The sequence below is a fragment of the Drosophila rhopaloa genome, unplaced genomic scaffold (genome assembly GCF_018152115.1).
Source record: "Drosophila rhopaloa isolate 14029-0021.01 unplaced genomic scaffold, ASM1815211v1 contig_203, whole genome shotgun sequence".
Classification (NCBI taxonomy): domain Eukaryota; kingdom Metazoa; phylum Arthropoda; class Insecta; order Diptera; family Drosophilidae; genus Drosophila; species Drosophila rhopaloa.
Window position 1 is genome coordinate 3,510,569 of NW_025335088.1, and position 72,089 is coordinate 3,582,657.

The following is a 72,089-nucleotide window of genomic DNA, read 5'->3' on the forward strand; positions in this document are numbered from 1 at the left end:
TTATTGTACGTTGAAACACCGATTGCGCGATTTAAAACTCGAATGGCATTGCGAGAAATTTATACTGCCCCTCGGGGGTTACAAATACCTTAATTAACTATTATTTGGAAGAGCCGTGTCATGGAACTCGTTAGCGATAACGTATTCGGTTTACCAGTCAAACTTTGAGGAGTGGAGTTAAAGCTAATCAGACCATAAGCGCGATGAGATGTAACCCCGCATTTCCTACTCCGGAGCGACAGCTATGTTTACTAACAACGCTATTCAACTTAGTCTCCCAACAACTCCTGGGAGAACGACCACGTCATATCGGTAAGGTCTGTTAACCGACACAACAATTGTAAGAATTGTTGTGCAATAAGTTAAACATATTGTTCTGTAAGGAACAACACAGTCAAAACTGAAAATAATTGGTAGCTCTTTTCTAAAACTAATAGCTTATTTTGTTTAAAACCACTTTGGATTATATATAATAATTGAATATTTATTATAATAATTTATTTAATATGACTATAGGAATTACAATTATTTTTTTGTATTTCTGTATTGAATAGAGCGTGTTCTTTTACAATGGGTCCTTTGGAATACGCTGTGATCTGGAACAAAAAGATAATGTAAGTATTATTAAACTGAATAATACTAATAATAAAAAGATAGGAAGCTTAAATAGTTGCATATTATTTTTTTTCTGACGCAAACTTAATACTTTTACAACCATTTGTTTCGGTAGCAACATCGATAGGTCCAAATATATGTCTTACAGCGCCAGCTGTACTTGGAAATAAGCGTTTAGAAGGATTGCATTAGAATTCCTTATCACCTACCAAATTCAGACCCTTCTGACACATGATTAAAAGGGCGCTTTTAAGCACATTGAAAGAAAATAAATTTTTATTTAATTTTTTTTGTACAATATGTTTTACTTATTAAATCTTATTAATGATACTAAAAATAATGTACCAGAAATAAACACGGCCTCTTTATTTAACATTAATTTCTTATACACGTTCTATTTGCTTCTTGGTTCGATCGAGACGGAGCTTCGCTGCACGCAGGCACCTCTTTCTCTCTCTCTTGAGAGAGAGGGATAGCACCTCTTTTGAAAGAGAGAGCCACTGCTCTAATAGTGTGGCCAGCTTACCTTTAATATGCTTGGCCAGTTGCAATAAGTAGATCAAATCTTAACAAGAAATAAATTATACCCTTGCCGTTATTACAAATCGACTATATTTCGATTTTTATGCATATATTACTAAAAACAATGAAGTTATGTCGATTTGCGCTTCATTACTTCTTTAACCAGCCCTGGTTAAAAAACGATTTTGACCAACTTCTGAGCACGCTGGGTCCCAGGTTGTTAGCTGGAGGTGACTACAATGCGAATTATCGATGGTGGGGCAACTTAAGGGCCATGTTGTCGAGGAAAACGTCTACAACAAGCAATAGCAACTAGCTTTTCCCATCTAACACAAGGCTTACTCCAACGGCTCTGGATTTTTTCATTACAAATGAAGTTCCAATCAACAAACTGTCAATCGAAACAAAATATGAACTGTCCTCTGATCACCTGCAGGTTATTGCAACACTAAGCCACACAGTGCAATATAATCCCGGAAGAAAAACCATACTACCGCCCAGCTCTTCCATCGAAAAATTTAAGGATGCTTTAGACAAAAGCATTAATCTAAATAATATGCAATCAAATAGGAAATTCAGTGTGGTTGTCGACGGTGAAAAATCGTCCAAACGTCCTATCTCCGCAGGCGTACCCCAAGGCAGTGTACTGGGCCCGACTCTTTACTCGCTGTATACTTCAGATATGACTGATTCCTGGGAATGTACAGAAGTTGACGAGGGTAACATGCTCATCGCTACGTATGCCGACGACACTGCAGTAATGGTCAGGAGTACTAGCATAGACATTGCAACAACAGGATTACAACAGTATGTGACGCGATTTGAAAAGTGGACCACTGAATGGAACATAGGCATTAATTGCAGCAAATGTGCTTGTGTCACATTCGCGAAAAGACCTTTGGATTGTTAAGGAATCACTACGCTTGCCAATTCCCTTCGTCGCGAGACTTTTTATAAGTACCTTGGTGTGATCTTGGACAGAGGACTTATCTTTCAGAGGCACACAACAATGCTTTCAAAGGCAGCCAAGATGTCGAGGCTTCTGTCTCCGAGAAATCAGTTCTCACTGTCAAACAAAGTTTGCATTTACAAATCCATCTTGAGCCCAATCTGGAAGTACGCGCTACAAGTCTACGGTATAACAGCTAAATCGAAACTCAACAAAATTCGAGTTGCACAAAGTAAAATCGTTGGATTACTTTGCAATGCCCCTGGTACATGAGAACTAGAGACATCGAAAGAGATCTTTTAATTCCAAACATAGGCGATGTATGTAGGACACACGCGCAAAATTACATCAGAAGACTTGGCTCTCAGCCTAACTCCCTCGCCAGAAGTCTTACTCGTAGACCAACAAATAGAAGACTGAAAAGAGATTCCACCCTCACGATCTACCATCGAGAAATATATAAATATAAATTAATATTATTATTTCCAAACTAAAAAATTATATACTCTTGATCAAGAAATGTGAAATAATGTATATAATGTTATACCTATGAAAGCAATATTACATTTACAACCTGGTCAAGCTGCCACATGGGTTGCAGAAAACTTCTTAAAAACTTGTTTAATAAAAAATATACTTTTAATTAAAAAAAAACTTTGGCGTTTGAGCTAACTGGTTTGTTTTACAATATCATGTACCATCTAAGGAAAGCTATATTCTGCAATCTAAAGTTAAGATGTTTTGCCCATATCGTCCCATAAATTAAATGCTCGTTCCTAAAACAGGTAACATCGTAAAAAATGACTATATGTTTAAAATCAAACAAATACAAAACTATCCAAACATGTTTTAGAAAATTAGTCTGAAAAACACTTATTTTAAAGCTGATTTTTTTCTGTGTACTAATGTAGTGAGGCTTTAAAAACTTACCTTAAGTTATTCATGTAATTTTATGAAAGTTTTATTAGTCATCTCTCTCTTCGATACATTTGCTCTTTAAGACTTGAAATATATAACAACATTTTTACTGATATGATAGTAATCATTGCAGTGTAAGCCCTAATCCCAATGGCAGCACTAGTTTGCATTGCTGCCGGCTGTTCACCTGTATCAATTAAAAAAGTTAAACCAAAAAAACAAAGTCAAAATACCTTAATTTTGATTACTTACCGGTTAATACATGAACCCTAACAGAGGCTGGAATGGCTCCATTTGGAACGCAAGTATAGTTTCCAGAGTCCCGTAATGAAGCTCGCGTTAGCATCAATCGACTAGTGGTTCCTATATCAGTTTTTTCCGTTTCCAAACTTATACCGCCACGGAGTGAATCAAAATCAACTATTGATGAGCCATGATACCTTCCAGGAGTTAATAAAAAATTCGTTAGAAATTTTTTACAACAAGTTAATATCTTACCAAATGACAGATGATGCATGGGTATTCACTGAGCAAGCCAGAGCAATAGTGCTATCACGTTTAACATGGATTTCCATGGATCCAAGTATTTTAGCTCGAGCGGCTTTTTAAGGGGACTATTAATTCTTAATTGAACACTTAAAAATAGCTAGTAAAACTTTACCTTTTGAATCGTAAAACCTCTTTTCCGTTTTTAAATCTCGAAAGTCATTATCAGCTGAAAAATAATAACGAAAAATATGTAATGTCAATTATTTTACCACTTCAAGTTGAGTAAATAAGATAAATAAGTTCATTTATAGAGTAGACCATAACAAAGCACATCAGAAAAAAAATTTTTAAATTCCTTTATTTGTGTTTATATGAAAAACAAATTTTTTTTTCAATAAAAATTTGTTCCAGCTTTTTTTTTAAATAATATTGCTCTATCTGTTTTTTTTTTGCGTTTTTCATTATAGTTTATATAGTGAACATTTCTGTTTGTATATTGTTCAGCAAATCGATTGATAAGCGGGATGTATGGCATGTAGCGTCGTCCTTTTGAAATCATTAATTTTTAACAAAAGGCACGTTAAGTTTACACAACTGAAAACTCATTTTGATTGAGCTGAACGATTTCACTAAGTTCTTTTGGAGAATATTAGTTGATCGGCCGCCTGTCTGTTTGTTTATTTTTGGTTGATATCTTGGGGACATTAAAAGTAAAAAAAATAGTTTCTTTAAACAACTAAAAGTATCTGCCACGAGAAGTCTGACAGAGATCAAAGCAGAATAAAGTCCAGCAGAACACACAAATCTTGGTCATATTTTAAAATCTTAAAGCGCAATTGTAGCTCAAATTTCTAATTGGTTTTAGCTCAGTGTTGGTGGTTACCCCTTCGGCCGAAATTGGCTATCTGGTTTAACTTGCCCGTCATTTGAACCCTCGTCGCTCCTTTTATGCATGTTGATGCCAACAGTTTGGAAGTTTGCATCTTAGAGTTACTTCAAATATAAGCTGACACTTGATCCCAAATAAGATAAGCTTACTATTATACCCTTGCCGAGGGTTTTATAATTTCAGCCAAAAGCTTGCAATGTAGTGAAGGAGACAATTCCGAACCTGTAAAGCAGGGGTGCTCAAAATTAACTTGTGGCAGTGCCCTTACCAACATAAATAAAAGAAAACACACGCACACATGGATTGATGCCGTTTTCATGATGAACACTGAGAGAAGGGAAACACGTTTAATTCTTACAAATATTGTTTTTTCTTCGAAGTTATTTTCAATAAATTAAAGAATTTGTTGTACATCAAAGTCATAAATTGTATCAAAGGTCATTATGATCTGGAATCAATCCTTTTCCCACATAAAATATTTATCCCTAAAATATTTCTTTACCGGCAACAAAACCTTGTTGCAAATAAGTCATTGTTATAAAAGTAACGGGTTTAAAAATCAGAGAAGCCTATCTTACACAACAGAAAAGTAGAGCAAACGTATGCAACCCATCTCCGACCCTTTCATCTATATGTAGGAGATATAGGGTCAGGTTCCTCGGCCATTATAAATCAGGGTTTCTTCCAATACACAGCGCAGCGAGTCGCAATGGTTTTTCTCAACACTCTATACTTTTTGTCTGTTCTCTCGGAAGGGTTAAGTCGAACTACCCCGCTCTCCTTTGCTCATTTTACTCTTCATCATTGCGCCACGCTCAGCAGGGATTTCGCTCTCCTTCCCCACCGCGCTCTCACACTAAATCTCTCTCTTTCTGCAATCTTCTTTGAACTTTATTTATTCTGCATAACTTATACACTGAGAGACTTACAAATAATAATTAAATCTAATATTTCAAATAAAACTCCGACATATATGTATTTGTCGCTGATTCACTTAAACTGTGCTCTTTTTCAGGCTGCTCATCGTCCTGCTCCAAATAGAAATGGAAATTTTTCTGGCATGTGATCTTCACTGTTTGGCATTTCAAATGCGAATGAACTCTGTCACTGCTAGCGTCCCTTTGCTATTGTGTCGTGCACTTCTAATTAATTAATGGGAATTTTTATAAGTTAGAATGCCTTTCAATGCTTTGAGTTTATATCGATCTCCTGGTGTGTGTTGTGTTATAATTTTGTCTGATGTCGCTCCTCATTCTTGATTAGGACATGATCCCAATAGTGATCCTTAAAATAGAGGCTTTATTCTAATCGAATCTTCACTTTTTATATTTGGCATTTTTTCCATCTTATGCTTAGCTATATTTATATATATTATATATATACATATACGGCCAGTGAGAAGATAGATGCGAGATAGGAAAATATAGGTAAAAGTCCGGTGAAAAAAGTAATAGTAAGATCAATTTTATGCCAATGAAGTTAGTATTAATCGTTTTTGGAGCGTCAGAGAGCCAAGATTTGATATTATAGTCAGAACATAATACTCTGAAAGGCTCATGCAAGGCATATTTAGATCTACAATGATTTAAAATTAGGGGAATAAAATTTCTAGATAATCTACTTGGCACAAAAAAGTTTAGCCGAGAGAGAAAGCCTACATGCGCCATTCTATCACCTGGTCTATACTCAATATCGAATTTAAAAAACTGTGTATATGACCACGAGCTTTGAACTTAAGGAGTTAGTTCAGCTTTTGTTTTAGAAGTCTTGAGCGAGTTACCATACGTATACACTGTAAAGTTACAAAGTCACAGTAATGGCGAAAATACTTCATAGAAATATATGTATACTGCAAGCGTTTCCAACTCGCATTTCGGCAGGCGAAATCATTCTGCTAAAATAATCAATCACCCGAGGCTTTTTCTCGATTCTATACAATAACAAGAGAGAACGCTATAGTCGAGTGCCTCGACTATTAGATACCCGTTACTCAGCTAAACAACTTAATATAAGATTAAGTATTAAATAGTATTATGTATATAAAGTCTAAATGTTTGCGCAACACGAGTAACGGTAATAGCGAATAGCTTTCTTTGAAAGGAGTTATTTTTGCCTGGCAATTGCAACTGTGTACAATGTAAATACATACATATATATATGCTTACATACATACACACATACGCCATTGTTTGACTCAGACCTCCAATTTGGCTAACTTGATTTGATTTGCATAGTTCTTGGGATATAGTTCGGTATTGACAAATGAAAACCATCGCAATTTCCTTTAATAGAAATCCTTATCGAGAATTAACGTTGACTTTGTTGAGCACCTTGGCCAGCTGTTCCAAAGTCATCCGGTAGATGGCGCCATGAAAGGCGGAAATGTAGGCGCTAGCCAGGCTTAAGCGTTTTATGGGTTTTTGGGCGTTAGAGTGGGCGTGGCAAACTTTTATTAGGCCAATCGATAGGTATTGACGAAACAAATACATATCAATTAAAAGTTTCATAATAGCATCAAAACTGTGGCCACAGCTTGTGGCTTGTGGGCGTCAGAGGGGGCGTGGCACCATTTTGAAACCAACTTGCGCTGCGTAGGAACTCCTAAAATCTACATGCAAAATGCCAATCTTCTAGCTTTTATAGTTTCCGAGATCTCAGCGTTCATACGGACAGACAGACAGACGGACAGACGGACATGGCTAGATCAAAGACCAATATAAACTCCAAGATGCGTAACGCCATACGATTTTTTTGCACACGAATTTTTTGTGCTGGCTTTTCAACTGGCTTTTCGCTCTCTGCCCAAAAGCCAGCGAGAGAGCGCTCTAAAGCCAGCCGCTCTTTGAACGCATACTGCGACAGCCGACGAATGTATGTGTGCACATGTATTCACAAGCGAATAAATTCGCTGCAGCGCGCTGTCGAAATATACTCTTTATTTTAAAATTATAACATTATTAAAAATACTTATTTTGTATTGCCTTTATATTTACTTTATTTACTAATTATTCGAATGTATAATATTTTTTAGTAATGACCAAATATGTCTAAGTATAAAAAAATAACATAATTTATTTCATACATGACTTCACATTGGAATAATTGTCATTAGGGTATTCAGCATCCGACGTGTGAACGATTTTTAGGAGCCTCAGAAATTTTGCGATTGAACAGGATGAATATTTTTATATTTGTTGTATTTTAAATATATGGATTAAAAAATATGTGTTATTTTTATATTATACGTATTATATTAGCATTATATAAAATTATTATCATAATATAAATTAAATTTATATAAATATTTGTAAATTAACTATTTTAATTATTTAGAAAAAAGAGAAACCCAAAGGCGAAACAAAAAAGGTTTAAATAATTTAAGTAGTCTATATATTGAATATACTATTTAATAATTAAAATAGTTAATATATTAATTATACTACCTAATTAAAATAGTTAATAAACAAATACATACTTAAATATTATTTATACATTTTATAAAAATTACCCATTTTTAGTATTTCTTATGAATATTAAATTTGGTTAAATGATTTTGCGCCTTTTAATTTGATTTGTAAAACGCTCGCTTTTGTTATATATTGTTATTATTTTATTTTATTATAAATAGTTTAACTTTTTATAAAATAATAATATTAGCTTTAAATATTTATTAGATATACAAAAAAAACGATGGATAAATAAAAATGAATATCTGCATATCAAATTAAATGTTTCGTTTTATTTATTTAAATTAATTATAAAAACATACCTTTTAACACAAAACAAATAAAACTGCTTGACTAAATAAGAATAAATTTAAATGCAGGTTGATAATATTAGATATGATGTTATTCGTATTAACTTTAAATTTTTTAAGTCATTAGATCAAAGTTTAATATATTTGAATAAAAATTAAATTAAATATTTCCATTTTAAAGTTAATATAAACAGCCATGGATAAAAAAAGCGAAATATATTTAATTAAATATCCTTTAAATATATTCCATTTAAATAAACTTCGCTTTGTTTTTGTTTAACAATCATAGTATATTCAAATATATTAAACTTTATTGAAATATTTTTAAATTTAATCAAGCAGTTTTATATGTTTTGTATTAAAAGTTTTGTTTTTAGCTTTAATTTAAATATGTAAACCGAAACTATGAATTAAATACGCAGATATTCATTTTTAAGTTATATAAAAAAGTTTTACATCAAGCTTCATTGCCATATATACATAAATGCAATTTAAATAATTATCCTGTTCAATCATAGAAGTTCTTTTGACACACAATTAGTTTCTTGGTCCAGAAATGATTTCTGGACGAAAATCGTCTTCTCTAACAAATACGCACACATACGCACTTCCTTATTCGTGCAATTCTATTTTTAGATTTTTACGCTCTCAACTTTGTGCGAGCGGAGAGAGCCGAATTTTCGTCGCCACCAAAAAACGAGCTGCATATTGCAAAACCAATGTATGGGCGTTACGCATCTTAGTGATTATATTGGTCTTTGGCTAGATCGACTCGGCTAGTGATCCTGAACAAGAATATATATACTTTATAGGCTCGGAAACGCTTCCTTCTACCTATTACATACTTTTGCACGAATACAATATACCCTTTTACTCTACGAGTAACGGGTATAAAAATACCCCATAACCGTCAGCACTTGCGCCAGTGTGAAGCTCAATCGGAAAAAGTGGGTTGAATATAGTGAGTACGGGTTCATTGGTCATTCATTGATGAAATTAGTTTTTGTCGTATTTGCTCGTGCTCCGAGTTCCACTCAAACGATAATTTGTTGTAACTTTATGCATACCGAGGTTTTAACAACTGTGAGAACTGAGGAAAAAATGAACGAAAATAAGAAACATGACCAATAAACTGTCTGTTTGACCTAGCAGATCAGTCAACGCTTTTATTTTCCTTGAATTGGATTCATCTTATAAAAAATTCCAACTTCCTAACTTCAAAAACCCGAACGTTATGGCATTTAAAACTGAGGGACTAGTTTGCGTAGAAACGGACAGACGGACAGACGGACATGGCTAGATCGACTCTCCTGGTGATGCTGATCAAGAATATATATACTTTATAGGGTCGGAAATGTCTCCTTCACTGCGTTGCAAACTTTTGACTGAAATTATAATACCCTCTGCAAGGGTATAAAAATCTCTCGGGTATTATCAGAAGGAGGACAAACGAAAAAAAAAAAAGAGAGAACGCTATAGTCAAGTGCCTCGACTATTAGATACCCGTTACTCAGCTAAAAAAGTTCAAATTATCAATATGAATTCGGCGATCTCTTAGAGCTGGCAGCTTTACAGCACGAGCATCAGCACCAGCGCTGCTTTAGCGCAGTCAGCTTTTGTCCTGCACCAGCAGCTGTGTTTATGTTTATGTTGTTGAGTACACGAGTAACGGTCATAGCGAATAGCTTTCTTTGAAAGGAGTTATCTTTGCCGGGCAAGTGCAACTGTGTACAATGTAAATACATACATATGTATGTATGTGTTTACATACATACACACATACGCCATTGTTTGACTCAGACCTCCAATTTGGCTAACTTGATTTAATTTGCATAGTTCTTGGGATATAGTTCGGTATTGACAAATGAAAACCATCGCAATTTCCTTTAATAGAAATCCTTATCGAGAATTAACGTTGACTCTGTTGAGCACCTTGGCCAGCTGTTCCAAAGTCATCCGTTAGATGGCACTATTGTATGTAGAAATGTAGGCGCTAGCCAGGCTTCAGCCTTTAATGGGTTTTTGGGCGTAAGAGTGGGCGTGGCAAACTTTTATTAGGGCAATCGATAGGTATTGACGAAACAAATACATATCAATTAAAATTTTCATAATACCATCAAAACTGTGGCCACAGATTGTGGCTTGTGGGCGTCAGAGGGGGCGTGGCACCATTTTGAAACAAACTTGCGCTGCGTAGGAACTCCTAAAATCTACATGCAAAATGCCAATCTTCTAGCTTTTATAGTTTCCGAGATCTCAGCGTTCATACGGACGGACAGACAGACAGACGGGCAGACGGACATGGCTAGATCGACTCGGCTAGTGATCCTGAACAAGAATATATATACTTTATAGGGTCGGAAACGCTTCCTTCTACCTGTTACACACTTTTGCACGAATACAATATACCCTCTTACTCTACGAGTAACGGGTATAAATAGCTCACTGACAGATTAACCCCCGTCTGCTCTATATCCTTTTAGACATTTTTTCGAAAGAAAGAAATTCTAGGACACGGCTTTCTTTTTATTTATTTAAAAAAATTATGGAAAGAGTTTTATATTTAACAAAAACGATTAGTATTTTAATTATTATGCCACCTATTTCAAGAAAAAGTTAACCGGTTATTAAATGACTGTCTACATGTACAGTTAATTTACAGTTGGAATAAAAAAATACTAGCACCACTTACGTATTCTGTAAAAACCTTAAAATTTAAAATGGGTAAAAGCGAACTAACGAGTTTGGTATTCAAACAACGCGATGCAAAACATTACATCAATATGTTGTTAGCACAACGGATTTAGGGCAAAAAGTGAACTTAAGCAGGTGCCTAATATAAAATTGACAATGTTAATATTTTTTAAAGAAAAAATCCATGGCTTAAATGCGACACAAGCACATTAGGCTCGAGAAAGGCAAATCAATAAGGGAAAAAGTACCGACTAACGTCTAGGTAAAGTAAAAATTATATTTATGAACATTAAGATAAGTACCTGTTATTTCCAAAACAATTGCTAAATTTATTTTTGGCTCGGTATTCACTTGGCACTCATAGACTCCGCTATCACGTGGTTGAGCGTAATCGATCTTTAAATCCCAATCTTCACTGCTAGGTGGATGTATAACAGAAAACCGTTGATCGCCAGTATACGTATAAATATTCGTTGTAAGAATGTGAAGGTCTCGCTTACGCATCCATGATACCTACAAAGTTCAAATAAATTAAAATAGATTATTTACATTAATAAAATTTTAAGAACCAGAGTGAGGTACATGTGTTTTACGGCTATAAGTACCTAATTAAAGTAAAAGGTACACGCCTATATGTTTATGTAAGGTTATGTGAGCTTTCCTCAAAATTACAGTTGAATTATGTTATTTTTATTCGCACCGGTAATTATGTGTGATTGCAAAAAAACATAACTGAAATGTCGCAGTGGAGTCTCGTTTTTTACACGCTTATACATAAAGTGACGAACTTAATTATGGGCAAAGCACGCATGTTGAACAAAAGGCTATTTTTATACCCTTGCAGAGGGTATTATAATTTTGGTCAAAAGTGTGCAACGCAGTGAAGGAGACATCTCCGACCCCATAAAGTATATATATTCTTGATCAGGATCACCTCCTGAGTTGATATAGCCATGTCCGTCTGTCCGTCTGTCCGTCTGTCCGTCTGTCCGTCTGTCTGTCCGTCTGTCCGTCTGTCTGTTTCTACGCAAACTAGTCTCTCAGTTTTAAAGCTATCGGATTGAAACTTTGCACACACCCTTCTTTCCTTTGCACGCAGTATATAAGTCGGAACGGCCGGGATCGGCCGACTATATCCTATAGCTGCCATATAACTGATTGATCGGAAATGCCATAACTTTCGTGTTTGTAAAGTTAGGAAGTTCGGATTTTCTATGGGTTTTATATTTAGCCAATCAATCCGACCTACCAAATTTCATAAGGATCGGCCGACTATATCCTATAGCTGCCATATAACTGATTGATCGGAAATGCCATAACTTTGGTGTTTGTAAAGTTAGAAAGTTGGGATTTTCTATGGGTTTTATATATGGCCAATCAATCCGACCTACCAAATTTCATAAGGATCGGCCGACTATATCCTATAGCTGCCATATAACTGAACGATTGGAAATGCCATAACTTTGTTGTTGTTAAAGTTAGGAAGTTCGGATTTTTTATGAGTATTAAGAATGCATCATATGAATAATTTTGGAGAATATAATTTATAGAGTATTCTGCAAGGGTATATCAACTTCGGCTCCGCCCGAAGTTAGCTTTCCTTTCTTGTTTTTATCTGATTTTTGAATGAAGAAAAATATTTTAAAATATAATCATTAATTTACTGTTAAATACAAGTGACTTCATTAATTAATCTTTTATAAATAATTTATTAAAAATAAAAAAATGGACCAAATTTCCCTTAACTAAATTATTGGTACACTTGGGTTTAACTAACTATTTTGTTAAAACTTTTTCGATTTGGCCACTTTTTTATTTATCCCATTTGCCTCAATATGGTATTATTATAGCTTAAATTATTTTAGTGCCTTAAAATAAAAGAAGTTTTTTGACTTACAAGGTAAAAATTTAATCAACCGCATGTGTCCAAAAATTAAAATCTAATTAGCAGGATCAAGGCAAATCGAATGTCAAGATAGGGGAAAGGATGCCCAGAAGTCATTTTTACCATTCGGATCGCTTAGCAGCATTTTAAAGAACCCACGCCATTGCAAAATGCAAGGCACACTGGCCGAATCATGGCTTTGAGAGGCCAGGAATGAGTAAGGATCAAATGAAACGATAATGTCAACCCCCAGAACTCCTCAACATCGATCATAGTTAAGGTTAAGAAGGACTTCGGTAAGGATATTTAATATATTTATTTATTAAAGAAAGCAAGAAAATTCCTAGATGAAGCAAGTTTTGTGTTTGATATGGTTATGTTCTGTCTACAGAGCTTGAAGTTGCTGGTATTGTAGTATGCATATACCGTTGTAGCGAGTATGCTCTGTACCAATGTCAACGTTGTGTTACAGTTAACTTACGTAAGCACAAAGTCTCGGCCGTTAAACCCAAGCGGCCGACAGAAATACGATCACCCGAAATGCCCATTCTGCCGTCTTCCCATAGAGATCCATCCACCATCCGATAAACGGATGATCCATAAGGTTTTGCCGTTCCGAAAATTTGGGAACTGATCCAAATTTGAAGGACTTTTTATGCGACAGTTTTTTCGGTGCAACTCTGAGTTCTTTTTCTTGACAGTGAAAATTGAAACATTCACTATAAAAACGTAAACAATAATGATGGGAAACTTTTAAAAATGGAAGACGCCAAATCAATAAATGCTGTTTATACTTGTAATAATTAATTAATTACTGCTCCATTCGTGTGGTAGCATTAAGAGTTGCTCGACTCATTCCTAGGCGCATACCGACCTTGGAGAACGAGAGTATGTCCCCAGACTTATATTTGTGGTTTACAATTAATTAATAAAATATATTAATTGCGGGTACTTGGAATACTTTGTGAAGGTCTTAGATGTGGACCCCGCTAATCTGGAAGCCTCTGCAACGGAAGTCAACGCTCAGGCAGCTCTGCGACCCCTGCAAAGCGCGCAAAGGTGGACCACAAAGCCGAGCTTGTGGAGTGAAAGACTGGAGGAGCAGCGAGCGCAAACCGAGATCATGTCATTGAACTGAGCTTGGCTGTCTGCCATCCTTGACATTAATAATAAAATGAAATATGAAATTATAATAAAACCAATAACAAACATATTTATATTTAATGAACTTGATTTGTTACGATTTAGACAATATTGAGCAATAGCTTTTCTTATTTTTTCTGCAGGCTGGCAAAGATCTGCAGACATGTTAGTCCAATTTGGTTGTTCGCGTAAGTCACTTGCAGTCTGCTACCAAGTATGTTGTAAAATGTTGTGCAAAAAGCAACAGACTAAAATGATTAGCCACAGCTGTTCAGATCAGCTGTTGGTGGTGGTGGATGTGCTCTGTGGGAATCGGAGTTTCAGATTGGTCAAATGCATGTACAACTTCTCTCGCGCTCTCTCTGTTACCAGCTATATGTATGAGCATAGATAATCCTAAGTACATGGCGGCGGCCAAGCCGCTCCCTGACCGCTGTCGGCGTCGGCGGGTAGCGCAGCCGCGAGCCACTAGCTTTTAATGCACTCTCAATTATAAATTCAAACAATAAAGAACAAAATCTGTCCTGTTGGTCAACTACGAATATACTTGAATTATTTCTGGACCTCCACTGAAAAAGCCATCGAAGGCCGTCGATAGGCTATCTCAACATGGCGACCGTGACAGATAGACTCAAATCTGCAACATAAAGAAGATAAGGAAGCAACGGCTACAAAATCAACTGGAAAAACAAAAAAAGTCTTGAGTGAGTAAAATGTATGTAATGGGTAGATGAGTTGTCAAACAGAAGACAAAGAAAAGAGTAGCGTACCTAAATAAACCACCTCTAGCGTGGGCAAGGGTGGGGCCCAAAAATTACAAATTTAATAATCCCTGCTGGATCAGAAGTCGTTAGACAAATTTAAAAGAAGTACTCATAATATATAGCCGATGGTATAATTGTAGCAAGCACTAAAGCCAATTCTAATACACTTTTGTCCGCATTTTAAACAAAACCGATACCAATAAAATTATAAACGTTAACAAAATCGATTATGAACCATTAGATAAATATCTCTTGAGGAATTAGGCAACCTGCTCTGTTGAGGAATCAGGCAACATTCGTATTGTTATTTACTATTTTGTAGTCCAGCTGTCCAGTATATCGATAATCAGCTGTGCATTACGAAAAGCTTCGAAGAGCCACCGTCAGACTGCACGTACGCCACCGCCGATGCCATGAGGGCACGACTGCAACAAGCACTCAAGACTTTTGAGGAACTTTCTGACGAAATCTACAGGTATGAGGATCCCGCCGACGATTTTCAAGTGTGCGAGGGGAAGTACCTGCACGCCCTTATGTTATTTGCCTCGCTGAGGAGTAGACTTCAACCAAACATAAAGCCTTGTACGGACGCAAACATGAGCATGCTGCTGCAGCAGCAAAACTACTTTTTTCAACGATTATCCGACAAACAATCATTCAGCTCCGCCTGCTCATCTGCCGGAAAACCCATTGCCGAAAATCTACACCTTTGGTGAAGACTACAAAGAGTGACTTGCTTTTAAGGATCTGTACGAGAGCACCGTCCACCACAAGAGTCACCTCGGAAGGATTCAAAAGTTTCACTACGTCAATCGGCCGTCGTGGACGTAAATTCCGCATGGGCACGCATCAATGAACGCTATGACCGCCCAAGGCATATCGTGAACTCTTTTTTGGACAAGCTGACCGATGGAGCCAACGAAATCATCCGTGGGTTGGCTGCCATTGAAGAATCCAATCGAGATTGTTGGGGTATTTATCTTGTATTGGCAAAAATCGACCCCGAAACGAGGAGAAAGTGAATCGAGGACAGCAGAGACATAGCATCACCAACCGTTCAGGATTTGTTCAAGTTCCTGGTTGCTCTTTGCGAGGACTAAGAGTTGAGCCTAGCCGCAGCATCACTGTGTCTCAAGCAGGGCAGTTCTTTGGACAAAGCTACCAAAATGAGGCACACACTCGTAGAAAAAAACCGTGCCAATTGTAAAATATGTGGCGCAGTTCCACACCCTGAACGTGGAACAGAGACGCGCCTTTTCCAAGACCAAGGCGCTCTCCTTCAATTGCCTGCGAGCTGGACATCGATCTACACAAAGTCAGTCAAAACATTTGTTCAAACACTGCAAGGGTCGACATCACACTTTTGTACCTCCTGAAAACACAGATGTCATTCCCACTGGCCCTGCCAACATCGCCCAGGCAAACTTCCAAACTGTGAAAGCACCTCAAGCTACATCGCCCAGACTACAGACCCAGGACTTAAAAGAAGCACACTACCCACAGCATTGGTATATGTACAAAACACCAGAGTGACATATCTGTTGTGTGTTACTGGATAGCGGTTCTGAGTTATCCTACGTATCAGAACGTTGCGTCAACGCACTTGGGCTCGCACGTTCACCCTCAAGAATCCTGGTTTTCGGAATCTCTTCTATCAAGGCGGAAACTATACGGGGATTTATACGCTGCCCATCAAATCAATGGTGTCGCCGCACACTTTTGTTGTCGCAGCTCTTGTGCTGGGCAAGACAACGTCATCCCTCCGACGGGATTACATAGAAGCAGATGTACTGAAGATCTACGATGGACTTTAATTAATCTGGTTTATTCTTACATCATTGCAATTTTCTCGATTTTTGGATGGATTATCACAGCGATTGCAATGCCGTACTCACAAACCGCCACTACGTTTATGAGTACTGTCGACATAAACGCTTCGCTTCAGCGCTTCTGGGAGATTGATGACATCACTCAGCATAGCCAAAAGGATCCATCGCACGAAAAGGTGGAGCACCATATCATGACCACACATTCAAGAGATCCAGACGGAAGGTACATTGTGGATTTGCCTTTTAAACACATACGACGCTCACGCTTTCAAGCTATAGAGCGAAATCCGGAACTTTTAGTACAGTATGGAAGATTCATGAACGATTATTCGAGCCTGGGTCATATGCGCAAACTACGGCCAGAGGAATGTAATCAGTCATACAAATATCTACATACCTCACCACCCAGTGCTAGGAAAGAAGCTGCGCGTGGTGTATATGATGGACGTTGAGGCACTTCAAGCAGTACAAACAAGTGGCCCAAGCACGTGCTTGTTACGCGCGGGGCCCTATTATCAATTTGTGCAAAAAATGCGTGTTCGCCAGGAAGATACATAAAACAAATAGAGACAGGACACAAATGAAAATACAAGTTTTTAATACCGGGATAGAAGTTGAAATGCAAATTAAATGATCAAGGTTGTTATAGTTATTACATAGAACGCGAAAGGGCTAGTGCAGACAAAAATTGTATGTACATCGTGGCAAATTTGGATGATAATAATTTCGTGTTAGTCTAACGGGAACATTGAAAGTTAGGCGGGTTACAAGTTCTGCAGAATCAATATTACCTCTTATAAGATTTTGCATAAAAATAGTACCAAGCATTGTTCTACGATTTACAAGTGTAGGTAAATTAAGCAACAGTAATCTACACTGCTAGGAAGGTAGTCTTACGTTTTGATTTTTACCGACTCAATACAGTCAATGTGCACTTGATATTGTGGTTTCCAAACCGACGAACAATATTCCAAAATGGGACGGACAAGGGAGGTAAATAATAATTTGGTCGTATAAGGGTCATCAAATTCTTTTGTCCAACGCTTTATAAACCCAAGAACACTCATGGCTTTGTTAACAGTGGACATTATGTGGCAGTCAAATTTATGTTTAGGGTCCAGAAGAACACCTAAATCGTTAACTGAATATATACGGTCGAGTGGCGTATTTTTAAGAAAGTAACTGATAAACGTAGTGTACCCATAAAAAAGGTCATAACGTTGCATTTAAGGCAGTTCAAATTTAAAAGGTTGTACTCACACCATCCATGAAAACAATCAATATCTGACTGTAAGTTAAATCCCGACGCTGTATCATTATATGATAAACAAAGCTTAACATCATCATGATAGAGGGAAGATCGTTAATAAACAAAGTAAACAGCAAAGGGCCCAAATGACTACCCTGAGGCACTTCAGATGTCACGTATATCAATTTTGAAACAGCATTCTTGAATATAAGGCTCTGAGTCCTACCATTCAAGTAACTTGAAATCCAAGTTAATAGATGATTACCAGGAAAGACAAGCTGATCTAATTTGAATAAAAAAGAGAGTGGTTGACGGAGTTAAGGGCCTTACTAAAATCTGTATATATAACGTCAGTCTGCATTTTTTTGTAAAATCCATTTATTACAATAGATGACAATTCAAGAAGGTTGGTGGTGGTCGCTTCGCTTAGCAAAACCATGCTGACACGGTGATATAAGCGAGGAACATAAATGTTGCAAATGAGAAGTGATAGGAAGGAATTGCCGACAACTTGGAAATGCCTCTATAATTCTTGGCATTAGCCTTCGCCCCCTTTTTATGAAGTGGAATAATAAAAGAGTCCTTCCAGATAGTAGAAAAAAATTGATGATGAAATATACAAATCAAAAAGCTTAAGAATCGGTTTACAAATGGTTGACGCACAAAACTTGAGCACACAACCAGGAAGTCCATCTGGACCGGGAGAATAAGTCGGCGTTGTTGTTGCTAAATCTATTAAGAGAGAATTTGCAGTAATTAAAGGGTTAAAAATACAATTTGCCCTATTTAAGGGATTAGGGTAGTTAGAATTTGACCAAGCTGTCGAACTATAAGTAGTTTGGAAAAACTCAGCCAATAAATCAGCAATTCCAGAATCCGCCGATGTCTCCGTACCGATGAAGGCAATGCCGATGACTTACGCTTGGCATTAACAAAGTTGTAAAACTGTTTCGGATCATTTGAAAATTAAAATTTACATCGTATTAGATACTTAGAATAGCAATGGCTGTTGAGAACATTAAAATCCAATCGAGCCACCTCATATTTCGAAAAATCTGATGGCTTACCCGACTTTTTATACTTTTTATAAGTATTTGATTTAAGGTTTTTAAGTCTTTGAAGCCCATTGGTAAACCAAGTAGGGCTGTTAAGGTTTGAAGGAAACCTATCAGGAACGCATTCATTAAAAAAAAGTATTTAACACTATATAGAATGTCTGTACAATTGTACAAGTCTGTTCAATTATAATGAGGAATCATATCGTTAAGTTTATAATAGTCACATTTACGAAAAGATCTAATTTTAGTTGGAGAAACTAAAGGAGAGGGGGTATCAGAGCAGGGGAGGCAAATTGTCAATTCCATTGTTGGATGATATCGGTCTTCAGGTACAACAAGAGCGTCAATTCTACATATCGTGACCTCAGACGGGTCCCAAACAAACAAAAGATCTAATTGTCTATTTAAGGAATTTCGTATAAAGCTTACTTGCTGTAACGATAAATATAAAAAGCTTACCAACAAAATCATGGGTGGATAAAGGTATAGCAACAAGTGAGTCAGTAGGGGGAGACCAAGAAATATCAGGTAGATTAAAGTATTTGACGTTTCCTTTGAGGATGCCAAAGGCCAATCCCTAAATGACACCTTACACATCGGACTCAGCATTCAACGTAATCTATTCCATGTTTGCCAGCGGTTTCGGATGGAAAAGCTAGTGTTTTCGGCAGACATAGTTAAAATGGGTGGCCTGGAACTCTGCGGGGCCCTCCTGCTCACTCGTCTTCTCCGAATAGTGAAGAAAGGACTACAACAGGCTGGCTACACCAAACCGATCTGTACGATCAACTCCATTCTGGACTTGCCCCTAACGGACGGGCTAAAATCGAAATCTCTATCCAGTCGCATCGAATCTGAAGTTCAGTCATCCTTCATCGAGTCCCTATAACTTCGAGTCTCTTCCTCGATAAAGCTGATTCGCGGTGCTGCCTATGTATTTCATTTTATCTGTCGATGCAGGAACAGGACACGTTCCTACGTATGAGGAAATCACCAATATATTGTGTCTTAAGCATGCGCAAAGCAGTTTCGCATCCGACCTACATCTGTTGGGAAACAAGAAACCTGTGTCATTTTCTTTATAGCTTCGAACGCTTTCACCCATAGTTTGCGAAAACCGCTTACTTCGTGTTGGTGGGCGCTTATCCAACTCGTTACTTTCAGTAGATGTCAAGCATCCAATCATTTTGCCGAAAAATCATCGTATTTCCCATCTTATCTTGGAGCTCGAGCACAGAATCTATCCCCATCCTGGTGTAAAAGCACTTTCCGTCATCGTCCGCCAACGATATTGGATAATCGGATAATGAACTTACGTAAACACAAAGACTCGGCCGTTAAACTCAAGCGCCCGACGGAAATACGATCACCCGAAATGCGCCTTAGAGCCCAAAATATGGAAAGTGCAAGCTAGCATATTTCTATAGCCTGACCGCAGAAACATCCGATACATGCAAGTTAACATTACTGATGGGTAACAAAGTGTCGGTTGGAACGGCACGCACTCCAAAGGTAATATCTCTCTGGGGTGTTTTATACCGAAGTTAATCGGTTAATAATCCTGCTCTCTCTCTCTTTTCGTTTCTATCTCGTTTCGTGGTGCCTAATATAAAAGTTAATCGGTGTTTCGCTCCCGCCCTGTCGCTCTCCTGTCTCGATTGGCTCTAAATGGCCTTCTGTTCATTAAAAAATTGCAAGAAAGTTAACTCGGCAGAGTATTCCCTGCCATACATGTGATAGAATTTATCACGCAAAGTGTCTTGGCTACTCTCGCCTGGTTCGCGATGCCATCGATAAGAGGAGTGGCCTACGCTCCTACTGTGATGAATGCATTGTATAATATATGAGAACCAGGCAATACCTATTAGGCCGCTCACAAAAAGCAGTGTTACGGAATTAAACCGGAACTGCCGTAAAAATACGGGCCCAAAGCGCATAAAAGTCGCGGTCGGTGGGCATTCTATGCCAGGTGCCGTGCAACCTGCTGCCCGCGATTCGATTTCAGCTGCCAATCTTAGGCGTTACTCAAATGGTACTAAGATCGGGGGCAAAAAGTGATTGGGTACCCAAAGTTGCTGGACCCGATGTGGCGCCGCTGAGAACTTCCGCTCTGTCCGATCAACACCTCATGTGGACTTAACGTCCGGGTTACCGGCCGATACCGGTACTACAGATACAAATTCTGTAGTTCCAAAAAGGCTTGCATGTGTTGTACCAAAAACGGTTACTTGTGTTCGGGTGCCCCAGCTTAATCATGTATTTGTTTCACGGCTCGCCTCAGACCTCTCATCAATGGATATTACGGCTTATATCCGTAACAAAATTCAAGTTGATGATTAGAAGGTCGAACAATTTAAATTTTCTTATGTTAGGAAAGTATCATCATCTGCGTGTTCCGCCAGTTTCTGGCCCGAGGGCATATTTGTAAAAGAGTACGAAGCTAAGAGAAAAAAGAATAGTTCAGGGGAAATGGAAAATACCATTAAAGAACCATCCCCAGCGCCCTCCACATCCTCTTCTGTCTTAAAAAACTAGCCTCCTCTTTTCTTCTTTCCTATCAGAATACAAGAAGCTTACTTAGTAAGCTGATCAAATTGTACTCGGATAGTTTTTCATTCCCATATAATATTATTGTATGTACAGAAACCTGGTTAAGGCCGGATATTCTTAGGTCCGAAATTCTCCCGGTTAAGAACACAATTTAAAGGCTTGATCGTCAGTCCAGACGGGGAGGTGGAGTCCTGGTTGCTGCCGACTCAACCTTTCCGTCTGAATTACTAACTTTCGAAGAATTTAATGACTTAGAATTCCTAGGTATAAAATTATCGTTAAAAGATAGTTTAGTATATATTACTTGTTCATATATCTCACCATCATCTGAGTTCCCTAATTACGCAAATTACCTTTCCGTTATTCAGTCCATTTCCAAAAAACTTTCAGATCGAGATCAGTTAATAGTATTTTGTGATTTTAATATTCCTAGTGCGACATGGTCCCCAGACGAAAACTCTAATATTTTACTTCCTTTAGCGCAGCATGACTTTATTGACGGCTTGCTTGACATTGCGCTATCCCAAGTGAACCATGTTAAAAACTCCTTAGGACATTTACTGGAATGTGTTTTGTTTCAAATTCAGAAGTTTGTCTATTAAGAACATCTCCACTTACATAACCGGAAGATCCTTATCATCCAACTCTAGAGGAGATGCGAGAATAGAGCTGAAATCCGAAAAGTCGGTAAAACGAATCCGCTGCTTTCGTAAGGCAGGCTTTCACCGTTTAAATACTTTTATATCCGGCTATGACTGGTCAGAATTTTATTAATGCACTAACAAGGCTAAGGCCGTTTATATCTTTTATAGAGCATTGATTTCCTTCTTTTATCGGTGTGTTGTTTAATGTTGTTGGTTTAATAAAGAGTTGTCACACCTAAAAAATATTAAGTCCAGACTTTTCAATAAATTTAAAATGTGTTTCACAATCAGCCTTCTCTCGATACCTAAGGGCTCGTCCTAATTTTACCTTGGTTAACGCCCGGTGTTATAAAAGCTATGACTAGTTGTAGGGTCCAAGATTTAAAAAAAAAATCAGGCAATTGCCGATCTATTTGCCCAGTTTTTCCAAACAACATATTCTGTTTCATCCCGTCTAAAGCCGTCCTATTCAAATGCTATATTTAAGTAAAACTTAATTTTTTGTCCGAGGTTGAACGAAATCTCCCTTCTCTTGGATCTCTATAAAGTTAAGCCAGTCTAGTCCCGACGGGGTTCCAGGCTGCAAGCTTAAATACTGTGCTGAAACTCTGCAAAAATTGTTTACCTTGTCTTTGAAAACTTCTCATTTTCAATTATTTGGAAGGAGTCATTTTCCCCTTCATAAGAAAGGAAATAAATCAAATACAAGCAATTACAAAGGCATATCCAAATTATACACCATCCCAAGGCTTTTTACCCCACTTGCAACATCTTTGTAGATCAATTATATCTCCATGTCAACATGTACTACGACGACAAACCTCTTGGAGCTAACGTCTTTTGTAATAAATGGCATCAGAAAGAACATGGAGACTAACCTACCTTACACTGATTTCAGTAAATAGCGGTAAGTGTAAAGCATAACTTTTATTTATAAACTTATTCACTGGGATGTGAAGAGTCCCAAGTTACTGGGTCCCATAATGTTCTCTGTGCCTAACAGAATTACCAGGAACCATGTTCTTTTACTTTAAATATTTGTAGATCTAACTTTAGAGTACTGTGTAACGACTATAATAGACTATCAATTATATCTCCATGTAGAACATGGAGACTAACGTAGCTTACACTGATTTCAGTAAGTAGTGTACGTAGTGTAAAGCACAACTTTTATTTATAAACTTATTCCAGGGGGTGTGAAGAGTCCCGAGTTACTGGGTCCCATAATGTTCTCTGTGCCTAACAGAATTTCCATGAACTCTTACTTTAAATATTTGTAGATCTAACTTTAGAGTAATGTGTAACGACTATAATACACTATACCACGTTATTTCTACTACCGCCTCTTTGCATTAAATTTATTAGCATTAATTTTATCTTACTTAGCACAAAATTAGTATTAGTATTAGTCTCGTACGTATTTCTAACTTAGTCTGTCCGCTTCTATATTGTCCTTTTTCACTTCTCGCGATCTCGTTTTTTTACGCCCAATAGGGCTCCGCGCATAACAAGCACTGGCCACAAGAGCCACTTGTTTGCGCTGATCATAGCGCATCAACGTCCGAAAAACAAAATCTTGGGAGATTCTTGGATCACCCTAGTGTTTCTAGATGCCGACTCAGCACAGCCGCTGCCTGCCCGCTGTCGGCTTAAGCGAGTAGCGCAGCCGCGAGCGACTAGCTTTTAATGCACTTTCAATTATAAATCCAAACGTTAAAGAACAAAATCTGGAAATACTTGAATTATTTATGGACCTGCACTGGAGAAGCTATCGAAGGGCGTCGATAGGCTATCTCATCATCATGGTTTTTTCACAAAAATGTTTTGTAAGTACCAATATAAACTTCTATCTACTAAACTATATATAAATCAGAATTATATTTATTATTATTCAATTAACACCAATTTCCATGAAAATATCGAAATATTTCGATTTTTCGATTGATTGAAGTACCATCTATACTTCATTTAAGTAAAACACATTCTTGCTTTGTAAATATTTTAGACTTGATTTAAGTAATCAACTTTGTACGAAATCATTCTCAAATAGCGAATTACTGTTAAGAATAAACAGTTTTGGAATCAGGACAATTCTGACAAAAATGAGCACATTTCAAACTTTACTCAATTTCAACTCTGCTTTTAAGCCTAGTACTCAGATCGACAAACGAGTGTGGTAGTGGAAAAACATGAATCTTTCCAGTGTGACTGCATTTTTTAGTGTTCATCAGAATTGAGCGTGATATGGTCGTACTGTCAATAAGCTTTTGTTACAAGCAGTAAAAATTCAAAAAACTTATTTGCGGGAAAGGGCCTATAAAAATATTATTAACTACCTTGGCAAGACAAGTCTGCCGCTGCACAATTTAAATTTAACAGTTGTTTTTTAAATTTACTGATAATTGTTTGCTAATTTAAAGTTCATAGCTTCACTTAGTTCTAACAGACGATTTTTCTAAGTTTTTACTGTCTTTTTTACCGGCACTAACCATACAACATACATAGAAAGACCAATTAAAGCGCAGGCGCAACGTTCTTCAAAATCCGCCTCTCTGCGACTGAACGACCGAACTCGTGCAATGAGCGCGAGCATCAAATTGAGAATAAGAATGAGAGCGCAAACCCGAATGCACACCAAGTGTCCGGGGCCTGCCGCTAAGAGCCCTAGGCCTGTTGCTAAGAAATTTTTGTGTCCATTTTCGTTGTATGAAATGACCACTCTATATGTTTTATGGTTAGTGTTACCGGGTCTCATAGATGACGAACAGATACTAGTCTTTACTTAAAACAAGAATTCTTGGTTATTTCCCTGTTAAATGCCCGCTTGATTGTTTATTGGCTAAATCAATTCAGAAAATTTTTTTTCTAGATACAAATGCCAGACAAAGCTTAAACCTGACAACACATTATTATCAAAGCAAAATATATAAAATTTCGGAGTTAGTATTTTTATTAGTTAAACGGTACGCAGTGTTCCAGTAAAAAATAGAACCCATATCTGCTTTAAATTTTCAAATGAAACCCTATTTAACTTTAATTAAAACATTGCTAGTTTCCAGTCTAAAAATTGGACAACGACTGGGCTTTGTACGACAAATTTTGATAGTGTTCTTGTGTCGTGGCTACCATAGCATTTCGCTTTCCTGCCTTGCGGTTAATTAAAATTGTTATATATGTGGAAATGAATATTTTATTCAATGGTTTTCCAATAAACCATAAGTGATTTTAATTTATTGAATCATTTTCCAAAGAAAACGAAAAAATGCATTGCTCGATATTTACTATAAGAAGTCAGCCCTTACAAACGACCAATATTTGAAAAGAAATGTTGTACCAGTTGGACTGGCGATCATGAAGAAGAAAGTAACCAACACAATTGCATGTAAAATCAAAAACTAAAAACTGAATCCTAGTACGACAAAATACCTTCTCAGGTCGACGAAAAAATGACTCCTGAAATGAATTAAGGGTAAATGTTTGTCATGCCTAAGGAAAAGATTGAAAAATGTAGTCTTCAGAAGTGTCTGCTATCAGAGCAGAGTATTTAGTGTTGCTGTGAACTTTAAAAAGCGAAATAATTACCAGTATATTAATCTATTAAGCATACATTTTATTGTTTTTCAATTTCTTTGTACAACGGCAGACTCGTCCGGCCAAGGCACTTATTCTCAAGAAGGGTCCTTACCTCAGATATGTTTTTGGATTACTTCAGTATTTGTCAACAAACCTAGGTAATGGGGTGAACTCTCAAAAATTCGTTCACACTGGAAATTTTTCCACTAGTTAACTTGTTTTTCGATCTGAGTACATTGCTTTAATAAGATAAAATCTCAAACAAAAAAACCTGAATGTGTAGAAAAATTTGTAAAAACAATTTACTATACACTTGCAGTTACGTACAAAAAGAATGTAATATTTTATATAACGATTTGTATAAGTATTTAAATTCGATTTTCCATATACTTTTCTAAATCATAAAACACTTTTAGGAAAATTTCATCTTCAAATCAGAGAGACTAGTTTTAATATATCTTTATTTATCCGTATATGTTTAAAAACAATGTATTTAATTTTCCAATAAGCTTCTCAAAATGTCTGTGGCAGCCATATGATGTCGAAGCATACACTACCAGTAAAGATTAAAACTTGTAGGAAAAGACCATACTACTTTGCGTATATTTTCCAATGGTTCCCATTCGGTTGGATTTAAAAAGCAATATTTATCAGGATCATCAACCGATTTATTGATCTAGCCATACCCACTGTCAAGCGAACATGTGGACTTGTGATGCTTACTAGTGGTACTCTTGGTTTTAAGCACAATTTTAGTATGTATCGGGGGCTCGTTTGGTGACGGATTCATTTTTATTTAATTTCCTAAGCACAGCAAGTTCTGCTCGTCTCTATGCCGCAAATCGAACTGACCTCCGAGAACGCAGAGCTCAATTTTACCAATTCCTTCTTTGCTCCTGCCTCTGTTCTCACTCAGTTCGCGACATACGATCAGACCTCACTCAGTAGCAGACACTCAATTTCCGCTACTATGCTTCTTTCCCGTTAACTGCGCATTTACAATCCAAAGTTCCAAAATATGTCCCGCCTAAGCGTCGCCTACTTTTAATGACGTTCTAGGAAATGCACTTAAGCGAACACACACTGACCTACAGAGAACATGTACCAGCTCTCCGACACGGCCTTCCTGACAAATCACACGTCCTCGTGTGCTATCATTAAATCACTCCATGTTCACACGTCAGTTGTTATTCATTTTTATTCTTTAAAACATTTCATTAACATTTCTTCAATTAAACATAATCTCATTAATTCATTTAGTTATTCTTTAATAACATTATTCTCTTTTTGTAAAATAAAACATTTGTGCATTTCCTTTGGCACATTTTAACAATTGTGTAATTCCTTTAACACATCTTACTATATAACATTAGTGAAGTTCCTTTAACACTTTTTAACATTTGTGTAGTTCCTTTAACACATTACAATAACATTAGTGTAGTTTCTTTAACACTCTCTACATTACTTTTATTTCTTAACCATATTTAACAATTCATACTAACTTATGAACTTTATCAACTTGTGCATTTTCATTCACACCAAATTACCGACCCCCGCCATAGCAAGTCCTTCTGCTATGGTGCGGTCACCACTGACCCCCGCCATAACATGTCCATCTGTTATGGTGCGGTCATTAAATCCCCTCTTGGGATTCCAAAGCACCTACAGTGCCATCCATATCTTCATTTCCCACTTGGGAATCAGACTCAGCTCCTTTTGAGTCGTCGAATTCTTCATCAACTTCACTTATTTGCCTATTCGGCAATGCTCTCAAAAATTCATGCGCATACTTATATGTTCTCTTATATGTTCTCTTACTCATCTAGTAACTCAATGATTTCAAACGGACCTTTATGTTTTGGGTCAAGTTTTGTCTGGTGTCGCTCTTCCTTTCTCAACAATACATGGTCTCCAACGTTAAATTTAATTATTTTTGCTTTGTTCTTATCAAATCTACGTTTGTCGTAACGAGCATTAACTTCCATATTCTCCTTAGCTTGTTTTCTTACGGATTCTCTATTAATTAAATTATCCTCTTCTTCACCTATTGGCAATAGGCCGAAAGGTCTAGCTTCCCTAACGATAAGCATTTCTTATGGGCTGACCTTGGTGACTCGATTAGCTGTGGAATTCATTGCCAACTGTACTTCGGCCAATGCATCTTGCCACGATCTCTGACTTGTTTCGACAGCGGTCAACATACTTTTAAGTGTGCTCATAATACGTTCAACCTGGCCATTTGCCCTACTCGCGCCCGTTGCAATTAAGTGAATCTCAATTTTTTGGGAAGAACAAAAATCACGAAATCCTGAGCTGGCAAAGTTACGGCCCTGATCCGCTATAATTCGAGTAGGCACACCAAACAAACACACGACGGCTTTAACGGCTTTAATGGAACTTTCTGTGTCAATGTTTAGGGTATGATGAAAATAAACAAATTTTGTGAACGCATCCACCAAAACAATTACATACTCCTTTAGGTCGTTCTTTCCACTCAACTTTCCGGTAATATCAATGTGCACTGTGTGCCACGGAATTTCGACCTTGTTAATCGGATGTAGTTCCACCTGAATTTTCCCAACCGGTGGCTTGGCTAGTTTACAGGTAATGCAGTTTTCGACAAACCTTCGAACGTACTTCGACATATTTTCAAACCAATAAAACCCATATACCTTATCCAAGGTTTTTTTCCCAACCTAAATGCATAATAGATTCGTGGACGTGATTAATCACTGCCCATCTAAATGCCCTAGGTATTACAGGTAAACACTTGTTTTTGCCGTTCCTTTGTATTTTTCGATATAAAACGCCTTTTCTCAATTCATAAGTTTTATCTAAATTTTCCGGCAATTCGTTATTTTTAAGCTTAGCTAATAAATCAGCTATTTCAGGGTCCCGTTGTTGCTCAGAAACTATCCAATTGTCAGTTACCTCAGTCAATTCAATTCGCTTTTCAACAATTTTCTCTATGCTCTTGCATTCTTTAATCATCGGATTCCTTGATAAAAAATCTACGTGTGCCATTCTTTCACCTTTCGTGTACTGAATGTCAAAATCAAACGACTGTAGAAAAGCCCACCATCGATGCACCCTTGGTGAAAGGTCCGATTTTGTTCGACTAGCTTTTAGCGAATTGCAATCTGTAAATACAACAAATTTACGCCCCTGTAAATAATGACGAAAATGTTTAATGGCGTTGACGACTGCCAAAGTCTCAAGCTCATATGAGTGGTATTTTGATTCAGCAGGTGACGTGCATTTACTGAAATATTCAACAACATGAGGCTTTTTGTCGATTCTATGAAGCAAAATGGCACCATAGCCAATTGCGCTGGCATCTGTATGAAGTTCAATCGAATGTTGAGGGTCGAATATGGTTAGCACAGGCTCCTGGGTTAAAACGGATATTATTTTCGAGCGAATTCTTTCATGCTCTAACAGCCAAACGAAATCTGAATTTTTCTTTGAAGTGAGCGAATACAGTGTTTTTAAAGTCTCAGAAAATTTTGGCACAAACTGCCGAAAGTAAGATGCTAGCCCTATAAATTGTCTTAATTGCGTAACCGTTTTTGGGGGTGGCAATTCTGTCAGCGCTTGAATTTTGCGTGGATTAGGGCGAATCTGTCCTTTGCTCACTTCAAACCCCAGATATTCTATCCTAGTTTTAAGAAAGGAACACTTAGTTACATTGAATGAAAACCCAGCCTTGCTCAAAGTTTCTAGTACAATCTCCAATCGATCTAAGGCTTCATCCTTAGTTTCGGCCACAATCAAAACATCATCGATGTAAACGATGGCGTAAGTGTAAGCAAGACCTCCCAATGCTGCAATAATAGCGCGCTGAAACACGGACGGAGCGTTTTTTAAACCAAACGGCATAGTCAAAAATTCATATTGACCCTCGGGGGTGAAAAAAGCGGTGCGCTCAATTGAATCTGGATGTACCGGTATTTGGTAGAAGCCGCTGGCCATATCGAGACATGAGAAATAACTTGCCCCACGTAGCCTAGCAATCTGATCAGAAATCAAAGGCAAAGGATACTTGTCTGAGACTGTGTTCTCATTCAAAGCACGGTAATCTACACAAAGACGATCACTGCCATTTTTTTTTTAACGAGCATCATAGGACTAGCGAAAGGTGAACAGCTGGGACGAATAATATTAGATTTAAGGAGCTCATCGATTTTAGAACGTACATGCACTTTCTCATCTTCGCTAAGTCTATATGGCCGGCGCTGCACTGTCTTTTGTAGATCTATTAACCTAATTTCCAAGTGCCCTGTTGTTACCCGAGTCTTTGGTATTCCCTCTATAAACCAATCAGAATAACGTTCCAGAATATTTTTCAAGGCCATCTTATCGGAGTTACTCAAGTCGCCATCGGAATCTACAAGGTTTTTATAATTGGCAAAATTTACGACATTCACTCTTTTAGTTTTGTAAATACTAAATTTTTCAGCGTCTATTGCTACACTAAAGCCCTGGCTTAATATTTCGCGACCAATCAAAACATCGTAATTTAGGTATTTGTCCATTACAACATGCAATAAAGTTTCTACGCAATACTGTTCAATATTTATATTAGAAAGGATTTGCATTGTACTATAGATAGAGTCGTTACAGATGCCATTTAGTTTCACAATATTGTTTAGTCGCTTTCCTTTAAACTTGTCTGCAACGCTTTCCTTTACCAACGAACATTCAGCTCCTGAGTCGAAGCAAAATGGAATTGACTCACCGGATACATTTATTATTCCCTTGGTCGGGGAAACAATGCAAATGTCCTCACGCTTCTCGAAGGAGATCTCATTTCCGCTGGTCCGGATTTTAGGACATGAACTAGCGTAATTTTCCAGTTCGACGCACTTAAAACATCGTATATTGGAGCGATCCTTCACTCCAGTATGCCTGCTCCCGCACAGAATTAAATTTCGGCAAAGCAACATGTACAGGCCTTGCATCTGCTACCGGCCTTGGATTCTGCATGGATTTGATAATGTCCATTAGATTCCGGTTCTGTGCTTCAAGAGCTGCGAGGATCTGGTTTGAATCTTGAACTCTAGGCTCAGCCGATCCCACTTCTGATATCGGGGGCTCGTTTGGTGACGGATTCATTTTTATTTAATTTCCTAAGCACAGCAAGTTCTGCTCGTCTCTATGCCGCAAATCGAACTGACCTCCGAGAACGCAGAGCTCAATTTTACCAATTCCTTCTTTGCTCCTGCCTCTGTTCTCACTCAGTTCGCGACATACGATCAGACCTCACTCAGTAGCAGACACTCAATTTCCGCTACTATGCTTCTTTCCCGTTAACTGCGCATTTACAATCCAAAGTTCCAAAATATGTCCCGCCTAAGCGTCGCCTACTTTTAATGACGTTCTAGGAAATGCACTTAAGCGAACACACACTGACCTACAGAGAACATGTACCAGCTCTCCGACATATGCATATAAATAGCAGATTAACGATTTAGTCTTTTAATCTCGTTTCCGACATATAAACTGCCTGCGACTCAAGAAAACTTTCATCCAAATAGCTTTCAAACTGAGAGCTAGTTTGCATAGACACGGACAAACGGATATTGGTAGATAAATTGATAATTTTAATAAAGTTTATTTTATTTATATGGTCGAAAATGTCTCTTGCAAAATTTTAAATACAACTCCCTCCCTACAAGGGCAACAAATCAAAAAATTTAAGTTAACTGTAAGTTTAGGGAAAGAATTTTATTATAACAATTTTATTAAACCGATTCGCGGGTTTTAAGGGGCTCTTTATAAAAAAAATACTTGCTTGGGCATCACAAGGGAAACATCTATTTCTTGTAGCTTGACAAGCTGAAGCTATACAGATGCACATATCGAATCGGCTTACTAATCTGCTCAAAAATGCCTCGTGTTATTTTTTCACACTTTTGCAAGAATATACATATGTATGTACCATTTTTAAGAGGGTAACAGGTATATGAGCGCGCCAAATAAATAATATGACAGTAAAAGCAAATAAAAATAAATCTTTCTTGCCCTGCACTACAAACTATTTGAGCATATACTAAATTGCATTGACTTACAGTGCGATTTCCTTTATTTTTAACACGACATCTCAAAATTGCCATTTCATCAACGACAGCTGACACATTCCTGGGGCTTACATCGTCGAAAAAAGGTCGATCAGCATTGCTCAAATCTACAAAGAGTACATATTTATATTTGAAAATGTTAATACAAATTTAAAGCTAAGCTGGACATTTTAAATATATCTTACCGTTCAGATTTAAAAATGAAGATGCACTTATATGATGAAAGCATATGTTAAAATTCAAGATTAAAATAATGAATGGCTTGATTTTAACTAGGGAATTATCCGAGTATGTGGCATTATTGCCACGCGTCATATTGTATTAATTCATTTGTCTTTCAACAAAATGCTCTACTTTAGCAGCTATTATTTATAAAATATTAAGAGAAGATTCTGCATAATATATGCACTTAGGTTAACATAGTGCACACGACAATATCATATATCCGCGCACGCTTTATAAATAAAGAAGAACGTTATATTCGAAAATTTATATTTTGTGTATAAGATAAATAGTTTTATATTTATAAAAAGCTTTCAGCTCTTTCACTTATGTATTTGGTATCGCCAATAATTTTTCAACAATGAGCTTTTTGCAACCCCTAACTTGTGTTTAATAAAGTAATTGTGAGTGGGCTTTTTGGGAACTTTCAGATGGACTCCATCCCTGAAAATTTTCGCGCATGACCATTGTCGTATATGAGCACCCTGTTAACTCGACGTTTATATAGAACTAAGAAACTCTTGGAGGGTTCCCACCCTTAATATTTTTAACAAAGCTTACCCATGTTAATCAATATGGGATAATATGCCTTAGGTCAGATGATTCTTTGACAGATAACTAGAGATCCCTTTGCGCATTACTTGGATGATTTAAAATCTAACGACATATAGCTTTCGAAACTATTTTAAATCTGCTGGCAGATTTACTTTTAATATGCCTTGGGTGGACTATGTAAAATTAGAAGATTAAAGCCTAGTACTCAGATCGACAAACGAGTACGCTTGCGCAAAAACTTTAATCTTTCCAGTGTGACCTGCATTTGGAGAGTTCATTAGAATTAAGCGTGCTACGGTCGTACTGTCAATCAGCTGAGTTTGTTGACAAGCAGTTATAATTCAAATATCGTATTTGCGGGAAAAAGATATTATCAACTACCTTGGCAAGACAAGTCTGCCGCTGTACAAAGATATTAAAAAACAATACAATTTAAATTTAACAGATGTTTTTTTTAATTTACTGATAATTATTTGCTAATTTAAAGTTCATAGTTGCACTTTTATTGTGTTTTTTCGTACATTTTTGATCTAAGAAACATTTGGCTCTGAGAAGAGGAACCCAAGATAGTATTAATGTTATTCTGACCTCATATGTAAACTCCTGCAATCGACTTTTGCGGGTTTTTTTTAGTTTTTCCATCCATTTCTTAAATTGTTCAGTGAGAAGCGCTCGCCAAAAGATTAAATTTTTCATTCTTTGCGCTAGGGTTCACCCAAAGATAATTTCCGCAGACTGGCAACGCTATGCAATTTTCTGGTATTTTTTTCGTCGATCTGAGTACCGACGTGAAAAAAGGGCCCGACGAAAAGTGAACGCCAGCTATTTGCCTCTCGCTCTCTCTCATGACTGGCGGACAGTTTTTGTCGATCTGAGTACTAAGCTTAAAGGTTTTTTGAAGGTATTTGCGATTCTCTCGCTTTTTGATCTAGTTCGCTTGAGTGTACTAAAAATCCGATGACAATATATTTTTTGGCTGTTCTTAAACTTGAAAAACTATCTAATCCAATTTGTGATACACCTTATAGATGCTAACCTGTATCGAATAAAAAATGTAATCTAAGAGTCTTAAGCCTAGTATCCTGATCGACGAAAACCGTACGCCAGTCAAGAGAGAGAGCGAGAGGCAAACAGCTGGCGTTCACTTTTCGTCGGGCCTTTTTTTCACGTCGGTCTCCTGATCGACGAAAAAAATACAAGAAAATTCCATAGCGTTGCCAGTCTGCGGAAATTAACTTTGAGTGAACCCTAGCGGAAAAGATTAAAAAATTTAATCTTTTGGCGTGCGCTTCTCACTGAACATTATAAGAAATGGAGGGAAAAACTCAAAAAACTCACAAAAGTCGATTGCAGGAGTTTACATGTGAGTTTACTGCTTGTCAACAAACCCAGCTGATTTACAGTACGGCTTAAATCTGATGAACTCTCAAACTTTTGGTCACACTGGAAAGATTAAAGTTTTTACGCTAGCGTAATCGTTTGTCGATCTGGATACTAGGCTTTATAATGGTTTGGTGAATATAGTCTTTTTTAAGGATGGGACTACGTTATTAGATTATAGATTAAATGCAATACGTATCAAGGTTTGTCGTTTAAAAATTACATTTAATTTTTGTCTGTTTTATTGCCACAGTTTTTAAAACTATACCCAACCCAATGTAAAAATCGACCTGTGTTCTCCAGAAACTACAGACCATTTATAAACGCTGATTTATAAAAGTTTTTGAATTGGCAGCTTAGCTATGGAGGAGTTCAGTAGAGCCCAGAATGTCACATCTTCTTCTTCCATGCAATTCCGAATTTCTTTCTTTTCGTGCACAGCTTCTGAAAGAGCCTTTAAAAGATATTATCAACTACCTTGACAAGACAAGTCTGCCGCTGTACAAAGAAATTAAAAAACAATAAAATTTACATTTAACAGTTGTTTTTTAATTTACTGATTATTATTTGCTAATTAAAAGTTTATAGTTGCACTTTTATTGTGTTTTTTCGTACATTTTTGACCTTAAGCCTAGTACTCAGATCGACAAAAACTGTCCGCCAGTCATGAGAGAGAGCGACAGGCAAACAGCTGGCGTTCATTTTTCGTGAAGCTTTTTTTTGACCTAGGTCCTCAGTTCGACGAAAAAAATACCAGAAAATTGCATCGCGTTGCCAACCACCTGAAATGAACTTTGGGTGAACCCTAGCAAAAAGAATAAAAAATGTAATATTTTGGTGTGCGCTTCTCATCGAGTATTTAAAAAAATGGAGGGAAAAAATCAAAAAACCAGCAAAAGTCGGTTGCTGGAGTTTAATTGTGAGGACAAAATTGCATTGATACAATGCGTGGAGTCGCGCCCAGAATTGTGGGACCTTTCAAATAATAAGCATTTTAATGCAACTTTTATTAAAAGATCGTGGGAGGAAATAGCCTGGGAAATGGACAAAGATGGTAAGTTATAATTGTACATTATTAAATATTTGTTAACGTGGACATATACAATATTTATGTTTAGATAATAGTTGCAAGCTGGCGTGGAAGTCTCTGCGGGACAGTTATAAGTACCATAAGTGCAAGCAACCAAAGCGTGGAAGTGCTGGAGGAGACCCACTGGAGAAGCCAACAGGTGCTGCAGAGTGGGATTTCGCCCCCTACATGGGCTTCCTGCCGGACTTATCCACGCAGAGGCAGTAGGTTCTGGCCAAAAATATTGTAACATTATACTAATATAATACATAAGCACAATCGAATGAAAGCCCTACATTACAAACGATTTTGTTATTAAATTCTATTGGCATTTAAAAAGTACTTACCTTTTAATTGTAAAAAAGGCTTCCGCTATTTGGCGGGCCTTTTATCGCCATATGCTTTCCGTCGACTGCTCCAATACAATTAGGAAAGTTCCACTCGTCTTCGAAGCCTTCAACCCACATCAGCATATTGCCCGACGTCCACTTGGGGAATTCATCCCGCAAAGCAGTCCAAATGACAATAGACACCTGGAGGAGAATCACTCCAAAGTATTGCTTACTGATCCGATAAGTTGATCCAATGTGGCGTTGCACGTCTCCAGAGGCAGGAAATCTAAATAAAAGGATACAAAATATAAATATATTGTTATCTAAAACTAAATATTTAAAATCTAATTACTCTAAAACGATGGCCAACTTGGCTTTTATTTGTATAGCGTCTGGGCGAGTGTTCCGTTTCGGTACAAGGTACTGCTCCACCATTCCAAAAAGAGTGTTAAAACTCTTCTGAGACATATGAAAGTTTTCGAAAAACATTGAAGGATTCTGCAACAAGTTTTGAAACTTTAAAATAATAAGAAAATATTTTTTAGTGCACGAATATTAATACATTATTGAACAGTATTACTTACGTCGGAAGCATATCGGCCTTTAAGGGCCCTTTCCTGCAGATATGGGCTCACCCAATATTTCCGCCGTTGTCCTTTGTCCTCTTCCTCTAATGCTACAATACATGCCGCCATGCTGACAACCAAAATCACGCTTGTGTTTTTTGAACTCGACATTTTCGTTTAATTTAACTATGTTTGGTTTTTTGTTTGTCAACAAACCCAGCTGATTGACAGTAAGACCGTAGTAAGCTCAGTTCGGATGAACTCTCGAAACTTTGGTCACACTAGAAAGATTAAAGTTTTTACGCTAGCGTAATCGTTTGTCGATCTGGAGGCACCCCAGATAGTATTAATGTTATTTTGTCCTCCCATGTAAGCTCCAGCAATCGACTTTTGCGGGTTTTATGATTTTTCCCTCCATTTTTTAAAATGTCAGTGAGAAGCGCACGCCAAAAGATTACATTTTTTAATCTTTTCGCTAGGGTGCAATTTTCTGGTATTTTTTCGTCGATCTGAGGACCTAGGTGAAAAAACCCTTGACAAAAAGTGTACGCCAGCTGTCTGACTGGCGTACAGTTTTCGTCGATCTGAGTACTAGACTTAAACCACAAATATAAGTCTGGGGACATACTCTCGTTCTCCAAGGTGTTCTGCTCCATAGTGTGAATACGGTTTGCGCCTAGGAAAGAGGGGAGCAATTCTTAATGCTGCCACACGGATGGAGCAGTAATTAAAGCCTAGTATCCAGATCGACAAACGAGTACGCTATCGTAAAAACTTTAATCTTTCCAGTGTGACCAACATTTCGATAGTTCATCAGAATTAAGCGTGCTACGGTCGTACTGTCAATCAGCTGGGTTTGTTGACAAGCAGTTCAAATTCAAATATCGTATTTGCGGGAAAGAGCCTTTAAAAGAAATTATCAAAGCCTTTACAAAGAAATTAAAAAAAAATTCAATATAAATTTAACAATTGTTTTTTTTTTAATTTACTGATAATTATTTGCTAATTTAAAGTTCATAGCTGCACTTTTATTGTGTTTTTTGTACATTTTTGACCTAAGAAACACTTTGCTCTGACAAGAGGCACCCCAGATAGTATTAATGTTATTCTGTCCTCACATGTAAACTCCTGAAATCGTCTTTTGCGGGTTTTTGGATTTTTTCCCTCCATTTTATAAAATGTTCAGTGAGAAGCGCACGCCAAAAGATTAAATTTTGTATTCTTTTCGCTAGGGTTGACCCAAAGTTCATTTCAGTAGACTGGCAACGCTATGAAATTTTCTGGTATTTTTTTCGTCGATCTGAGTACCGACGTGAAAAAAAGGCCCGACGAAAAGTGAACGCCAGCTGATTGCCTCTCGCTCTTTCTCATGACTGGCGTACGGTTTTCGTCGATCTGAATACTAGGCTTAATTATGTTAATTATTATACCCGTTACTCGTAGAGTAAAAGGGTATATTGTATTCGTGCAAAGGTATGTAACAGCTAGAAGGAAGCGTTTCCGACCCTATAAAGTATATATATTCTTGATCAGGGTCACTAGCCGAGTCGATATAGCCATGTTCGTCTGTCTGTCCGTACGTATGAACGCTGAGATCTAAACTATAAAAGCTAGAAGATTGGCATTTTGCATGCAGATTCTAGGAGTTCCTACGCAGCGCAAGTTTGTTTCAAAATGGTGCCACGCCCCCTTTAACGCCCACAATCGCTTATATACGATTTTAAAAATTTAAATATTTCGGAAAAGTAAAAATGCAGTTTTATTGTGTTTATCAATACCTATCGAAATGTAGAAAAAATTTTTCAAATCGGATCATTCGTTAAAAAGTTATGCGTGATCAAAGTTTCTATCTCCATCTCCCTCGCACTCCCTTTACCTGAGTAACGGGTATCTGATAGTTACAAGTATAGTTAGCCTGTATTGATTTGGCGCCTTTGGCGCACATTTTTCATGCAACTCACAAATCTTGGCAACCGAAACCATTTAAACTTACGTGTAGGCCATATTCATTTCTAAAAACCGGAAGCGTATTTGGAGGGGAGGTTGGGAATTGCTGGCTAACACTTCCCCAGCCAACAATTTAATTTATATACAGAATAGTTGTAAGCTTATGCTTAAAAGTTGAGATTAGCTTTTTAAAAAAAAAATAAGCAAGGAAAAGTATTTTTATAAAATAATATATTGGATAATAATATATATATAATAACTTCTGCTCACGCCACTGCTGACCGTGGTCGATTGTTTTTGGTGATGGCTCGGTAATACAAACAAATAATTGGACTGAAATGGTGCCCCTGCGTAATCCAAAAGCGGAGACCCTACAGAAGACGTTTAGAGAACGCATACTGTCAAGGTTTGGGGTTCAAAAAGACATGATATCCGACAACGGTAAACCAATTTACAGCCGTCTCAGCCTTTCACGCCGCATGAAAACCTTACAGAACGGAAGACAATGATAGCTTAGTGGTGTGCAGACCAAAGAAATTGGGAGGAGAATTGGCCAAATATTATGCTAGCAATAAACTCAAGCAAATTAGTATAGACTTGGGAGGGAAAATTTTGGGAGGGAAATTCAATTACTGACATGAGGATCGTCCCTGCGGAACTCAAGAAGGAGCTTGCTCACCGCCAGAGCCGTAGAACGGCAGCTAACCGAGTCGCAAGAGCCAAATACCCACTGCGTCTGGTCCTGTAAGAGCACTCGGAAAGCAGAGCAAGGGCATCGTGTGCACCGAGGACGACGATCAGCAAGCGCCGGCCAAGTAGTAAGCAAGATATTCTGCTATTAAGCCTAGGTACCATTGGCTCAAGTCCGAGTTCCATCTTTTGCGATCTTCTGAGCTAGTCGCACGAGATTTGTAGCGACCAGATAATAAAGAATTCAGTTCGTTACACATTTTTACGGCATTAAAAAAAATAATAATTAAGTGATAATTGACTAGAGCCCATATATTTGCTGAAGCACAGCTCTGTTGTTTACCAAAACTTTGATTTTTGAGTATTTTATTGATGTTGGCAGGGCCACAGTAACTAGGAAAAAAGGTGGAACGCGAATAGCGCCAATATGGGATGATCAAGGAGGGAAACCATAATCAGCTCCTAGTTTTCACAAGGTACACATGGGCAACAACATCGGTCAAGTAGGGATCAGGCATCCATTAGTTTAAAATTTACGATAAGCCAAAGCTAGTCTGGACAAAAATCAAAGAAAACAAAAAGTTTGAAAGCTTTTGGTATTGGTATCGACCTATTTTCAGTGAAATAAAATTATAAATATAAAGTGGCTAGAAGATGGGAAGTGGCCATGCATCTTAGATGGGAGTTTCTGTTCGTGTTTCTGGTGCATTTAGGATCTAGAAAGGATTAGGATTTCGAGAGATATAAGATCTAGGGAGAACTGGGACCTAGACCAGAAAACAAGGAGCATAGAGGTCAATCAGCGGAAACAGAAAAGGGGGGCAAAAACTACTACAAGATGATTATTTTTTAAGACGAGCCTAACAACAATTTGATTAAATCTGATAATTCTGCTGGTGTGCTCCAAAAAATTATCCAACCGCGTGTCTCTAGATCCGAGTAGACTACGACTCTAAAAGAAATTCCAAATAACGCCTTGATAAAATGATCAAAAAAATGTATCTTAATTTCCGGCGCTAAAAACAAAAAAAATAATAACATTATTTATTTATTTCTTAATTTATTCACATTTTTGTGCATATTTTAAAAAAATATTTATTAGTCCATCATAATTTACAAAAGAATACAATTAAAACCATAGCTTTGAACATTTAGACAGAACATAATAAATGGATAAGCAAAAAAAAAAATTTACAATAAATATATTTAAATTCTTAATAAGCTAATTCGAAGAGAACATTTTATTTTTTGGAAGTGAGGGACCACAATCATGCATATGACTTATTTTTCCCTGGTTGGATTTGAAAATAGATGACTCCCAATCTAACGCCAGGAGTAGACGCATGACCGCAGTTAAGACAAATCAATGAACAGTCTCGGATGGTGCTCTGCAATTTGGTAAAGTCGGTGACTAGTTTGCCTATGAGGGACTGGGGTTGTACGGTGGATCTGAAAAGCAAAGTAAATCTGACGAAGGGAAAACGTACTCGGTTGGGTTGGTTCGACACAGGTAGAATATTCGCAGAATATTCTGTAAGTTATGGCATTTCCAATCGTTCAGTTATATGGCAGCTGTAGGAAATAGTCGAAATTTGGTAGGTCGGATTGATTGCCAAACAAGAAAGGAAAGCTAACTTCGGGCGGAGCCGAAGTTGATATACCCTTGCAGAATATTCTGTAAATTATATAGGTCGGATTGATGGGCCAAAATTAAAACCCAAAGAAAATCCCAACTTCCTAACTTTAAAAACACCAAAGTTATGGCATTTCCGATCGAACGAGTTCGCTAGCGGAAAAACTTTTATGTTTCCAGTGTGACTGCATTTTCGAGAGTTCATCAGATTTAAGCGTGCTACGGTCGTACTGTCAATCAGCTGGGCAGTTAAAATTCAAAAATCGTATTTGCGGGAAACACCCTTTAAAAGATATTTTCAACTACCTTGGCAAGTCAAGTCTGCCGCTGTACAAACAAATTAAAAAACAACAATTTAAATTTAACAGTTGTTTTTTAATTTACTGACAATTATTTGCCACCACACTCCAGTAGACTTTTTCTAATTAATCTACCATCTTTATCCATACTTAGTGCGATGCGTGGCACAATTTTTATTTGTAAACATATTTACGGGGTTTTTGAGTGTCCCGAGTTACTGGGTCACCTAAACTTCTCTGTGCCTAATAGAATTACGAGGAACTATATTCCTGTTAGATTAAATCATTGAAAATCTAACTATGATTTGCGTGAACCTTATGCTAAAGTTAACAAAATAAGCCTAGTATCCAGATCGACGAAAACCGTACGCCAGTCATGAGAGAGAGCGAGAGGCAAACAGCTGGCGTTCACTTTTCGTCGGGCCTTTTCTCACGTCGGTCCCCTGATCGACGAAAAAATATTCCATAGCGTTGCCAGTCTGCGGAAATGAACTTTGGGTGAACCCTAGCGGAAAAGATTAAAAAATGTAATCTTTTGGCGTGCGCTTCTCACTAAACATTATAAGAAATGGAGGGAAAAACTCAAAAAACTCACAAAAGTCGATTGCAGTTGTTTACATGTGAGGACAAAATAACATTAATACTATCTGGGGTGCCTCTTGTCAGAGCAAAATGTTTTTTAGGTCCAGAATGCACGAAAAAACACAATAAAGTGCAGCTATGAACTTTAAATTAGCAATTAATTATCAGTAAATTAAAAAAAAACAACTGTTAAATTTAAATTGTATTGTTATTTAATTTCTTTGTACACCGGCAGACTTGTCTTGCTTGTAAATACGATATTTGAATGTTAACTGCTTGTCAACAAACCCAGCTGATTGACAGTACGACCGTAGCACGCTTAAATCTGATGAACTCTCAAAATTTTGGTCACACTGGAAAGATTAAAGTTTTTACGCTAGCGTAATCGTTTGTCGATCTGGATACTAGGCTATACTTAAAAGCATTCATGTTATGTATTTTAGCACGAAATTAGTATTAGTATTTTGTTTAACTTAGTTTGTCCGTTTCCATACGTTGTTACGCCCCATGCGGAATGTGACCACTTCTTAGAGCTGGTCATAGTCCATCAACATCAAAAATAAACATATATTTTTTCGAAGCGGAGAACAACCATAGAGCTGACGATGTTAGCTGGAATTGGCCAGCACCATCATATATTCATAATAGCGGGCATTAAGGCAGGCTTGCACCTTGTGAAGTCAAAAAAATCAAATTTTTTTTTTTTGCAGTTTCGGATACATACATGTTTTAATTTTACTCTCCTAAAATTTCAAGTCGAAATCTCTTGAATTACGAAAGTTATCGGCCGTTTGGTGGACCGGTGTCAAGCGCGTTGCCATTATAGTGAAAATTTTCAAACGCGTTTTTCTCGAAACCATGTTTTCCGAGTTGGCGGAAGTCGTACAAGCCGCAAAAATTGAGCAATCGTCATGAAATTTTTTATACATGTTCCTCAGAAGTATGTGCATGGTATAGACTAGGATCTTTTGAAAATATTAAAAATTGTTTATTTAAAAAAATAATGAGTAACGAAAATATGAGGAAAAAACCGATTTTTTTTTCCAAAGCTCATAATTTTTGCATTTTTTATGTTTTTTCAATTATCCTAGTTCAAGCCATGCGAGCAAGTGTACAGATTAAGAATATATTCGTTTTTTGCGTTTCAGATTATTTCTTAAAATTCCAAAAAATCCGCCATGAGGACGAGTTTTTCGCGGACATGCCGCCATTGTTCGGTACTCCCCCTCCCCCCTTCGCTTGGATCGCACTCAAAAAAATTGTGTAGCTTCAATAAACTGTACCCTACAACTGGCTAAAATTTTATTCCCACACCTACCATACTTTCCAAGAAATAAATTCCAGAAAAAAATCAGGTTTTGGGCGCCAACAAGGTGCAAGCCTGCCTTAATGTTTAAATAGCTCAGAAACAAGAGAATCGGTGAGCAGGAATGGCGGTGCCTTAAACCGAACGTTGCAGGAGGAGATCCGTCGCTGGTTTATGGAGATGATGATTGCTGTTACCGATGCGTTGGTGACCTGATTGACGGGGGCGCTGGCAAGATTGGCGATCGGGTATTAAAGGAGGAATCTCAAAAAATCATAAACCACGCTGCCACTCGCTCCCAGATTCAATGAGGTTCAGGCCTTTGGTCAGCAGCTTGAAACAGAGCCAGAGAGAAGAAATATGAGATGGAGAAGAGTCGAAAAGTGTAAGACATACTTCGATGAAGATCACAACAAAATGATGGCGGAGAATTTTGTTTTCCGGGGCAAATTCAATCGGAAGCAGAGTGCTCGTGAGATGAAGTCTCCTACAGTTTTCCACACTGGGTAAGAGGTCAGGCGGCCGATTGACAGTTATCCGGGAGCGCCCACCAGAAGTCTGGGAGGATCTAAAGGAAGAGATAGTGGTCAGATTCCGAGGCGTCAGTGGGGTGTTAAAGCGGCTACGCGCACTACACGAATGTGTAGCTACTCCAGGGAACAGTGTCCGAAAGCGTCGTTCGAAAGCTCTTGGCCGAGCTCGGGGTAGATATTTTTTTTTTTTTTTAACATTTGCATTTTATTTATTGGATCTTCTCTGAATTGAGACTAACAATAAGTATATAGAATCTTAAATTAAAAAGCTATCTGACAGTCAAGGTGACTGGCGCGAAAATTTAGCGGCTCTAATAACTATTGCTGAGCTGGAAGGTCATTGCGTTGCAATCGGGTCCGGATGGAAGCCCTGGCTAGGCCCCTGGCGAGCTGGTTTGGATGAGAAGTTAGCTTGGTGTGGTAGGACGCTTTTTGTTTTGATATTTCATCTTTTACGGGTAGAATGCCAAGATCTCTGTGGATGTTGTCGTTCCGAACATACCAAGGTGCCCCAGTGATAGTTCTCAGGATTTTTGATTGTGCTCGCTGAATAATGTCGATGTTGCTGCTGCTCGCGTTTCCCCACAATTGGGAGCCGTAGGTCCAGACTGGCTTAAGCGTTTAATTGTAGAGCAGGACCTTGAAGTCCAGGCAGAGGGGGGAGCGCGCGTTTAAAAGCCAATGGAGACTGTTTGATTTTAGTTTTAGGTGAATTTTCTTAGCTTCGATATGTCTCCGCCATGTAAGTCTCCTGTCTAGGTGGATGCCAAGGTACGTTACATCGTCAGCTTGTGGAAGTGGCGTGTTATTCAGGGTTAGCGGGGGACACGTTTGTCTGTTAAGAGTAAACGTTATGTGTTTACACTTTTGCGCATTTATTTTTATACGCCAGACTGATAACCACCTCTCCACTACAACGAGATGATCAGCTAGTAGTGCTGTTGCCTGAGTTGGGCATTTGGACCGACTTATGATCGCGGTATCGTCTGCGAATGTAGAAGTAGTTAGCCGCTCGTTCGTGGGAATATCTGCGGTGTAGAGGAGAAATAGAGCGCTACCTTGGGGAACTCCAGCCTCTATAGCGTAGTCATCGGATGTTGTGGTGTTGCATCTCACGGCGAAGGCTCTGTTGTAAAGGTACGATTCCAGTATCCTGTGAGTGTTTCCTGGCAGGATCGTTCTGATTTTATGGATAAGGCCATCAAGCCAGACTCGGTCGAAAGCCTGTGCAACGTCAAGGAATACCGCACTGCAGTATTCCCGAAGCTCGAATGCAGTCCTTATTTCTGTTGTTAATCTGTTGACTTGCTCTATTGTTCCATGGCTTTCTCGAAAGCCAAATTGATGTGCTGGAATAACGTTGTGCTCTTTCAGATATGGAATGATGCGCGTCAGAAGGCATTTTTCGAGCAGTTTTGACAGACACGAGAGTAAACTTATCGGTCTATACGAAGCTGGTATTGTGTGATCTTTCCCTGGCTTTGGGATCATTATGATTACCGATTTTTTCCATTTTTTTGGGAAATAGCCAAGTCGTGTAATCCCGTTGAAGAGTTTACAAATAACCTTAACTGCACAGTTTGGAAGTTCGATTAACATTTTGGGAGTTATTTGATCACCGCCTGGGGCCTTTTTTGGTTTCAATTGCTCGCTGATTACTTTTGCAATTTTATTTGGTTGAAACAGAATTGGCTCCGTCTCAGATTCAATTCGAATAGACGGCGACGGTAGTGCGAATGAATTAGTTGCAGGGCTTGGCTGAAAAACATTTCGAAGGTGTAAAGCAAATGTACAAGCTCTGTCTTTGTCGCTTCTGGCCCAGCTGCCTGAAGAGTCTCTTATGGGGATTACTGTTTCGGCCGGCGCACTTAGTTTTGGGTGGGCCCTCCACAAGGGATGCTTAATGCTGGTGGGTGAAAGTTTCTCAATGTACTGGCGTTGTGCTTTTTCTTCTTCTTGCCTTAGAGCCCTGGTAAGTCTGCGACCAGCTTCTTTAAGACTTTGTTTTGAGGATGGCGATCTGCTGGTTTGCCAAGTACGTCTCAAACGTCTTTTCTCCAGAACAAGCTGTTCGATTTCATGGTTAGTTTTGTGTTGGTGTGTGTGCCCATCCCTCCCTTGCGGTGTTGAGACTTTGGCTGCTGCGACGAGTACAGACTCCAGGGCATCGGCGATGTCCTCCTTGATGTTGAGCTGTGGAGTTAGTTCAATGTGGGAACTTACGTACTTTTTGAACTTCAGCCAGTTGGTTCGATGCGACGTCAGCCTGCGAGGGTGCTCGATTAATTCCGGGCTTTGAAGAAGAGTTATTAGCACTGGTGAGTGGTCCGATGTAGGCCAGTATGTAGGGCTGCCTGGTGAAACGTAGTCCAGTTTGTTGCATGTTTTAATGAGTGCATTATATAGTTGCCTTCCTTTGGGGGTCACAAGGCGGGATCCCCAGTGCGTGTGCTTGGCGTTGTAATCTCCTGCTGCTATGAATCGCTCTCCAAGCGAATTGTAGAAGTCCATGAATTGGTCTTCGGATACTGTAAAGCGGGGTGGGCAGTAGACAGCGGCAATGGCAAGGTTGCAGTTGCCCAACTGTAATTTTATCGATGTAGCTTGCAGATGATTTTTAGCGAACCGTTGGTGAAAGTGGTGTTTGACGCGGTCTCTTATTAAGATTCCAGTGCCGCCATGCGCTTTACCATCTGGATGATCTGTGCCATAGAACGTGTATCCCCGTATTTGAAAGTTATATTTGCTGGTGAGATGCGTTTCTGCCAGCAACATAACGTCGATGTGGTTTTCGTTCAGAAATTGAGTTATTTCAGGTTTATGCCGTGAAACACCGTTGGCGTTCCACAGAGTTATTCGAAGGCTAGGCATGGTTTATTTGGACTGCTGAGTTGCAAGCATTTGTAGTAAGATATTTTGGTTTTGCATAAGGGTTTGCATGGTGGTTTTCATGAAGGACATAAATTCCATCATATTTTGTTGCAAAGTAATCATCATAGATTCCATGTTACTTTGTGGCTGTCCCATGGCCTGCTGGATGTTATCAATTTTCGGCTCTATGTGAGCTGTGCCTGATCTTAGAGCACTGGCGTAAGAAATTCCGTTGGTTGTAATTGAAGGGCCAAATGATGATCTGGCTGCTTTTGCGAAGAAAACTTCCGGTGTCGTTTGTGATCTCATGTAAGTGTTTTGTGTGTTCAGGGAGCGTGCCGTTGTTGCTCGTTGCATCCGACTTTTCATCGCCTTGTAGACTGGACAGCCTCTGTAGTTAGCTGTGTGGTTTCCTTGGCAGTTTACACACTTTTTAGTGAGAGAGTCTTCCTTGTTGGCAGGGCAGGGTTCGGAGCCGTGGCAGTTTCCACAAGCTACACATACTGACCTGAGGGTGCAGTAAGCCCTGGTATGACCGTATTCCTGGCAGTTTGTGCATTGCACTGGTCCGGTCCGTTTGTGCGGCTCTTCCACTGTGATCCTACGGTGCAGAAGGTACTGCAACTTGTAGATCGGGTGCACTGCGTTTTTTTTCAAAGTTCTGCTGTCTGGCTCCAGCTCGACCTTGAAGAGTGGTTGCGGCTTCTTGTTTTTGTTCATAATGTTTATAACATTTTTTGCGCAAAAACCGTTTTCTTTTAAGGCCTCTGTAATTTCGCAGGGGGTCACATCGGGTTCTATTCCCTTAAGCACAACTTGCAAACCTTTGCAACTTATCAGCTGGTACGTGTAGTAATTCTTTTTGGCATCGTTTAAGTACTTCGACACTGCTCGGAAATCGTCTTCGGTTTTGGTTTGGAGTTTAGTTTCGCTTATATTCCCTTTCATAAGCGGAATAACATGAAAGTTATCTTTTCCGACAAGCTCAACTATTTTGTTGACTAGGGCATTCGAGGTCTTCTCCCGAATAAAAATAGGTGGGGGCTTTAGTTTCCTTGGGGCTAATTGTTCAGACTCTGTTTCAGGCTCCGCCAGAATGGAAAATCTGTTTTCATCTAATGGCCCGGGATTTACAGGGCCTTTGTTGGAACGATTTATTTTGGGCTTATTGCCGTCCGAGTTTTTGGGGGTGTTAGCTTGCGCTTGGAGATATTAATGTAGCGATCCATGCCTGTCTGAATGGCCGAACCCGCTTGCAGAATTGTCACTTCTTCTACCGTAGCTTTGTTTTTGCCGTTTGCACCGATTTTTGCACTTGGTTGTGTTGTTGCTTTACCCGCAGCACAAGAAGAGGGTGGAGTCGTTATTGCATTGTTGGCGACAGAGACCGTTGTAGTAGTTTCTGTTGTTGTTGCGCTAGGCGGCAGAAGCTCTGTTGGAGTCTTGCATTGCTCACTCCATGGCGTTCGAGCGGTGAAGAGCAGGGCGGGAGAGCAAGAGTTAGCTCTCTGGTTTTCGGCGGTCAGTAAACTTGCACCTTCAAGCACTTTCGGTTCTAGAGTATTACTCGTCACCGTAAAATAGGCGTTGTTACGGGCCAAAGAGAGACGACGTTTGTCTTGTTCTCTCTGAATTTTTTCACGGGCTTCGTCTTGTTGTTTTTGTCGTTGAGTGCGCTGATCCACGTTCTTACTCATTTGTTTATAGTTAGTGCGTAAAGATTAATTATTTATTTAATTAAAACTTTAGTTTACGATATGCGATTTGCATCGCGAAACGCAAAACCTCGCGCTTATTTTTTTTTCGAACGTTTTCGACTGATTGGCTAATTGTTTTTCCGGAGCGTTAATAAAACACGTCTGCACGCAGCCGAATTAATTCTGGCAGATATGAACAAGTAAGTTTCTATTATGAAAACAGCTGCCGGTAAAAAAAAGATTCATAACTAGGTAAACATATATATTGTGGTAAAATAACTACCGGCTCCCATCAGTAGTTATTTTTAAGCGTGTTGATTCCAAATAAGAAGTCGATTAATTATTTTACTTGACCAGCGGGTCAAGGCAAGTACTTTATTGTTTTATCGCAAAATTGAGAGTGATGTACTTAGGAATATCCAACTGGATGAAGAAAAGTCAAAGCGCCCTGTAACATTTTTCTCCTCCAAGCTCAATAAATTCAATGTCTAACAGCGGTGTTAGGAATTAAAAAGCAATTAAAGGCATTACGTTGAGCTGATGCCGTTTACAATGATCACAGATCACTCTAGCCTGAAATGAATGATTCCCTCAAGGACTTAAATGGACGGTTGGCAAGGTGGTTCTTGTTCTATCAATTCGTTGACGGCTTACGTTTGTAAAAAATGTAACAATTAGTACCTAATATCACATGAAGTGGAATCTGCGCTCTAATATTAAAAAAAGCTTTTTGATATAATTTTATGTGGCTCCAGAAGAGCCCCATGTTTGGATATATAGTTGGACATTTCGTTAAACATTCCGTTGGAGCCGACTTCTAAATTTAAATTTTAAACTAAAGTCCACATTGCTAAATATATTTTGTAGTCGCCGCAAAAATTTATTTTAAAGTTAAGACACCCACCTACTAAAAATTTTTTTTTTTTTTTTTTTTTTTTCGCGCGGAGTCCCACGGCCCACTTACCCGCCCAACCGACCGAGGGGCGCAGCCGTGTATCGTACGGCACGATTCGCGATAGGATAGACGCGAGATAGGAAAATAAAGGTAAAGGTCCGGGAAAAAAAGTAATAGTTAGATCAATCTTGTGCCAATGAAGCAAGTATTAATCGTTTTAGGAGCGGCAGAGAGTCAAGATTTGATATTACAGGAAAAAGTCTATTATAGTCAGAACATAATACTCTGAAAGGCTCATGCAAGGCATAGTTAGATCTACAATGATTTAAAATTAGGGGTATATAATTTCTAGTTAATCTACTTGGCACAGAAAAGTTTAGCCGACTTAACAAGTCGGGGCAGTCAATATCACCATGTATAAGGTTATAAATAAAGATAGTACCAAGCATCGTTCTACGGTTGGCTAGGGATGGTAAATTAATCAAAAGAAGTCTACTAGAATAAGAAGGTAAGATAAGATTTGCATCCCAGTTTAGGCGCCGTAAAGCAAAAAAGAAGGAAGTTTTTTTGTACAGATTCAATACGACCAATATGTATTCCGTATTGTGGACTCCAGACGGGAGACCCATACTCCAGAATCGGACGGACTAGCGAAATAAATAAAGTTTTAGTCAAATAAGGATCATCGAATTCTTTTGACCACCTTTTAATAAATCCAAGCACTCCTCTGGCTTTATTAACCATGGACGAAATGTGATTAGAAAATTTTAGTTTAGGGTCCAAGAGAACGCCAAGATCGTTTACAAGAGTTATTCTATCCAAAGAGCTGCCACTTAACGTGTAAGTCGCGTATATCGGATTGGCCCGATAAAAAGTCATCAGCTTGCACTTGGAGCCGTTTAAATTTAGTAAATTATCTCGGCACCAGTTTTGAAAATTATCTAGATCGGATTGCAAGTCTAAATGGCAGGAAATGTCTTTATACTGCAGGCACAACTTAACATCATCTGCGTACATAAGTACGCGAGAATGACTTATAATTGAGGGAAGATCGTTAATAAATAATGTAAAAAGTAACGGACCCAGATGGCTCCCTTGTGGGACACCGGAGGTAACACGGAGAATTTCAGAAATTGAATTTTTAAAAAGGACCCTTTGTGACCTGCCATTTAGATAACTTGAAATCCATTTAAGCAGATCAACTGGAAAACCTAAAAGGTCAAGTTTATGATTTCGCACCCAATAAAAGTTTTGGAAAAAAGATATACATATATTTGGCAAAATAAATATATGTAACAGAGAGTAGGCAAGCAGATCTACTAAAGGCACACTGGTTAACAGCAGCAGAAGTCGTACAGCAGAGTAACAGCAGCAGAAGTCGTACAGCAGAGTAACAGCAGCAGAAGTCGTACAGCAGAGTAACAGCAGCAGAAGTCGTACAGCACAGGAGTAGCAGAAGAAGTAGCAGCCGAACAGGACAGTAGCAGAAGAGAATCGAAGCAGCCGAACGTGTGTGAAAGAATCAGCAGAAAGCAGCAGCATTTATCCAGCAATTTAATAAAAGCCAATTATTATATTCAGTAACTGTGCACCGCGAAATAATATTAATAAACTGTACTAAATAATATCTCACATTTGGGGGCTCAACCAGTCGCGAATTGCCAGTGAAAAGTGATAAAATGCGCAATCCGCATGTCTCAGAAACAATTAGATAAAGCGAGACAACAAAACAGTTTGGTGCCACATTCCTCAAAAGCCGCCAGCAGAGGAAACGAGACAACAACCAGAAGGAAAGAGGATCAGAAAAAGAAAACGGTATCTTCAAGCAGACTACCGGTAAGGGTATTGCGCAACAGAATTATTATGACAAATGAAAAGGAACCACAAGATGAGAAAGTGGAAATATACGAGGGCCCAAGTGGATCAGGGACATGTGGAAACAATCGCCGAAACGACACAAACGTCTTAGAACAAAACACGCAGACTCTCCAAGATTTGGTTCAACTACTCACGTTGAAAATTACCGCCGATGAAATTGACAAAAAAAATGATGCGAAGCTGGTAGTGGAAAATTTTGCCAAAATAATTCCAGAGTTCAGTGGAGAAAATATGTCTGTGCAACAGTGGTTTAATAACTTCGAATTAAACGCCGACGCATATGGGCTTAACGACAAGCAGAAATACGTACAAGCTCGTGCCAAAATGACATGTACAGCCGCTCTTTTTCTCGAGTCTACAGAAGTGTACGAGTACAGTCAGCTGCGTCAACAACTTGTAACGGAATTCGAGTGCGATCGTGTATGCAGTGCCCAAATTCACAATCAGCTGTCTGTGCGAGTGAAAGCAAAAAACGAAAGCTTTCACGAATACATGCTACAGATGAAAGGCATTGCTGCTCGTGGGACATTAGACACTGAGTCGGTAATTCGGTACATTGTCGACGGATTGAGGCTTAAAACGGATTACAAGTACACCTTGTATGGATGCAGTTCTTACAAGCAGCTAAAAGAGAAATACGAAATCTACGAACGAACGCGTCAGATCGATGATAATGTGATGGTGAAGAAGAAAGAATCACAGCAGCTCGCAATGAAGCCCGAGCACAACAGCTATGTGAGGAAACTGCACTGCTACAATTGTGGATCCCAAGAACATCTACGCAAGGATTGCCGAGCTGCATTAAAGTGTTTCCGCTGCAATCAGAGTGGTCACATGTCGAAAGATTGCCCTGGTACGGCTGCCGTAAACGTAGCATACGAGGAAAAACGCCTTAAGTCTCTGAAAATCAACAATGTGCAAGTCAAGGGGCTCATAGACACAGGTGCAGATGTTACCCTATTAAAAATGTCCGTGTTTGAGAAAATGGGTAGCGCGCTCTTGCAGCCAAGCTCTACAACTTTAAGAGGACTTGGAAATAATATCACACGCTCCGCTGGTCAATTTATGGCAGAAGTGGAGATCGACGGTATGTGTCTGGCACACAAGCTTCTTGTGGTGGCCAATCATGCCATCGGATGCGATTTGCTGCTGGGATATGACTTTATAACCAAATTCACAATGAGGTCGACGCCGGAAGGATATCAGTTTTCTCCTCTGAATGAGGAGGAAACTGTGAACACGAATCAGTTAAGTATCTACAATGTGGTTAAAGAAAATACTGATATTGATGTCCCCTCACAGTACAGAGATACCGTCCAATCTATGATTGAAGAATTTTCCGAAAAGAAGCAGACTGCTGTGTGCCCGATCACGCTGAAAATTTTACCAGATGAGAACATAACACCGTTTCGACATGCTCCAAGCCGAGTGGCTATTAGCGAAGCTGATGTAGTCAAGCTGCAGATTGATATATGGCTGAACGCTGGAATAATACGGCGCTCATCCTCAAATTTCGCCAGCCGCACAGTAATCGTCAAGAAAAAAGATGGGAGCAACAGGGTCTGCGTGGACTATCGCCAGTTGAACAAGATGGTGCTAAAAGATTGCTTCCCCGTTCCAATCGTTGAAGATGTGCTTGAAAAACTGGAAAATGCAAAAATTTTCACCATAATGGACTTGGAAAATGGTTTCTTTCACGTTCCAGTCGAAGAAAGCAGCAAGAAGTATACAGCGTTCATAACGAAGGAGGGCCTTTTTGAATTCAATCGAGCGCCTTTCGGTTTTTGCAATTCGCCAGCAGTCTTCATCCGCTTCATTGGTCATGTGTTGCAAAACCTCATAAATGAAAACATTCTGGATCTTTACATGGACGACATTGTTATACACGCCGAAACTGCCGAAGAATGCCTGGAAAAGCTAAAGAAGGTCTTAGATGTAGCAGCTGAATACGGGCTGAAGATGAAGTGGAAAAAATGTCGATTCCTGCAGTCCTCAATAACATTTTTGGGACATCAAGTTGGAGGAGGAGAAATTAAGCCAGGACCGGAGAAAACCAAAGCCATTAGAAAGTTTCCAATACCGCAAAACATCAGGGCGGTGCAGTCGTTTTTGGGATTAACTGGGTTTTTCCGCAAGTTTATAAAAAACTATTCACTGATCGCAAAACCACTAACGAATTTGCTGCGAAAAGACGTTAAATTTAAAATGGGTCTGGAAGAACAACAGGCGGTCGCCATATTAAAGGAAGCATTGGTGAGCGAGCCGGTGCTAAGACTCTACCGCAGGAATGCAAAAACTGAGATACACACCGACGCGTCGAAGGATGGGTTCGCAGCTACGTTGTTACAGTGGCATGAAGGACAATTGCATCCGGTCTTATTCTGGAGCAAGAAAACCTCGGAGTCTGAAGCACGCCAGCATAGCTATATACAAGAAGCCAAAGCTGTTTTTCTCGCATGCAAAAAATTCCGTCAGTACATACTCGGCACCAACTTCAAGCTTGTAACTGATTGCGCCGCTTTTAAGCAAACGTTAAGCAAGAAGGACGTTCCGCGAGAGGTAGCCCAATGGGTACTGTACCTGCAGGACTACAGTTTCGAGGTGGAACACAGACCAGGAGAGCGGCTGAAGCACGTGGATTGCCTGAGTCGATACCCAATTGATGTCATGATGGTATCGTCGGAAGTCACAGCAAGAATCAAGAAAGCCCAGCAGGAGGATACGATGATTAAAGCAGTCTCCGAAATCCTGAAAAGTAAACCATATGACAACTTTAAATTAAAGGCTGGTCTGGTGTACAAGGTTGTGCAGGGAACTAATCGGTTAGCAATACCGAAATCGCTGGAGAGAGAGATAATAACAGAGGCACACAATGCAGGCCACTTTGCCGTACAAAAGACAATGCATGCCATACAGCAGAGTTATTGGATCCCACATCTAGAAGGGAAGGTACAGCAGATCCTAGGAAATGTATAATCTACAACAAAAAGTTGGGCAAAAAAGATGGATTTTTGCATCAAATCGACAAAGGATCAGAGCCGCTTCATACTATACACGTAGACCATCTGGGACCAATGGATGCTACTTCAAAGCACTACAAGTACATCTACGCGATGGTTGACAGCTTTAGCAAGTTCGTATGGATGTATCCCACCAAAACAACAGGTGCAGACGAAGTCCTCAAGAAGTTACGGGAATGGTCGGACATCTTTGGTAATCCAGCTCGTATAGTAAGCGATCGCGGAGCAGCATTTACGTCGTCTAGCTTTGAGGAATTTGTGAAGGAAGAAAACATCGAACACGTTTGGAGCACCACAGGAGTTCCAAGAGGCAATGGACAAATAGAACGTGTAAACCGATCCATCCTGAGCATTATTTCAAAGTTGTCGTCGGAGGAACCTGGAAGATGGTACAAGTTGGTACCTCGAGTTCAGATGGCTATCAATGGCACAGTTCATGAATCTACAAAGCGTTCTCCATTTGAGCTGCTGATCGGGATAAAAATGCGTTGTAGACCAGATAGCGATATACTTCAACTACTAGAAAAGGAGATGGTTGATAACTTTGATGACGAAAGAAAGAAAATGCGACAAGAAGCAAAAGATAATATTCGGGAGGCCCAGACAAAATATAAGGAGCAATTTGATAAAAAGCGAAAATGCGAGTACGGATACAAAGTTGGAGATCTCGTCGCCATCCGTAGAACGCAATTCGTAGCTGGGAGAAAGATGGCTAGCGAATTCTTAGGTCCATACGAAATAACAGAAGTGAAACGAGGCGGACGTTATAATGTACGAAAAGCAGCAGACGTCGAGGGACCCAAAAATACGAGCACGAGCAATGATAACATGAAATTATGGAGTTTTTCTGTACACAACGAGGAGGCATGGTCATCAGGGACTGATGACTAATCAGGATGACCGAATGTTCAGAGAGTAGGCAAGCAGATCTACTAAAGGCACACTGGTTAACAGCAGCAGAAGTCGTACAGCAGAGTAACAGCAGCAGAAGTCGTACAGCAGAGTAACAGCAGCAGAAGTCGTACAGCAGAGTAACAGCAGCAGAAGTCGTACAGCAGAGTAACAGCAGCAGAAGTCGTACAGCACAGGAGTAGCAGAAGAAGTAGCAGCCGAACAGGACAGTAGCAGAAGAGAATCGAAGCAGCCGAACGTGTGTGAAAGAATCAGCAGAAAGCAGCAGCATTTATCCAGCAATTTAATAAAAGCCAATTATTATATTCAGTAACTGTGCACCGCGAAATAATATTAATAAACTGTACTAAATAATATCTCACATATATATGTCTATTAACTTTTTGTTGGTTTGTGTTGACCTATTTTACCATAAATGCAGCTATTACTCGAGGTCATACGTTGGTTTTATTTTAATTTCATCTATAACACAACGTTTTTATACCCGTTACTCGTAGAGTAAAAGGGTATATTGTATTCGTGCAAAAGTATGTAACAGGTAAAAGGAAGCGTTTCCGACCCTATAAAGTATATATATTCTTGTTCAGGATCACTAGCCGAGTCGATCTAGCCATGTCCGTCTGTCCGTCTGTCCGTCTCTCCGTCTGTCCGTCTGTCTGTCCGTATGAACGCTGAGATCTCGGAAACTATAAAAGCTAGAAGATTTTGCATGTAGATTTTTGGAGTTCCTACGCAGCGCAAGTTTGTTTCAAAATGGTGCCACGCCCCCTCTGACGCCCACAAGCTGTGGCCACAGTTTTGATGATATTATGAAAATTTTAATTGATATGTATTTTTTTCGTCATTAAATATCGATTGGCCTAATAAAAGTTTGCCACGCCAACTCTAACGCCCAAAAACCCATTAAACGCTTAAGCCTGGCTAGCGCCTACATTTCCGCCTTTCATGGCGCCATCTAACGGATGACTTTGGAACAGCTGGCCAGGGTGCTCAACAGAGTCAACGTTAATTCTCAATAATTTATATTAAAGGAAATTGCGATGGTTTTCATTTGTCAATACCGAACTGTATCCCAAGAACTATGCCAATAAAATCTAGTTCGCCAAATTGGAGGTCTGAGTCAAACAATGGCGTATGTGTGTATGTATGTAAGCATATACATATGTATGTATTTACATTGTACACAGTTGCAATTTCCCGGCAAAGATAACTCCTTTCAAAGAAAGCTATTCGCTATACCCGTTACTCGTGTTGTGCAAACATTTAGACTTTAATATACATAATACTATTTAAGAATGTATGTGTTTAGCCAATATAAGTATGTATGTTTAATATTTCTAGTCAATTTATTGCACTCAAAAACATAAACATAAACACAGCTGCTGGTGCAGGACAAAAGCTGCCTGCGCTAAAGCAGCGCAGTGCTCGTGCTGTAAAGCTGCCGGCACTAAGAGATCGCCGAATTCAAATTGATAATTTGAACTTTTTATCTTTTTTTCCTGTGGTCACTACAATTCACATTATGTTAAAAAAAAAAACAAAAAAAACACAAGAAGGCATATTTATATAAAGTTGTTTAGCTGAGTAACGGGTATCTAATAGTCGAGGCACTCGACTATAGCGTTCTCTCTTGTTTCCACTTAACTTTCATCACACTTGCACTCACTGAGAAGTGGACCCGACTATGTTCGGACTAGCTCAATTCAATTCGATTATTAATACAGTATCGGCCATTTATAAGTCCTTGTTATCCATTGGCGTCTAAATGGTTGCAAACGCATTCTTAATTCACATTGTCATGTTCAAAGTTGATAGAAAGACTCGCTCGAGCTGGGAAAAGAATCTAGATTATCAAAAAATTCCATTGTAATCTGAGTGTGTAAGTGCACTCAATAAGCGCTTTCAGCAATGGTCGGCTGTAGAGGCTTCAACTAGACGGACAAAGGGTTGCAATGGAGAACATAGTGCCAGTAGCAGAAACCTGGAATCTATATGTTTGTTCTGCAAGTCAAATGATCCTTTTATCACAATTCATCGTTCTCAGCTCATTTTAAATTTGACAAAGGAATTTGCAGAAATGGCTTGAGAAAAGGGCATGTTGGATTAGCTTGCAAGGTTGATCACAGCAGGGTATGATCAATGTCTTACCCCACATAGAAGGTAGGTGCTAGCATATTTATCTCCAAGAAACTAGGGCATGGTCTATGGTAAGCACATTGCCTGAGTCTGGCCTACTTAAAAAATTATTTAAACGTTTTATGGAGTTGGAACAAGATTGGAAGTATCCTTACCTTTTAAATCAAGCCCAATATGACTCGGATCCTCGTTTTAGTAGTAATTATCGTTAGATATGGGATTAACTAAAAGTTAATTTTTAATAAATTTATGGAAGAGTATTAGGATCTCGGTCATACAACTACAATCGAGTGTTCAATACCAAAAGATTTTTTTATACTCTTCCAATGTATAGCACCTTGAAAAAGCACAAAGCATTTAATGTATCTTGCAAGGCTACTTTGCAAGTGTCTTTAAATGACCTTTTCATGGTAAGAGCAACAATACAAGTCTTTCGATAGACATAACCAAAATGTACAGTAAAGTGAAGGTTGACGAGGCTAAATACTGTCACGTATGGAACAGCAAGAGCTCCATTTTTAACATTTAGATGCTTAAAGTATATTAGAGACACAAATTTGCAATCGCATCCGTAGGGTCCAAAATCGCTGAGCGATTAGCTTCGAATTTTAAAATAGGTACATGCAATAAATCAAAAGCTAAAGTTTTTCACGGGGATCTTTAAGATCTGAAAACTGTCGGATTAATATGGTATGGAAAATCACAGATCAGTCGGTAACTAAAAGTTCAGTCTAGTCATATATCACCACACTTTTTGATCTTTTGTTTTTGTTATGCCCAATCACAACCAGAGCAAAAATATTTTCACAAGAGGCTTGACTTTTGAGTCTGAACTGGGATGAGCCTGTTCCCAAAGACTTTAAATAAAGTTGGAACTCAATAAAAAATGAATATGCACTTCTACTTATACCACGATTTAATGGAACAAGCAGACAATTATTTGGTCAGATTCATGGGCTTGCTGATCCTTGTTACGGGTAAATGGTAAAGTGATTGAGCCAATTGGGGTGGAACCTCTAAGAGCAAAGCCGGTCCCTAGACAAGAGCTATGTGCAGCCCATTTGTTGGCAATGATTTGGGAAGAAGTTCGCAGCTTCATTTACTCTTCTGTTGAAAGCGTTAACCTTTCCGATTCGGAAATGGTTCTTCACTGGATACCTCCATCTCAGCTTGATACGATTGGCTCTAATCGAATTGCTGATATTTAAGGCACCCAACAATCATGCGGGGCGACTCTAATTTAATAATAATTTTCACTATAAACAATTTTATCACAGAAAATTAGTAATTTACCAAGAGATCAATCCCTTTGAAGTAAGCGGACGGATTTCTTTGGCCAGTTAAAGTCTCCCTTGGAATTCGTGGAAAGCTGCCAATAAGGCTGTTCATTTGAAAATTTTTAAATATTTCACATCTAATATAACATATATTTATTTTTTACGTATCCAGGCTTGTGGGTCGTCGTGGTCCTGTTGTCAAACTTTATTGCGACAGCGCCAAGACAGTGTTCCAGGACATGATGCGAAGGTTCGCATAAGGGTAACTTGGGCTTTTATATTAAGAAAAACATTAATTTGCACTTGGTAAATAATTTTATAAACTATCCCATAACTATTCGTCGCCGTAATCACTTTTTGAAATTTTACAGGGGAAACCTGTTGGAATATTTCACATGAAAATGCAAACGTGAGCATTGGTTTTAGTTATACACGCATAATAACATCAATGCACACCAGATATGTCAAGACGGGCTAAGATGATGTTTTGTGAATAAAACTTACTTATTGTTACCTAATTTCAACCATTTAAACTTTCAATGCTTAAAAATAATTAATTAATTATTTTACAATTTCGTTGAGCCAAAGATTGTTCAGAAAAAATCACCGAAAAAAAAAAATATTATATGTTATATGTTAACATTCGTCTTTGACTTTCAAAGTGAACGGTCGTGTTTTTTTTCTGCGCTCCGTTTTGTATTTTGTTTTCGTTTAATCCCATCGGTGGGTTGTATTAAAACAATTTTCATTCAGATCTTTAAATTTACATTTAATTTCCGTTCGCTTCGCGAGTGATCTTTGAATCTTTGTGCACTAATAATAATCAAATATTGTTTTACTTTCGTAATTCTGTTCTGTGTTTTCTTTCTTGTAACCCCGTCGTTTCTGTTTTGTGCGTTGTTCGTCGTAAGTCGTAGTGCTGTTTTTAGTGTTGCTTGTGACGGTTCGTCGTTGTCGGGTGGCTCAGAGATGGCCAGGGTTCGTCACAAGAATTTGTTTGTGTCAGGCGTGGTTGCTGAAAGAGAGTTCCGACCCAGCCCAGAGTAGAAGTCGTGGGGAATTACTTAGTAATTGATTATAACTAGGTTTTATTTCAGTAAGTATCTTGACATTTGATTAACAACTAACGAATTCTCCGGTTTGGCGGGGTGCCGCCCTTACTGCCTTCGCTTCCTTCGTCCACTTAGAATACCTGGTATCGGGAGCCGAAATGAGAAATGAGAATGGGGTGCTTGGGGACCCTGAGGTCAGCCACGAGCTAGAGAGAGCTATTTAGTGCTTCGGGACCCGAAAGTCAGCCACAAGAGAGAGAGAATGTTTTGCTTGGGGACCCTGAAGTCAGCCACAAGAGAGAGAATTTGTTGCTTGGGGACCCTTAAGTCAGCCCCAAGAGAGAGAGAATGTTTTGCTTGGGGACCCTGAAGTCAGCCCCAAGAGAGAGAATTTGTTGCTTGGGGACCCTGAAGTCAGCCGCAAGAGAGAGAGAGAATTTGTTGCTTGGGGACCCTGAAGTCAGCCGCAAGAGAGAGAGAGAATTTGTTGCTTGGGGACCCTGAAGTCAACCACAAGTGAGAGGGAGAGAATTGCTTGGGGACCCTAAGGTCAGCCACAAGAGAGAGAGAGAATTGCTTGGGGACCCTGAGATCAGCCACAAGAGAGAGAGAGAAGTGCTGGGGGACCCTGAGGTCAGCCACAAGAGAGAGAGAGAGAGCTCAGCCGGTGAACCGTGCCGTAAGGAGGTGTGATCCTGAAATCAGACGTCTCCTAGGGATACCTTCAGACGGTTGGCTGCTAAGTGCCTTTCTATGGCCCGTGGTCCGTCTTATATAGGGCTCGGCGAGATCTAGTGTGCCCGTCGCCTGTGGGATTTGCCGGTCTAAGTGTGCCCCTACACTCCTTTGCATTTTAAATTAAATGCTTCTTTTGTTTACTTTTTATTCTTTTTATTCATTCATTTCATACTTTTTCTTTGTGCCCGCAGCGTCACATGCTTTTGCATGCACTTGAACTAAACATGTGCACTGTGAAAACATGGTGCACTGGTGCGCCGGTTTTACAGGCCGGAAAAGTGATGACCTTTCAAATTTAATTTGCAGTTCTGTTAGGATGTTTGTGTTGAGGTTGCGAACGAGGTGAAATCGTTCATGCGCCAAACTAAAGGCGGCCTGATGAGGTTGATAAGCTGTTTCGGAGTTGCTAGAGATAGTTTTCGGCGAGGTGATGATCTCCTCTCTGCGCTAGATTCGCAGTTTAATTTAAAAAATGCCGCTGGTGGTAAGTAGAAAAAGGGGAACACTTCGCAACCAAACTCAAAAGATTTTAATATACCTGGAGTTACCTGGTCCACTAAGCACAGCATCATTTTATTGACGGCCTGTTTGACATATCCTTATCTCAAGTAAACCATGTTCGAAATTCACTAGGTCGCCTACTTGATTTGTGTTTTGTATCAAATCCTGAAGGTGTGTTTCTGTCCAGAGTAGCACCACTCACGTAACCGGAAGATCCATAACACCCTACAATTGAACTTACATTTGACACGGGTACAGTTATAGAAGAAAAATCAGAAAAATCAACCAAACGAATACATTGTTTTCGCAAGGCAGACTTTCTGAGGCTAAATAATATTATTTCTGGCTTTAATTGGTCTGATCTTTACTTATGCAATAATATGTGCGATGCAGTTAATGTTTTTTACACTACAATAAACTCATTTTTTAATTCCTGTGTTTCGTGGTTCTATCCGTCAATTTCCAATAAATCATCTTGGTTATCAAAGAGTTGACACATTTAAGAAATGTAAAGTCCAGATTTTTTATGAAATATAAAAATACGGGTTATCAATCTGTTTTAACTAGATATTTAAGTGCTCGGTAAAGATTTGCCGTGCTTAATGCTCAGTGTTATAATAGTTACTTAAACCGTTGTAAGGTCCAGTGCTCTCAAGACCCGAAACAGTTTTATAACTTCGTTAACACCAAGCGTAAATCTAATTCATATCCTTCCTCGCTGTCGTTCGAAAACATGACGGCAACCACAGATCAGGCAATAGCCGATTTATTTGCCCAATTTTTCAAACGACATACTCTACTTTAGATTATTCATCCAGCCTTATTCTTACACCATATCCAAGTCAAACCGCATATTCTGTCTCACTTTAACAGAAAGTTCTCTTCTTTTGGATCTTCTTCGCATTGAGCCTGTTTATTCACCAGGGCCCGATGGTATTTCAGGGTGCAAATGATCGATCTATTTCTCAACATACCGGCCCCCCTGGACGACGGTTCAGTTCAAAGGAAGCACAGCAATTTTCTCTGGCAGTTTTCACTGTGACCTCACTGACCCTCTGATCCTGGACAGGATGAAGTTGTATGACTCGCCCAACAACCACTTGCCCAACAACCACTTGCTTGGCGGTTGATTTGGCTCCTTCAGCACAACCAGGGAGTCCATGGCAACATTCTGAGCATCTTGAAGCCATTTAGTACGAGCTTGAAGTGTACTGAGATACTCTAAGTTCCAGCGTTTCCAGAACCCTTGAACCTTGGCCTGCAATTGTCTCCAGCGCTGCAGTCTGTTGATGTTTACATCCAGGAGAGATGGCTCTGGTACCGAAGTGAGAGGCTAACCTGTTAGAAAATGAGAAGAGGCTGTGGTCGAGAATTCAGAAGCCCTTCAATCTGAATTAACAGGGTCGAATATTCCTCGAATGTTAGTGCACTGCAGCCAATAACTCGTTTTAGGTGCAACTTTATAAATCGCACACCAGTCTCCCAAATACCTCCAAAATAGGGCGCTGAAGGCGGAATGGAATGCCAATTAATTTCGTGACTCGACAAGAAGCTCGAAATCTCTTCGCTATGACTTTGGGCAATTGCTATCCGTTGCATTTCAGCTAAGTCTCATTCGGCTACATGAAAAGTTGTGCCGTTGTCCGAATATAAGACCGATATGGGCTCTCGTCGGGACCAAAAGCGTTTGAAAGCGGCTATAAAAGCGGATGTTGTCAAATCGCTGACCAGTTCAATGTGTATCGCTTTTGTAGAGAGACAAACGAAGATGGCAAACCAAGCTTTGGCAAATTTTGGTGTCCGACCTGTGGAGGCTTTGATCGTCACATAATCCAATCCAGTGTGAAGAAAACAACGGGCCGGTGAACTCGAAACTCGGGTAAATCAGCCATAAGTTGAGAACTCGAATGTCGTCGTTGCAAGAAGCATGTTCTGCAATTAAATACAGTTTTGCGGTCAAGGTTTCGAGCTCCTAGAATCCAATATCTTTGTCGTAGACTATGAAACGTGTATTCGACTCCAGCATGTAGCGATGCAGCGCGTTGATATTGAACTAATAAAACAGCTACAGGAGACTCCTTAGGCAGGATTATGGGATGTTTTGCGTCAGAATTAGCCATAGAATTGTCGATGCGACCACCAACACGTATTACTCTCTGCTCGTCTAAAAAAGTGTTAAAAAAAGTTATTTTTTAATGGCTGACCGGTGTTTAGATGCTTGTATTCCACTTTGAAGAACTTCTTCTGAATGTGGGTGAATATCCTGTATCGGGAATATTGTAGCTCCTACGCCGACAGGAACGGTAAAAGTTGATTCCTCCCACGAATACGATGAACGAGACGAAAGCAGTAGCTATGTATCCCCAACAAACGAGATTATGAAGAGGTTTTGATGATCATACGGGTCGCTATACCCGTTACTCGTGTTGTGCAAACATTTAGACTTTAATATACATAATACTATTTAAGAATGTATGTGTTTAGCCAATATAAGTATGTATGTTTAATATTTCTAGTCAATTTATTGCACTCAAAAACATAAACGTAAACACAGCTGCTGGTGCAGGACAAAAGCTGCCTGCGCTAAAGCAGCGCAGTGCTCGTGCTGTAAAGCTGCCGGCACTAAGAGATCGCCGAATTCAAATTGATAATTTGAACTTTTTATCTTTTTTTCCTGTGGTCACTACAATTCACATTATGTTAAAAAAAAAACAAAAAAAAACACAAGAAGGCATATTTATATAAAGTTGTTTAGCTGAGTAACGGGTATCTAATAGTCGAGGCACTCGACTATAGCGTTCTCTCTTGTTTCCACTTAACTTTCATCACACTTGCACTCACTGAGAAGTGGACCCGACTATGTTCGGACTAGCTCAATTCAATTCGATTATTAATACAGTATCGGCCATTTATAAGTCCTTGTTATCCATTGGCGTCTAAATGGTTGCAAACGCATTCTTAATTCACATTGTCATGTTCAAAGTTGATGGAAAGACTCGCTCGAGCTGGGAAAAGAATCTAGATTATCAAAAAATTCCATTGTAATCTGAGTGTGTAAGTGCACTCAATAAGCGCTTTCAGCAATGGTCGGCTGTAGAGGCTTCAACTAGACGGACAAAGGGTTGCAATGGAGAACATAGTGCCAGTAGCAGAAACCTGGAATCTATATGTTTGTTCTGCAAGTCAAATGATCCTTTTATCACAATTCATCGTTCTCAGCTCATTTTAAATATGACAAAGGAATTTGCAGAAATGGCTTGAGAAAAGGGCATGTTGGATTAGCTTGCAAGGTTGATCACAGCAGGGTATGATCAATGTCTTACCCCACATAGAAGGTAGGTGCTAGCATATTTATCTCCAAGAAACTAGGGCATGGTCTATGGTAAGCACATTGCCTGAGTCTGGCCTACTTAAAAAATTATTTAAACGTTTTATGGAGTTGGAACAAGATTGCAAGTATCCTTACCTTTTAAATCAAGCCCAATATGACTCGGATCCTCGTTTTAGTAGTAATTATCGTTAGATATGGGATTAACTAAAAGTTAATTTTTAATAAATTTATGGAAGAGTATTAGGATCTCGGTCATACAACTACAATCGAGTGTTCAATACCAAAAGATTTTTTTATACTCTTCCAATGTATAGCACCTTTAAAAAGCACAAAGCATTTAATGTATCTTGCAAGGCTACTTTGCAAGTGTCTTTAAATGACCTTTTCATGGTAAGAGCAACAATACAAGTCTTTCGATAGACATAACCAAAATGTACAGTAAAGTGAAGGTTGACGAGGCTAAATACTGTCACGTATGGAACAGCAAGAGCTCCATTTTTAACATTTAGATGCTTAAAGAATCTTAGAGACACAAATTTGCAATCGCATCCGTAGGGTCCAAAATCGCTGAGCGATTAGCTTCGAATTTTAAAATAGGTACATGCAATAAATCAAAAGCTAAAGTTTTTTTTTAAGATCTGAAAACTCTCGGATTAATATGGTATGGAAAATCACAGATCAGTCGGTAACTAAAAGTTCAGTCTAGTCATATATCGCCACACTTTTTGATCTTTTGTTTTTGTTATGCCCAATCACAACCAGAGCAAAAATATTTTCACAAGAGGCTTGACTTTTGAGTCTGAACTGGGATGAGCCTGTTCCCAAAGACTTTAAATAAAGTTGGAACTCAATAAAAAATGAATATGCACTTCTACTTATACCACGATTTAATGGAACAAGCAGACAATTATTTGGTCAGATTCATGGGCTTGCTGATCCTTGTACACGGGTAAATGGTAAAGTGATTGAGCCAAGTGGGGTGGAACCTCTAAGAGCAAAGCCGGTCCCTAGACAAGAGCTATGTGCAGCCCATTTGTTGGCAATGATTTGGGAAGAAGTTCGCAGCTTCATTTACTCTTCTGTTGAAAGCGTTAACCTTTCCGATTCGGAAATGGTTCTTCACTGGATACCTCCATCTCAGCTTGATACGATTGGCTCTAATCGAATTGCTGATATTTAAGGCACCCAACAATCATGCGGGGCGACTCTAATTTAATAATAATTTTCACTATAAACAATTTTATCACAGAAAATTAGTAATTTACCAAGAGATCAATCCCTTTGAAGTAAGCGGACGGATTTCTTTGGCCAGTTAAAGTCTCCCTTGGAATTCGTGGAAAGCTGCCAATAAGGCTGTTCATTTGAAAATTTTTAAATATTTCACATCTAATATAACATATATTTATTTTTTACGTATCCAGGCTTGTGGGTCGTCGTGGTCCTGTTGTCAAACTTTATTGCGACAGCGCCAAGACAGTGTTCCAGGACATGATGCGAAGGTTCGCATAAGGGTAACTTGGGCTTTTATATTAAGAAAAACATTAATTTGCACTTGGTAAATAATTTTATAAACTATCCCATAACTATTCGTCGCCGTAATCACTTTTTGAAATTTTACAGGGGAAACCTGTTGGAATATTTCACATGAAAATGCAAACGTGAGCATTGGTTTTAGTTATACACGCATAATAACATCAATGCACACCAGATATGTCAAGACGGGCTAAGATGATGTTTTGTGAATAAAACTTACTTATTGTTACCTAATTTCAACCATTTAAACTTTCAATGCTTAAAAATAATTAATTAATTATTTTACAATTTCGTTGAGCCAAAGCTTGTTCAGAAAAAATCACCGAAAAAAAAAAATATTATATGTTATATGTTAACATTCGTCTTTGACTTTCAAAGTGAACGGTCGTGTTTTTTTTCTGCGCTCCGTTTTGTATTTTGTTTTCGTTTAATCCCATCGGTGGGTTGTATTAAAACAATTTTCATTCAGATCTTTAAATTTACATTTAATTTCCGTTCGCTTCGCGAGTGATCTTTGAATCTTTGTGCACTAATAATAATCAAATATTGTTTTACTTTCGTAATTCTGTTCTGTGTTTTCTTTCTTGTAACCCCGTCGTTTCTGTTTTGTGCGTTGTTCGTCGTAAGTCGTAGTGCTGTTTTTAGTGTTGCTTGTGACGGTTCGTCGTTGTCGGGTGGCTCAGGGATGGCCAGGGTTCGTCACAAGAATTTGTTTGTGTCAGGCGTGGTTGCTGAAAGAGAGTTCCGACCCAGCCCAGAGTAGAAGTCGTGGGGAATTACTTAGTAATTGATTATAACTAGGTTTTATTTCAGTAAGTATCTTGACATTTGATTAACAACTAACGAATTCTCCGGTTTGGCGGGGTTCCGCCCTTACTGCCTTCGCTTCCTTCGTCCACTTAGAATACCTGGTATCGGGAGCCGAAATGAGAAATGAGAATGGGGTGCTTGGGGACCCTGAGGTCAGCCACGAGCTAGAGAGAGCTATTTAGTGCTTCGGGACCCGAAAGTCAGCCACAAGAGAGAGAGAATGTTTTGCTTGGGGACCCTGAAGTCAGCCACAAGAGAGAGAATTTGTTGCTTGGGGACCCTTAAGTCAGCCCCAAGAGAGAGAGAATGTTTTGCTTGGGGACCCTGAAGTCAGCCCCAAGAGAGAGAATTTGTTGCTTGGGGACCCTGAAGTCAGCCGCAAGAGAGAGAGAGAATTTGTTGCTTGGGGACCCTGAAGTCAGCCACAAGAGAGAGAATTTGTTGCTTGGGGACCCTGAAGTCAGCCGCAAGAGAGAGAGAGAATTTGTTGCTTGGGGACCCTGAAGTCAACCACAAGAGAGAGAGAGAGAATTGCTTGGGGACCCTAAGGTCAGCCACAAGAGAGAGAGAGAATTGCTTGGGGACCCTGAGGTCAGCCACAAGAGAGAGAGAAGTGCTGGGGGACCCTGAGGTCAGCCACAAGAGAGAGAGAGAGAGCTCAGCCGGTGAACCGTGCCGTAAGGAGGTGTGATCCTGAAATCAGACGTCTCCTAGGGATACCTTCAGGCCGGCAAGCCGAGAAGGTTTGAGGGAGGAGAAAGTACTACGGGAGCTAACTACGATGTATAAGCGGACTTGGATCGAATGATCTAGTCAACCAAAAAATGACTTTGCTGCTTACCACCACTGGGGAGTTGCCTCTATACCCTTAGACGGTTGGCTGCTAAGTGCCTTTCTATGGCCCGTGGTCCGTCTTATATAGGGCTCGGCGAGATCTAGTGTGCCCTTCGCCTGTGGGATTTGCCGGTCTAAGTGTGCCCCTACACTCCTTTGCATTTTAAATTAAATGCTTCTTTTGTTTACTTTTTATTCTTTTTATTCATTCATTTCATACCTGGAGTTACCTGGTCCACTAAGCACAGCATCATTTTATTGACGGCCTGTTTGACATATCCTTATCTCAAGTAAACCATGTTCGAAATTCACTAGGTCGCCTACTTGATTTGTGTTTTGTATCAAATCCTGAAGGTGTGTTTCTGTCCAGAGTAGCACCACTCACGTAACCGGAAGATCCATAACACCCTACAATTGAACTTACATTTGACACGGGTACAGTTATAGAAGAAAAATCAGAAAAATCAACCAAACGAATACATTGTTTTCGCAAGGCAGACTTTCTGAGGCTAAATAATATTATTTCTGGCTTTAATTGGTCTGATCTTTACTTATGCAATAATATGTGCGATGCAGTTAATGTTTTTTACACTGCAATAAACTCATTTTTTAATTCCTGTGTTTCGTGGTTCTATCCGTCAATTTCCAATAAATCATCTTGGTTATCAAAGAGTTGACACATTTAAGAAATGTAAAGTCCAGACTTTTTCTGAAATATAAAAATGCGGGTTATCAATCTGTTTTAACTAGATATTTAAGTGCTCGGTAAAGATTTGCCGTGCTTAATGCTCAGTGTTATAATAGTTACTTAAACCGTTGTAAGGTCCAGTGCTCTCAAGACCCGAAACAGTTTTATAACTTCGTTAACACCAAGCGTAAATCTAATTCATATCCTTCCTCGCTGTCGTTCGAAAACATGACGGCAACCACAGATCAGGCAATAGCCGATTTATTTGCCCAATTTTTCAAACGACATACTCTACTTTAGATTATTCATCCAGCCTTATTATTACACCATATCCAAGTCAAACCGCATATTCTGTCTCACTTTAACAGAAAGTTCTCTTCTTTTGGATCTTCTTCGCATTGAGCCTGTTTATTCACCAGGGCCCGATGGTATTTCAGGGTGCAAATGACCGATCTATTTCTCAACATACCGGCCCCCCTGGACGACGGTTCAGTTCAAAGGAAGCACAGCAATTTTCTCTGGCAGTTTTCACTGTGACCTCACTGACCCTCTGATCCTGGACAGGATGAAGTTGTATGACTCGCCCAACAACCACTTGCCCAACAACCACTTGCTTGGCGGTTGATTTGGCTCCTTCAGCACAACCAGGGAGTCCATGGCAACATTCTGAGCATCTTGAAGCCATTTAGTACGAGCTTGAAGTGTACTGAGATACTCTAAGTTCCAGCGTTTCCAGAACCCTTGAACCTTGGCCTGCAATTGTCTCCAGCGCTGCAGTCTGTTGATGTTTACATCCAGGAGAGATGGCTCTGGTACCGAAGTGAGAGGCTAACCTGTTAGAAAATGAGAAGAGGCTGTGGTCGAGAATTCAGAAGCCCTTCAATCTGAATTAACAGGGTCGAATATTCCTCGAATGTTAGTGCACTGCAGCCAATAACTCGTTTTAGGTGCAACTTTATAAATCGCACACCAGTCTCCCAAATACCTCCAAAATAGGGCGCTGAAGGCGGAATGGAATGCCAATTAATTTCGTGACTCGACAAGAAGCTCGAAATCTCTTCGCTATGACTTTGGGCAATTGCTATCCGTTGCATTTCAGCTAAGTCTCACTCGGCTACATGAAAAGTTGTGCCGTTGTCCGAATATAAGACCGATATGGGCTCTCGTCGGGACCAAAAGCGTTTGAAAGCGGCTATAAAAGCGGATGTTGTCAAATCGCTGACCAGTTCAATGTGTATCGCTTTTGTAGAGAGACAAACGAAGATGGCAAACCAAGCTTTGGCAAATTTTGGTGTCCGACCTGTGGAGGCTTTGATCGTCACATAATCCAATCCAGTGTGAAGAAAACAACGGGCCGGTGAACGCGAAACTCGGGTAAATCAGCCATAAGTTGAGAACTCGAATGTCGTCGTTGCAAGAAGCAAGTTCTGCAATTAAATACAGTTTTGCGGTCAAGGTTTCGAGCTCCTAGAATCCAATATCTTTGTCGTAGACTATGAAACGTGTATTCGACTCCAGCATGTAGCGATGCAGCGCGTTGATATTGAACTAATAAAACAGCTACAGGAGACTCCTTAGGCAGGATTATGGGATGTTTTGCGTCAGAATTAGCCATAGAATTGTCGATGCGACCACCAACACGTATTACTCTCTGCTCGTCTAAAAAAGTGTTAAAAAAAGTTATTTTTTAATGGCTGACCGGTGTTTAGATGCTTGTATTCCACTTTGAAGAACTTCTTCTGAATGTGGGTGAATATCCTGTATCGGGAATATTGTAGCTCCTACGCCGACAGGAACGGTAAAAGTTGATTCCTCCCACGAATACGATGAACGAGACGAAAGCAGTAGCTATGTATCCCCAACAAACGAGATTATGAAGAGGTTTTGATGGACATACGGGTTAGTGAATTTCCGTCGTCGGAAATGTGTAGATTAACCTTCGGTTCGGCCTTTACCTCCAGGCAAGCTTCTTCTTCTGTCGACAGGACTTAACAGGTGGCCGAGATGAGCGTGACTGAGATATCCAAGCTGGTCCATTCTTCCAGATTGGATGGTCCATGAGGTCCTTTGGAAGTATTCCTCGGGATGCACAGTCTGCAGGGTTATCGCCACTTCGAATATGTTGCCAGCAGCTCTTGGGCACGCCTATAAAAATTCTGCATTACGGTTGCAAGACCTCATTCCATTCGACAGAACTCAGCCAACTATCTTTATAGAGAATCCTTAGAAACACAGTTGTGGCTGTAAGCAAACCCAGCGAATTCCAGTAAGAGCGGTTGTAATTCCAGGGACTAGCTTGAAGAAAATATGGTCATTTTGTGGTTCCCAACACAATCCCAGCACTTTAACAAATCGAAAGGAACTGTCTTTGTCTAAAGCTTCAAGTGGATACTCACAAATCTCGTTTAGTAAAGACTTCAATAGGGCGTGACAGTTTGAGCTCCACTTTCGAAGGTTAAATTGAGCTTTGCTTAGAAGCGAAATTAATTCATCTTTGAGTGCATTGAGATCCTTAATTTTGTCGCATCCAGTGGGAATATCATCATAAGGATGCTGACGAAAGCGGAGACATACTCCAATTAAATCTCTTTGAATAGGTGGGCCTATGTGTAGTCATGAATTAGCGAATGACCCTTGGAATCCTTTCCTGGGCCAAATACAACTCGGCAACATGTGTTAAATACTGCGTGGTGTGCCAAATATTTGCAGCGTGATTGATCTTCAGACGCTTCATCAGCAGGTATCAATTCCATGTGTCATCTTTTCAAGTAATCCTCCATGAAATTAACATACTCTTGTTTGAGTGCAGGGAAATTGCGGAATTTCCGTTCTAAGGCGGCGAAGCGGTTTAAAGTATGTGGCAGCGTAGAGCCAAGTGGCATGATGGGTTCCCTGAATGGGTACTGGACAATGTATACGCCATCTTCTCGGCGAGCATGCGTTGTCAGAAAACGTTGTTCTGCAGGATCACTGGCGTCAATCGTTGCTTTGCTCGGATGCACCTGCTTCATGTCCATGAATGATCGAACTAAGGAATCCAAATCTACATAAGCGTGGTGGACTTGAGCTCGCGTAGATGCTTCGTTACAATCATTATAGCTGCCTGTAATAACCCAACCAAAATTAGTATGTAGTGCGATAGGGTATTCAATACCAAACTCTCGGTGATGTCCAGTATATATATTCCACAGTTGATCAGCGCCTAAAATACCGTCTCAGAGAACTCATAATCAAACTAGAGAACTTCAATGATGCAGTCGTGGTTCTTGAAAGCAAAAGTGAATCTAGCGCGACCTCGGCTAACTCAAGCCGGTTTAGCATTTAAGCCAACAACTGAGATGCGAGCATGCGTGCGTGAACTCAGCTACCATAGTTATTGTTGATCTAGTATCGGGCAATAACCTACACGTAGTCTTGTTCTCACATGTGTCAATTACATTGGCAACAATAGTAGGCAATAGGGCTTGATTGTTAGCCCTCTCCACAGTATAATGATGCCAGCGGTAGTATTCATATCAGCAGCATGATCAAGCGAAGGAACTATATTTACCTCAGCCACGGAAGCCAACGGAATCGAACTTGACTCTTCCGGATAAACTAGCGTGTGATGCTTAGTGTTGCACTGACGGCAAGTGTTCGAAGAATTACAATCCCTGACTTGATGCGATCGACTTAGGCAATTAAAATAAAGCTTAGTATCCCTGGCGAACGTACTGCGTTCTAGTGCATCCAGGGCTTTGAATTCAGTGCATGCATATATATTGTGCTGTCCTTGACAATATATACAGTCGCGAAAAGACTGATTTGATCCACTTGCATGATAAGCGACTTGGCGGCGTCTACTCTTTGCTGGTTGCATTACATGTATATTCTGACAAGACTCCAAATCATTTATGGTGACGTCTTCCTTGGACGAAGCACTACAGTTAGCCCGAGCTTGTTTGATTTTAGAGTTTAACTTGGATATCAAAATATGAATTCGCCACACAACGCGGCTGTTACAGTTCAGCGCGTCTAAGCCTCGGATACATTCGTCGGCAGAATCAATTACCCTTCGTAACTCAGCGATATTCAAATTGTTAGCGGTTGGCAACGAAAGTTCGGAACAAAAGATCGGGCGATTAGCGTTTTATTGTTATAACGATGTTCCAATTTTTCCCACGCATCTTGGTAATTGTCATTACAAACGGCATCATGTTTAATTAAGGAAAGTGCTTCCCCATCTAAATAAGATTTCAAATAATTGAACTTTAGGCACTTCTCGTTATTATCGACTGAACTTAAGAACAAATCACTAAACTGGCTCCAATCCTCGAACTTTCCAGAAAATCTGGGAATGAGAATTTTCTCACACCTTAAATTAGCTGCTCCCTATGAGGTATGAATTTATTCCAGAAGTTGGTTTTGTCCCTCAAATAGACGTTCCACTGCATTTGATAGCAAAATATTCGACTGGTCCTGTCCATGATCTTACCCACCCATCTCGTTTATTGCTTTACTAAAAATAGAATGCGCGTTATAGAACTTTCCCTCGTATTCAGGTATATCCAATCCAGGGTCTTCATATCCCTCCCCCTTGTTAAATCCCACTAAATCATAAAATGGTTGAAAGTGGCTACTATACGATCCAGCTTTATTTGCAATATCACATCTCTGCAAAAACTCCGAAGCACTGTTAAGGGTGCGAGTTAATTGTTCCTTGCAGGCACCACGTTGTTGAAACGTCCAATGCATTATCGCGTTCATGACGAAAACGGCGTCTAATTTGTCTTTTATTATTCACAAAGAACGTTAGTAACATCATTAACAGGAACAAAAAGCCGCAAGCGCTCTGGATCTGATGAAAGTATAATTCCCTCAATTCTAGCTTGTGAGTTTTAAAATATAGTATATATTGAATTTGCATTGAAAAACGATTGATTTCGTGCATATGGTTAATTAATGGCATGTCGAGCGGGTTTGTAAATAATCTTTGGTATTTCGTTAACTTCTCCAATGTAAGACAAATCTATTGTTTCCTGATCTTCAAACTGAATACTGTTTTTAGCAACCAATATATTATCACCTTAACGTCAATATTCCTTGATCTCTATTTTTAAGTTGTGTCTTGGCCGACCGTCCGAAGGAACAGGTGCTTTGCAGACTTCAAACCTGCCTTCCAAAATCAGACGAAGTGCGGTGCTCTGGGCGATAT

At 39.2% G+C, this 72,089-nt stretch overlaps 2 protein-coding genes across 4 annotated transcripts; both read right to left on the bottom strand.

Annotated features, from left to right (window-relative positions):
* Positions 1 to 463: 463 nt before the first annotated feature.
* Positions 464 to 32,205, bottom strand: LOC108041323 (zwei Ig domain protein zig-8). The gene is made up of 8 exons (XM_044460634.1): positions 31,794 to 32,205; positions 31,600 to 31,715; positions 11,136 to 11,346; positions 3,666 to 3,719; positions 3,503 to 3,605; positions 3,257 to 3,444; positions 3,017 to 3,191; positions 464 to 596 (listed from the first exon to the last, which is right to left on the bottom strand). Exons 1-7 carry the CDS (start codon positions 31,921 to 31,923, stop codon positions 3,055 to 3,057), a joined length of 939 nt encoding a protein of 312 aa, XP_044316569.1. The 5' UTR covers positions 31,924 to 32,205; the 3' UTR covers positions 464 to 596; positions 3,017 to 3,054.
* A 2,340-nt stretch (positions 32,206 to 34,545) lies between these two features.
* LOC108037974 lies at positions 34,546 to 35,936 on the bottom strand. Of its 3 annotated transcripts, none has more exons than XM_017114654.2 (4): positions 35,751 to 35,936; positions 35,519 to 35,682; positions 35,182 to 35,452; positions 34,546 to 34,570 (listed from the first exon to the last, which is right to left on the bottom strand). In XM_017114654.2, the coding sequence occupies exons 1-3, from the start codon at positions 35,901 to 35,903 to the stop codon at positions 35,185 to 35,187; spliced, it is 585 nt and encodes a 194-aa protein (XP_016970143.1). In that variant the 5' UTR covers positions 35,904 to 35,936; the 3' UTR covers positions 34,546 to 34,570; positions 35,182 to 35,184. The 3 variants fall into 3 exon arrangements, with proteins under 3 accessions (XP_016970143.1, XP_016970142.1, XP_016970141.1); XM_017114653.2 differs by lacking the exon at positions 34,546 to 34,570 and adding an exon at positions 34,979 to 35,065; XM_017114652.2 differs by lacking the exon at positions 34,546 to 34,570 and adding an exon at positions 35,038 to 35,126.
* Positions 35,937 to 72,089: the final 36,153 nt, after the last annotated feature.

Excerpts from the sequence above, each read along its gene's own strand:
- LOC108041323 (XM_044460634.1), bottom strand. The coding sequence starts at position 31,923 with ATGACGCGTGGCAATAATGCCACATACTCGGATAATTCCCTAGTTAAA. Across the intron at positions 31,716-31,793 it reads TTCATTTTTAAATCTGAACG|ATTTGAGCAATGCTGATCGA; the intron begins GTAAGATATATT and ends TACTCTTTGTAG. Across the intron at positions 11,347-31,599 it reads AAAATAAAGGAAATCGCACT|GTATCATGGATGCGTAAGCG; the intron begins GTAAGTCAATGC and ends TGAACTTTGTAG.
- LOC108037974 (XM_017114654.2), bottom strand. The coding sequence starts at position 35,903 with ATGTCGAGTTCAAAAAACACAAGCGTGATTTTGGTTGTCAGCATGGCG. Across the intron at positions 35,683-35,750 it reads AAGGCCGATATGCTTCCGAC|TTTCAAAACTTGTTGCAGAA; the intron begins GTAAGTAATACT and ends ATTATTTTAAAG. Across the intron at positions 35,453-35,518 it reads AAGTTGGCCATCGTTTTAGA|ATTTCCTGCCTCTGGAGACG; the intron begins GTAATTAGATTT and ends CCTTTTATTTAG.